Source organism: Tachysurus vachellii, chromosome 24 (assembly GCF_030014155.1).
Source record: "Tachysurus vachellii isolate PV-2020 chromosome 24, HZAU_Pvac_v1, whole genome shotgun sequence".
NCBI lineage: Eukaryota > Metazoa > Chordata > Actinopteri > Siluriformes > Bagridae > Tachysurus > Tachysurus vachellii.
In genome coordinates this window covers 14,704,782-14,768,814 of record NC_083483.1, presented here as the reverse complement: position 1 = coordinate 14,768,814, position 64,033 = coordinate 14,704,782, and the positions used below count along the sequence as shown (strand labels likewise).

At 41.1% G+C, this 64,033-nt stretch overlaps 1 protein-coding gene across 2 annotated transcripts; it reads right to left on the bottom strand.

The window, feature by feature from the left end:
• Positions 1-4,256: 4,256 nt before the first annotated feature.
• On the bottom strand, positions 4,257-37,664 carry jag1a (jagged canonical Notch ligand 1a). Of its 2 annotated transcripts, none has more exons than XM_060859929.1 (26): positions 37,188-37,664; positions 35,802-36,107; positions 28,928-28,985; positions 26,372-26,629; positions 25,783-25,843; positions 24,621-24,751; positions 24,376-24,495; positions 22,156-22,269; positions 21,545-21,658; positions 21,271-21,384; positions 20,590-20,636; positions 18,978-19,151; positions 17,235-17,385; positions 16,021-16,185; positions 15,707-15,820; positions 15,313-15,426; positions 14,708-14,821; positions 14,470-14,586; positions 12,485-12,512; positions 12,028-12,113; positions 11,529-11,642; positions 11,329-11,438; positions 8,698-8,922; positions 8,121-8,252; positions 7,488-7,641; positions 4,257-7,075 (listed from the first exon to the last, which is right to left on the bottom strand). In XM_060859929.1, the coding sequence occupies exons 1-26, from the start codon at positions 37,257-37,259 to the stop codon at positions 6,606-6,608; spliced, it is 3,663 nt and encodes a 1,220-aa protein (XP_060715912.1). In that variant the 5' UTR covers positions 37,260-37,664; the 3' UTR covers positions 4,257-6,605. The 2 variants fall into 2 exon arrangements, with proteins under 2 accessions (XP_060715912.1, XP_060715913.1); XM_060859930.1 differs by having other exon boundaries at positions 7,488-7,638.
• Between the last annotated feature and the right edge of the window lie 26,369 nt (positions 37,665-64,033).

Sequence of the window (64,033 nt, the reverse complement as noted above, 5' to 3'; positions counted from 1 at the left end):
ATTCCTTTATGTAAGGGCACTTTGTAGTCCCCCCCCCCCCCCCCCCCCCCCCCACCCCACACACACACACACACATAGGCTGAGTCATTGTGCAGTTTTAACTTTGAAAAACACAGAACACAAGAACACCCTCCTCTCCTTTGACAGGGCGCGGCCAGAGAAACAATTCTACAGGAATGAGCCTCAAGAGGTCTCTGTGTGTGTGTGTGTGTGTGTGTGTGGTGGGAGAGAATGATCTAGATCATATACATGTTCATATACACAAGAGCTGCTTTGTTAACTTGAATAATTTGTAAACCTTTAAACCTCTCCTGACCTGTGTTCAGCTTGCAGACACTCAGGTGTTGCAGTGTTTATTGGAACCACGCAAGGTGACAGCTGACAGACTTGTGACTTGTGAGACCATCGGGTTTGAATGCTTATGTTCAAATATGTAAAAACTTCCCAATGTGCAAAACATATATATTTGACCAGACTGGCGATCACATGACAAATAAACCTGGTGCTCAAGTATGTGAGAATTAATTTGAGACTTTGTAATTGCCCACTTCTCGAATCAGCCAAGAAAAGTTTCACACACATTGTTTGTATAAATGTGTTTATGGGGACCAGATGACTAACTGACTTCTAAAGTCCTCAAATTTAATTACACTTGTGTCTTGTATCTTTCCTGGCCTAATTTGGGCAAAGGGACCATGTGACAACTAACTTGCGAGGACTTCAAGTTCACATTATTGGTGAAAATTGTAAAAACTGCCTTATTTGTAACCCCTTGAGCTCAAATCAGGCCAATATAAGTTTCCCACACATTCTTGGTACCACATGATCATCTGAATATTTGTAAGATAAACTGTCCTAAAAAGCACAAATATGTGAGGGTTACTTGGCAAAATTGCCCAATGTCTAAAACTGAAAAGAGTTTACACACATTTACTTGTATTATGTTGTTTATGAGGACCAGATCACAAAGTTACTTGTGAGCACTTTTGAGCACAATTGCATGTATGTGGCTGTATACCCTGAAATTTACTCAATATTTAAGCAATTACCACACACACACACACACACACACACACACACACACACTCACACACATCACTGATTTGGGGTCCTCAGATGTCACATTTTGATCATAGAAAATCACCCGATTTTTAAAACCATGAAATCCAGCTTGATTTTTGCTCACACACATTCTTGTATTATCATGTTTATTGGGACAACAAACTGCTCTTGTCATGGACCTCAGGGTTGCATTATGCATTTACATACCTTATAAAACAATGACAGCTACTTTGTTCATCAAGTCCCTCAATTTAATAAACATGTGAGCTGATATCAGGCCAGGGAAAGATTTCTCACACCTATTTCTATATTGTATATATAAAGTCCTCAGATTTAATTGTTAAATGTTATTGCGTATACATGTTAAGGTTTTGTATATATTTTACTGTATTCAAGAAAAACCTGAACTCTTGAACTGGCATCATTCAGAAAGACATTGAATGGTTCCTCATGGGCCAAAACCAAAATGAGCTAACTACAGTCTCCCCTATTCCCTTATGAGGACCAGGAATTTTGTCACCACAACAGCTTTTATTGCCATGGGTTTGTATGTGAACAGGATGCTGCCCTCATAAGATGATGAATACAAATCCATACACACTTAAAACACTTAAAACTCTGTCCCATGCATGAATACTGTTCCTATGCCTCAAAAAACAAAGCATATTTACACCACACACACACACACACACACACACACACATCTCTGAAAAATATCTCTTTACATGAGGGTTTTCATAATATTTCAAAGCCCCGACTGTAGCTCTGCTCAGGGTCGTGTCTAGTTTCCGTGACAAATTCGTTAATGTAATGGAACCATTAACATCCGAGAGGGAGGTACCCTCATACACACACATGCACACACACACACACACACAGTTTTCTGCTTTAAATATCAGCATAAAGTCTCTGATTTAATATCACACAAATTTTTCCTTAAGAACCATCTTAAGAATGGAGTCCGATCTCAATTTATGGAATATTTTGTTCCACCGGGACTTCAATTTGAAATTTCTTCAATTTCTTTTACGAAGAATTACTGTATCAATCTGGTTTTCACAGCTGTCAAATATGAATTTAGTTTAAAAAAAAAAAAATTAGCTTTGATTTGATTAGTTTAGTATTCATATTGCAATTTTTCAACAATTTTCGCAAAGATTCTGTCGACTAACTGACAGAACACAAGCATGTCTTCTTGTCACGTTTCTTCTTTTTGTTCTCTTTCCATCACCAAAACATCACACAATGTGTTGCCATGCCAAAATTCGTATTCACTGATAAATTCGGTTACCTTCAAGTAGGCTTTGATCTTTGAACTTTTTACTTTTTACATTTTTTAGTTCAAATTGTATTGTGAGATATATTCATATCCTTTCCTATTCATATCGCATTCAGTTCATATTACATTCAGGATTCTGCATGTTAAAATGGTAGGATTTAAACATTTCTACATAAATTGAACATTATTAAATTAGTCATTAATATGTCATTAAATTCTAAATACATTTAAAAAAAAGCTTCATAAATAAACTCCAAACCTAAATGCAAACACAAAATGCTTTGTCTGTTTAGGTTAGCTTTTCCCACATTATTATTATTATTATTATTATTATTATTATTATTATTATTATTATTATTATGCAATAAGTTATTCATCCTATATCTTATGTTACTATATAAGAGTAAAATGATACGAATATACCTGATTTTAATAATACAATGCTGCAGAAATGCCTACATTCTTTTGCCTTTATAATCACAGATTTATTATATGCCCCAAACTTGGATCCAGCATTGTGTTGCTTGCACTTAATACTCAAATACCCACCATGCGTAAGTGTAAAATTTCCCACTTATCAGCGTGACAGTTATCTCATGCTTACTGGGGGAATATCGAATTTCTTTCAGTTTGTTATTGTTTAACATGAAACAAAGCCAGATTTTTCTTATTCTAGAATTAACCAAATGGGACAGTGAGTCCCGTGTTTGACTCGTCCTGTACCACGAATACAGCTCATTACACGCTGATGTGGTTCTTGAGGGAAAATAAGAGGTAGAAGACGTCCTTTGTGTGACAACTCGGGAAACGCATTTAGGAAGTCCGTCTCACGGCCTCGAGTCCGAAATGTTCCCACGACATCAGCGAGACAGCGACGAAATCTTCCATAACGGCTCTCACATGCTCACTAAACTGAGCCAAGTGCACACACACACACACACACACACACACACACACACACACAAACACAAGGCCTGTTACTTCGGGGAATTGGTCAACAAACTGACCGATGGAAGCCATCACTGATCTGAATTAAGCCATACGCTAACACTGGGAGCTGTAAAGCTGTAAAGAAAAAAGAACTTTTGCTAATGAGAAACGACACCATTCGTTGACTAAAGACAGAAGAGATGTGTTTCCCTCGTTCTTCCCCATGTTCTTTTCTTACACAGATGACCGCTGTTAGATACACATATACTGTAAACAGAACACACAATTCTACAGAATGTCTTTAACTTTATAATTTCTCTTCACTGGAACTAAGAGACTCAGACACTGTTCCATCATGACAATGTCCCTGTACACAAAAGCAGCTCCATGAAGATCTCCATGGTGTGGAGGTGAAGATTGGAGTGAAGATCTCATGTGTCCTGCACTGAGCCCTAACTCTGACTCAACACCACTGAACACCTTCGGGATGAACTGGAACTGGAGTCTCATCAACATCCCAACATCAGAGTCTGAAATCTTTACCGCTGTAATAAGTCATAGGACGAGTTTCATGTTAAGCTTTAAAGTTATATGTGAGTGTAAGGTTTTTATAGTTATATCGCTCTTTCTGCTGTTTAAGTGAATCATTGACAGTCGCATTACAAAAGCTCTGAAGTTTCATCATCCAATGATATTATTATTGTTATATTATCATTTATTGGTGTGTTTAAGTCATTGATTTTTTTTAGCTCAGTAAAAGCGTTTGTTAAATGAATAAACAAAACTGGATAAAATGCATTAGCTGATGCTAACTTTGATTAAACCTCATTTTATCGCTTTAATTAAACAGTCCGCTAATGACTGAGCATGGTTTAATGACCACGTTTTCCTCATGAACGTTCTTACGTTTAATCATTTACAAGATGTGCAAGATTTTCAAACTAAACGTTATTTTCAGTATAAAAATTCCACATCAAACACATCGTTTCTTACAAAGAATTTAATAAATATTTCTTTCAAATGACACACAAAAAAAAAAGACAAAAAAATAAAAATAGCAAAAGTTCTCAAGTTTAACACTAAAGTAAAACCAAAACTTGTCTTGTTTTTTTGTTCTGAGAGGCCTAAAAAAAAACTGTACCATGTCCTGGCCAGCGTCACTCAGAGGAAAGAGCTCACTACTTTGACGGACCTGCCCTTTATTTTCTGTCCTAAAACGATTAAGGTAATAACAAAATATTTTACAAAAATCATACAGAGATTTGATTTTTCTAGGAAAAGTGAAGCTCTTTGAATTTGTAAAAAAAAAAAACGCTCTACTTCTCGTTTCCTCAGTCGTTTGGGAAAAGAAATCAGCTGGCTATGAGCTTTAATTTCACCTCACTACAGAAATACTGCTACGGGAAGAGTGTTGCTTATATCAACACAGCGACAGAACATTCTAGACTGATTCATGACAAAATATAGAAATACACCACTGCAGAAATGCCTATTCACTTTAATGTTTGTCTTTGTGGTAAGACGCGTTAATTCACGTTTCTTTCTTCTTTTCTTTCCCATCGTTCTCCATCACTGTTTCAGAAACATTCCAGAAATAATCCTGACCAAAACCATTGAAGTGTAATTTTTTTTTTTTTAAAGTTTGTACAGCGCATTTTCATTTCATACAGAAATAAAAAATAAAACTATTCTTTCATAAACACTTTTGGCATTATTATTATTATTATTATTATTATTATTATTATTATTATTATTATTACTATTATTATGTATTTAATTATTTATTTATTTGCATGTGAAACAAACGTTTTCTGTCAAAAAATAAGGAAGTAGAAAGCTTACAAAGCTGTCGAACCTTCGAATCTAAATGAAGCACATAAATAAAAAAAAAAATAAAGGAATGATAGGCTCTCGAATATTAAGTTATTAAATCAAATATACACAATGATTAATTAAAAAATATGTACATACGAAAGAAACATCTACACAACGTGGACGTCATAGTAAAAGTCAACAATTAAATTCTTCATATTGCAAGGGACTGAAGTTTGACCTGCCACCTGCAAAACAAAACAATACGCGTGACAATAAATAATAATAATAATAACATTAATGATGAAGATGATGAAGATGATAAAGTTTTGGTTGTTGTGGTTGTCGTGGGGTGGTGTCGCAGGCACCTTTGTGCTAACAGGAAGTTTAATTAATGCGTTTTTTTACTCAGGGGTGGGCCGATACGATACGGCGATACGATACAGCGATACGAAACGAAGATACGATACGTCACGCTTTACTGAAAGCATCTAAGAGCAACTTGTCTTCCCTCAGCTGGATCATTTGCCTTGTCGTTCTTTATCGTGATCTTTGAGCATCACAATATCCGATGTTTTTGTGTTTTGCGAGTCGGCTCACCCCCGGCGTCAGATCCAGGGTGTTCGTTCATATTATAAACATTTAAAAGACGACTCTGCGTTTTTCAACCCTGTTTCTATTTCCTGTGTCTGTAGAAAAAACTCGCTTTATAACAGCGAACTAAGGGCAGCTGTTACACTCAAGACACACCAGACGAGACAAGAGAAAATGACTCAAATGATTTACTGCTAAAAACGTGAGGGTTAAGACGGCTGCCCTCAGACGTGCGTTATGAAGCGAGCTTGGAGGTTTCTCCTCGTTTGGAGTCGTGTCGAGACGATGGTCTGCAATATCGCGGAGACAACATTCCCTTCATCTCTACTAGTGAACCTAAACAGCAAACCTGGTCTGAGATCAGCTTCTAGAAGCACGTCCGCTCTGATACACAGTGAGGGTTTCTATTAGATCTGAGGAATCAGGTCTAAACCCTACATCTCTGTGAAATGATCTGAAGGAAAGAAAAAAAAACCACTGACGCATTCTTGCTGAGTGCAAATCAGTGTGCCTTCGAAAGGAATTCGAATTTATCCACGATGACAAAAAATTATCGCTTGTTTGTAAATTCATCGCTAGGTAAAGTACCCGAGATGATGGCATAATTGTTATTATTTTTTTCTTTTTAAACCGGGGGAAAACCGGAAAACCAGCCAACCCACAACAACCTCGATCTGACCCAATTAGTCAGTGTGTCTATGCCATAAATTTTGCTGTGGGGACGTTTCCTCATTTTCTCCTTTTTCTTCATCTCGACACAAAACGGTCCAATTTCCCGTAACAGAGGCCGAGTCTCCCGCTCGAAGTGTGAGCCGGAAAATTTCGGTGCTGACTCTAGTGTTGTTCCGTCCGTCCTTCACCTCTGGGGTGCAGCCGTAACGGTTGTCACGGTGACTGCTGTCTAGCACACCTAGTTTCCTTGCAGCCGCTATACGATATACTCCATTCTGTGCAAGCTGTTCTGGGACTCCAAGTCTCTGTTGTCGCGTTTGTTAGTCCAGTGAGCTCGTTTTTCGTGCAGGCCACGAGGCCGCTCATCGCACTCCACTAGCGCGTACACCGGTCGCCGTGGAAACCGCGCTTTGTGGAGACGTTTCTCGGTGTCTGGGTCGTCGTCAGGTGCTATCGTCTCCTGAGGCGGGAGTTTTTGTGGTCCGATCTTGGCGGTGACGGCGTTTTTCTCAATATGGTTTTTGATCTGGTGCAGGTTCTCACGTGCGTTGTTGGCTGCGTTGTTGTCCTCGGCCGTTGGCGCGGCCAATGGTGCGGCTGTGTACCCAGTTGCTGTGGCGCTCGCGTTTTGCTTGCGACGTCGACGCACACACCAGAACGCTGCCCATGCCAAGGCCAGCGCCCAGATCACTGTAGCCACAGAAACTAGCACTGGCACCAGGTAATCTAGTAACAGGGAGAAGAAAATATTCAGAACTTTTTCACAGAAGTGGATTTAGTAAGAGTTCGGGATTGATAAACACTGACATTGTAAACACGCAGTCGGTAAATAAATGGATATCCTCCATGCTGTGAATTTTCCTTTTATTCTGAAGGCTCTCAGTGAACTTTAATTGAACTGCAGCTAATTTTAATTGACTGTAATTAAGTCCTTAGCTCTGTCTTTGTTCTATGTAACACCATGATCCTGGAGAAACGTCTCACAATTAAAGCTTCTTGACTTGACTCTTGACTTGAATTAAAGAGCCATAATTGTACCTTCCTCTGTGAGTGAACGGCTGCTAATCTCTACAGATGTAGCCTTTTTTTTTTATTATTTCTGAACCGATGAGTCGAGTGTGGTGTGTCGGATGCTCACCGTTGGGGCTGCTGGGGAGCTTGCGCTGGACACGGACCTCCGCAATGGCTGTGAGGATTGTGCCGTTAGCGCTGCGTTTGCTCACCACGTCAATGATCCTGTCCGTGATCCCTTTAACTGGTGTGTGGCTGCTGCCACCGTCATCGGAAACCTGCTGGAGAATGCAGCCATATTAACATAAAAACAACAACTCATCCATCTCAATTACTCAAGCAGACATGTGCTACGCTTTTATATTTATTTATTTATTATAACTGCGGTAGACATAGTTGTATGATTCGCATTTGTATGTAAAGTAAACAAACGGCTGCAGTGATTGATCTCGGGCTTCAGTCCCGGTTTGGCTTTCTCCCGTCATAAATAACTATTATTATGTAGCTTGTTTACCAAAGAAACACAAAACTGTAAGCAGTTAATGAGCTGTTGTGTGGCCAAAGCACATTATTTCTGCAGCATAACGGAATGACTGAGCAACTGGCGCTCATCATCGTCGTCGTCATCATCGGCGCCCAACATTATAATACCCAGGGACTCGTGTCAGGGGATTAGTGATGGCATGCAATCGATCGATTAGACGATAGCGTTAAGTAAAGCAGCGCAGGATTGAAAGAAGATTCTCGGATGGATACATACGATGGCGACGTGAATTTCGCTGCTGGCCGTGGTGGAAGGCTCGCAGGTGATGGAGATGGAGAACTCGGATGAGAGATTCTTCACCACATAGAGACTGCGCAGCTCTCGACACACCTGCTCCACCGTCACACCCTGACACAAACAAACAACAACGTGTCAAACCAGGCTAAACATCAAAGCGACTCTTAGAGTCATCGCATCATAAAACACACCAGCCAATCATCTTTCGTTATTCAAATGAGCCCATGCAACATTGCTATACCCCTGAAAAAAAAGGGGGTGGAGTTTTAGGGAAGGAGTAACTTGCTTATTGCTAGTATGCACTTGATGTTTTCTTGACGAGAGCAAAAGTATTGCACTTTCTTTGATTTTAAAAAATAAGTCTGGATGATTCAATTATATATTAACAACGAACATTTATTTCTGTGCTAGTGCTTTCATATTTAACATTATTATTTTTTAGATTAAAATGAAATTATAATACATTCAATTCTGCCTACGAAAGGGAAGCTTCTCCAAGGTACAGTAAGTATCTCACACAACATCCTGTCTCCTGATATGTGTCTCAGCGCCTTACCTTTGGCATGACATCTTTCGTGAAAGTGAACGTGACATTGGCGCAGTCGCTCTCTGGGTGGCACCGGGACTGGACGGGCGTGTTCTGATCAGACCAGCACTCGCCTTGCGTGGGACACGGCCGCACGAAGCAGTGGTCCTCCTGCACCGGAACACACGACTGGCCCACGGGACAATCTCCTCGCCCGGTCCCAAGCAGGTGACACGGCCTCGGCCCGCACAACAGCTGCGGTGGACAGAAGGGAAACGGGACAGACAGATTCTGGGTTAACACCAAACCCACACAGATTCTCAAATTCTTCCCAAAAGCATTATTAGCATGTTACATGCTACGCAGGAACGAAAACCCAACATTACAACGGTTAAGTTTATTATCCAAGTGACGTCGAGAATTCCCATAATGCACTGCGGTTTCTGTAAAGAACAGACTCTGGTCTGGTTACTGAGAAATTTCTCTTTGGAGTTGTACATCGTACAGAGCGATCTGATAATTCAGCTCAACCTAATAAAGGAGATTTATCGCCTTTATTTAAGTCGTTTCCAAATGAGGCGTAGTCAAAGTTTGCCAAAGGCTAAAAGATCGTTCAATTAGACCCACGCTGCGGTCGCACTGCACACCAACTCGCCTTGCACTTGGGAGCCATTTTCTGAACAAACATAAATCCCTGCCTCGTTTTTTTTTTAAATTTTATTTTGCCCTGTGTGGCGGTGATTCACACAGAAAACGGACTGACGTCAGACGAGAGCGAGGAGCCGATTCCACACTCGTGGTTTTATTCATCTGGGTGATGTTTGAGGTTAAAGTTTACAGTCAATCGAGGTTTTCCTCCAGAGCTAAACTGTGTGCCTGTAAAACTCTGCACGCTGGGTTCAGCATTACCAATCACTCCGGACTTTATGCCTTTTTTTTTTCTCGTATGCGTGGATCACACACCGCACATTAATATTTAAACCTTCACTCGATGGCCTTTGCTCACAGATACTGATAAAAAGTCTCCTGGATATCGTTTGGCAGTAACGTTAGATAAGCAAACGGATTTGCCTTCTATACAGGATGTAGGATCGCTTTACTTTGATCTCACCTGACGAATGAAAGAGAAAAGAGTCAACACCGTGGCTTGTTAGAATATAAAACACACGACCTCACAGCTGAAGGGTTAATCGTTAACCGCTGTGAGCTACGTGCTAATTCATTCAGTCATCAGCGTTTATCCTGTAGACATCAAGCGTTTACAGGACCATCAGTTTTACAGGAACGTTTCTCCTACTGATATTCACACGCCGATACTTTAAGACAGGACGTTACACACTTACACACATTACACACTTACACACACATTACACACTTACACCAATTACACACACATTACACACTAACCCTTTCAGTCATGCATTTTTAAAGTCAGTCTCCTCTGGGATCAATAAAGTGTGTGTGTGTGTGTGTGTGTGTGTGTGTGTGTGTGTGTGTGTGTGTGTGTGCGTGTGTGTGTGCGTGTGTGTGTGTCTGTCTGTCTGTCTGTCTGTCTGTCTGTCTGTCTGTCTGTCTGTCTGTCTGTCTGTCTGTCTGTCTGGTTCCCAGTAGAAAATAGGTAAAGATTTAAAGAGAAAATAATTCTTGTGTGTGTGTGTGTGTGTGTGAGAGAGACTGTGTAAATAAAAAGGTAAATACATTGCAAACAAATAAACAAACAAGCAATAAATAAAACTTATAGAGCCAAATGTTTTATATATTTTTTTAATTTTCAGTTTTGTATTTTTAGAGGAATTTTACAAAAAGATTATTTTAAATTAAAAGTATTTTAATTAATTTATTTACATATTTATTGTTGAAGATTTGCGGAATTTTAAATATACGATTAAACCTTTCTGTGTTTATAATTAAAAAAATATATATGTATTTTATATATATGTTTGCCTATTATGCAAAATTAAAGTATCAGACACATCGGACACATCAGACAGAAAGATCAGATATCAGACACATGAGACACAGACACAACAGATCAGACAGACACATCAGGAAGATCAGACACAGACACATCAGACAGATCAGACACAGACAGATCAGTCAGATACATCAGGCAGATCAGACACAGACAGATCAGACACAGACACATCAGGCAGATCAGACAGACACAGACAGATCAGACACAGACAGATCAGTCACAGGCAGATCAGACACATCAGACACCGACAGATCAGACACGGACAGATCAGACACGGACAGATCAGACACGGACAGATCAGACACGGACAGATCAGACACGGACAGATCAGACACAGACAGATCAGACACAGACAGTCAGACACAGACAGTCAGACACAGACAGATCAGACACAGTCAGATCAGACACAGACAGATCAGACACATAAAACAGATCAGACACATAAAACAGATCAGACACAGACAGATCAGACACAGTCAGATCAGACACAGTTCAGACACAGACAGATCAGACACAGAGAGATCAGACACATAAAACAGATCAGACACATAAAACAGATCAGACACATAAAACAGATCAGACACATAAAACAGATCAGACACAGACAGATCAGACACAGACAGATCAGACACAGACAGATCACACAGCGTGCTCATGTCTGTTTCTTCCTGGTGTTGATGCGGTACCTTTGTGCAGGTGACTCTGCCATTGTGACAGTAGCAGGTGTTACAGTCCTTGTCCCATCTTGCTCCGTCAGCTACAACGTGGCCACCATCCGTACAGGGATGTCTGTTCACTGAAAGCGAGACAAGTCACGTGACCACTGGGACTGGAAATGAAAGCAGAGCTGTGACATGCAGCAGTGAAACGGTTTGTGTGTATTTACCTTCCTGACACCTCGCTCCGGTTCTCCCAGACGGACACAAGCAGCGGTAGCCGTTAATCTCGTCCACACACGTTGCACCGAACTCACACGGAGATGACTGACACTCGTTAATGTCTGCCAGAAAGATTATTCTCTCATTAACCCATCACTTAGTCTTACTCTCTTATTACTAGAACGTCAGATAAAATGCTATTAAGCTTCTTTATACTGTAATTATTAGACATTTGATCGCTAGGAGGAAATAGCGTGTGTGTAATTACTGTGATCAAGTGACAAATAGTCAACCTTTACATTACCACAGCTCTCGATTAGGAATGTCAGGGACTGAGAACTGTTTTTTGTTGAACAAAGTGAATGCGCTAAACGCTCGGTTGTTCAACTAGCTACCCTCAATTAGCTGCGGAATCGGTCAACACTCGCTCAAGGGATGAGACTAGCTTTTGGGTTTGAAATCTGAGCTCACTTCCTGTTACTGAAATGATAACACATGCTCACTCACTGATGCGACAGTCGGGTCCGGCGAAGCCTGCGGCACACTCGCACCGGTACCAATTATCCCCATCTACACATGTCCCGCTGTTGTAGCTAAAAAGAGAGAGACAAAGAGAGACAGAGAGAGAGAGAGAGATTAGGTTAAGGGGGACTGAGGTCAAAGTTCACTCACAGATAAGATCTCCGTCTCACAAAGAGTGTAACAAACAACCAGGAGAATCTCGATACCATCGCTTCCTGAACGTCCTCAGGGTTTGTTCAGGATCGTGTGAGCGCTGCGTGAAATGTGTAGAGAAGTATGTGTGTGTGTGTGTGTGTGTGTGTGTGTGTGTGTGTGTGTGTGTGTGCGTGTTTGAAAAAGAAAGAAAAAGAGAGGACATGGGAAACCTGACAGAATAGAGTTTTATGTATTTAGCTGGAGGATAAATTTGTGTGTGTGTGTGTTTGTGTGTGAAATAGCTTACCATGGGTGTGGGTTGCAGTCATTCGAGTCTGTAACACAAGACAGAAAAAACAACGTTTAATAAAAGTGATTTGATTTCCAAAACACACACCACTGATAAAAAAAAAGTTTCTTAAACTGAAGCTTTTGTGTGACATTAAAAGAGAATAATCGTGTTCCCATGGCAATGTGGAAGCTCAAATAAACAGGATGTCTCTAGCGTGTTAATTACGATAATTGTGTGGTTACAGTCATACGCAAAAGTTTAGGCACCCCTGACAATTTCCATGATTTTCATTTATAAATATTTGGGTGTTTGGATCAGCAATTTCATTTTGATCTGTTAAATATCTGAAGGACACTAAAGTAATATTTCAGCAGTGAAATGAGGTTTATTGGATAAACAGAAAATGCGCAATATGCATCAAAACGAAATTAGACAGGTGCATAAATTTGGGCACCCTCGCCCTTTTGTTGATTTGAATACCTGTAACTACTTAGCACTGATTAATTGGAACACACAATTGGTTTGGTTACTCATTAAGCCTTGAACTTCATAGACAGGTTCATCCAATCATGAGTAGGGTTTTAAGGTCAATTGCAAGTTGTTGTTCTCTTTCACTCTCCTCTGAAGAGTGTCAACATCTCTCAAATGACCTGAAAACAAAGATTGGTTTAGGGGAAGGCTACAAAAAGTTATTGCAGAGATATAAGCTGTCAGAGTCCACAGTGAGGAACATAGTGAGGAAATGGAAGACCATAAGCACAGTTCTTGTTAAGGCCAGAAGTGGCAGGTCATGTAAAATATTGGAGAGGCAAAGGAGGGTGAGAACGGTCAGAAACAGCCCACAGACCACCTCCAAAGACCTACATCAACCTGCTGCAGATGGTGTCACTGTGCATCGTTTAACAATTCAGCGCACTTTGCTCAAGGTGAAGCTGTACAGGAGAGTGATGTGAAAGAAGCCTTTTCTGCACACGCCACAAACGGAGTCGCTTGAGGTACGCAAACGCACATTTGGACAAGCCAGCTTCATTTTGGAATAAGGTGCTGTGGAGTGATGAAACAAAGATTGAGTTATCTGGTCATAACAAGGGGCCGTTATGCATGGGGGCAAAAGAACACAGCATTCCAAGAAAAACACTTGCTACCCACAGTAAAATTAGGTGGAGGTTCCATCATGCTGTGTGGCCAGTGCCGGTACTGGGAATCTGGTTAAAGTTGAGGGTCGCATGGATTCCACTCAATATCAGTCACAAAGTTGAAGTTACGTCGGGGCTGGATATTTCAACAAGACAACGACCCAAAACACTGCTCAAAATCTACTGGGGCATTTATGCAGAGGAACAAGTACAATGTTCTGGAACGGCCATCCCAGTCCCCAGACCTGAACATCACTGAACATCTGTGGGGTGATTTGACATGGCTGTCCATGCTCGGCAACCATCAAACCTAACTGAACTGGAGATGTTCTGTAAGGAGGAACGGTCCAAAATACATTCATCCAGAACCCAGACACTCATTACAGGCTATAGGAAACGTTTAGAGGCCGTTATTTCTGCTAAAGGAGGCTCTACTAAATATTGATGGGATTTTTCTGTTGGGGTGCCCAAATTTATGCACCTGTCTAATTCCGTTTTGATGCATATTGCGCATTTTCTGTTTATCCAATAAACCTCATTTCACTACTGAAATATTACTTTAGTGTCCTTCAGTTATTTAATAGATCAAAATAAATTGCTGATCCAAACACCCAAATATTTATAAATGAAAATCATGGAAATTGTCAGGGGTGCCTAAACTTTTGCATACGACTGTATTTACGGAGTATTAAAACGAGTCTAGACGAACATAAAACTACCGGATTTCCAGACTTCAAGGATCTGAAACTTATTCAGAAAATCAGCGTGTCATATTTATTATTTTGAATTATTATTGATCTTATTAGTATGTCTTATATGACCCATGAAATGAAACAGGAAAAATAACAGGAAGTGATGTCATACTCTGGCTGCAGGTGAGTCCCTCCCATCCTTCCTTGCATATGCAGGTGAAACGGTCGCCACTGACGACGCAGGTGGCGCCGTTCTCACACGGGTTGGGAATACAGCTGCTGTTCTTCGCTACACACACACACACACACACACACACACACACACACAAATATTTATTTTCAGAGGTCACGTTACACACTGACGCCAAAGACAACGCAGTTACGATATAAAAGACAATAAGTTATCGTACCGATGTTGCAGCTCGTCCCCTCCCAGCCAGACGCACACATGCATTTGAAGGAATCTCCTTCATCGTTGCACGTACCACCGTTGTTACACGTCGTATCGTCACACTGGCTCTCACCTGATGCAAAACAAAAAATGTGATATTGTCAAAATGTGTTCGTCGATCAATCAAGGCAAACCCGTAATTCCTAATCCAATACAATTCAAATTTTATCACAATTTATTCACTAATTAGCCCCTCCCCCACTCCTGGATCACAAATTACTAGCGTTTCATGTTTCTTTATGTGCCTGGAGCTTTAAACACACCTTTAAATCTCAAAATGTTTCTTTTATTTATGTTGGTCAGCTGCCAAGCTCGATGTAGTAGAAACGTGTATCATGTTAAACATTTTTCAACACCGCAAACCACCTTTGCACATCTGTAGAGGCATTTAATAATAAATTACCCCTTATTTCAGGTAGCAACACATAACACTCTGTAATGCACTAGTGCTCACTAGTGCTCTTAGTGGTCTTAGAAGGGAACATGAGAAAAATATCCTTCACATTGATAAATATCTCAAATAACGTTGTTGATAATAAAAATTAAAAAGAAGGTGGAGCTTACGTGAGTGACAGGTCTTTCCCTTCCAACCGTTTTTGCACTCGCAGTAGAAGTCATTTACAAGGTCACGACACACACCGCGATCATGGCACGGGTTCTTGCTGCAGTCATCGATATCTACGAAATCAAGCCAATAGCACTGAATAAAAAATTCTGTTTGTCTGTGTTAATATTTGTTGGTTTTGCACATAAACAGATATAGTGTATACTTTTTGGTGTAATGCTATTGATGAACAGTGAGTATTGTGCAGCACTACAGCTGTGCTAAATTCACATTCCTTTACACAGAACATATGAATAGAGGTGAAATGGTCTAAAGGACATGTTCTAACTGATTTTTCTTTTTCTTCTATTATCATTATTATTTTAAAGAAAAACAATGAGGACATGTGCGTACTAGTTTCACAGTCAGGTCCCTCCCAGCCGTCAGCGCAGATACACTGGTACACATTCACTTTATCAATACATGTCCCTCCGTTATGGCAGGGGCTGCTCTCGCAATCGTTAATGTCTGAGAGAGAGAGAGAGAGATGAAGTTATTAAACAACAACAAAGACACAGGGTGCCAATACTTTCACTTTCACACAAGTAAAACGAGAGAGAGATGAAGTTTTTAAACAACAACAAAGACACAGGGTGCCAATACTTTCACTTTCACACAAGTAAAATCTACAAAACAATCTACAAGAGTCTACAAAAAATGTCACTCACTCTCGTGGCAGTACGTTCCAGTGAAGCCTTCCTGACACTCGCAGCTGAAATGGCCACCGGTGAGACTACGGCACTGACCGTGAGGACCGCAAACATTGGAGGAAATGTAACGCACATTGCCCGGGGTGCTGTTCGAAACTACAGCGACTGTGCAGCTGTCAATCACTGTGGAATTGAAACACATGGGCAGGGTTAACATGGTCAGATTGTTCTCTGGCAACAAATCAAGGGGAAATTCCAATTCAAGCCTCTCCCTGCTTCATATATCTTTTTTTAAAGACCTATTATCTCTCTTGTGTTCTCTCTTTCAAACACTTGAAGCGTGTATAACCCTGTATGAGAACACACCCAAATACGTTGTTAACGGTTCAGATAGCAACGTGCTAAGACTTAGCATAGCCGCCACTTAGTCTGCTTCTGCACCACCGCCCCACCCCCCACAATGTAGCTAAGCTCAAGCGAGTAACACAATCTTAAATGTTCCCAAGGTGGCAAGTCCCTGGGGAAGCAACAGAGACGTGTTGAATACGGCTAACGCCGTGCACTCGTACAATGGAGTGGCGTCAATCTTCTGGGTCAGGAACCTGAAGATAGCTTCAGCCATGGTTTGGCGTCATCGTTAAAACCTCAGAACGTCCCTGAACGACACGTTTCAGATATGTGAGAGGTGCGATAGGACACAATATCAGGGCTAAGCTCAAGCTTCTAGGTCTCTTCTGGGATATTTTAAGCCTGTGGAAATGTCAGTGCTACAATTATCATCATCGAGACGGATGGATGCAGGGAACGTGAGACGGTAAACGTTGCTGCAGTTAATGAAAACGAAAACTACGAAAAAAAGTGTTTTTCCTATGATCCTGTGATCTTAAATAAAGACAATAAGCATCTAAAATGAAGAACTGTACAAACGGAATAAAACTAAAGCATATAATAAATAAACTAAAAAACTAACATTTTCTTTCCTTCTGTGTCTAACTGGATTGTAAAGTGAAAAAAAATTCAGAGAATATTTTTTCTTACACAGAAAATTATGCCTTTTTTAATCATTGTTTTTAATCATCGCAAACTCTACACTACCTGACAATGAAAAAAAAGATTTAAAAAGGTTCTAAATGCAAGAACTAAAATAACACTAGAAACCCAGTGTAAACCTCTTTGACACTTGAAAAAATGGAACGCACACACATACACACACACAGTGAATGTATCGGTACCTTCGCAAGGCGTGGTGCGACAGTGGTCTTTGAGATGGGAGCAGTTCTTGCCCTCGTAATCCTCAGGACATTTACAGTAATAATCTGTCGCCAGGTTAAAACACGGCGCTCCATTCTGACATGGATTTCCCTCGCAGTAGTCAATATCCAACTGAAGAACACAAAACACACAACAGCACAAAGACTATGAGAAACTGCGTTATCGGTTTTCATAATAAACTTGATTCCAGAAGAGACTAACATGGTTTTAGACCTGTGTGAACAAGGCTAACGTGATAATCAAATGAAAATCATCATTATGAGTTTACCTCATAAAAGGTTATAACCAAAACATCCAAGCTAACAAATTACCTCAGAAAAAAGCGAAAGAAACACAGAAAAAAACAATAAATGAACACAGCCAGGTTTGTTTTATGACAAATTCCCTCAGAATGATCTAAAAAACATTTCAAGGCTAAAATACTACCACAGGATAATCTAACAGGTTGGCACAGATTAGCACAGAAGATACTAAAGAAGTTCAGGCTAATAGATGACTTCAGAATAAGCATCAGAAACATCTCAGGACTACTGTATGTAACCTCAGAATATTATTGAGAAACACATCAAGGACAAGAAGCTACTTAAGAATTAGCAAAATTATACTGTCAGGGATAAAAAAAAAAAAGTTAACTATTCATTCACAGAGAAGCATAGCTAGGCCAAATTAAGAATTAGCTATATAGTACACAGGGTACTATCGCATAAGCTAAAGAAACTATTCAAATATTTTGCCGCAGAATTAGCAGCAGAAACATGTTCATGAACAATAGAAATGTTGGCAAGCTAACAGGCTTTCCTAGAATAAGCTAAACAAACAAAGGAAACAAAACACTGCTAATGTTTTACCTCAGAATTCTGTGAGAATCAGACACATCGCTGACTTACAGGTTATCTTAGAATAATCCTGAGAAACATAGCAAGGCTCACAAGATGGAGAAACCTAGAGTGCATATGATGCTAAAAAAATGTCTATACATCTTTATAAACAACATAATCATAGCCAGAGAAACACGTTACCTTAGAATCAGCTAGAGAAATATAGCCAGCTGAATGAGTTACCTCAAGAGACACAGTTAAACTAAGCTAGATGAACATAGCCAGGTTAATAAGTTACCTCAAGAGAAACAGCTAAACTAAGCTAGAAGAACATAGTTAGGTTAATAAGTTACCTCAAGAGAAACAGCTAAACTAAGCTAGAATAACATAGCCAGGTTAATAAGTTACGTCAAGAGAAACAGCTAAACTGAGCTACTGTAGCAGACAGTGATCTAGAGAAATGTAGGCAGGTTAATGTACTGTTGCAATACATCAAATGATTTACACAGAATGAAGAGCTAATGTGTTTTCCACTCAAGATGGCTAAGCTAGCAAATGTCTAAAGAGAAAACAAACAGCGGTTAATGTTAAGAAGTGACATGAACGGACTTGAGTGTGTTTTGGTGAAGGAATATGGCTCGGGTGTGGCATGAAGACGATAACAGCTCCCAGCTGTAGAGAAACAATGTTTGTGGTTGCAGCAAGCCAGAGTGCTATATAAGCTAATCCTAAAAAATTAGGTTGTGGTGAGAAAGTGAAGATGATGAATTTTTTTTTTTTTTTTTTCACAAAGAGCTTTAAACGACACAGGCATGAACAAAACAGGCATTTGACCGGAGGAATGCCGTGGGCGATCTGGGTGTGTGCTCCCTGAGTTTCACTCACCTGGCATAAGTTTCCAGAGAAACCAGGCAGGCACAGGCACTGGAAGCCGTTGACATCATCGCGGCACTGGCCCTTGTTCAGACAGGGCTGACTTGCACACTCATCGATATCTTTCTCACAATGATCGCCTGAGAATCCCGCTGCACACAAACACTTGTAACCATTCACCAGGTCCTGAAAGAGACACGACAACTTTAATTAGCATGTTTAATCATCTGTTCAGGCTAGCATAGTCCAATACCTAGCATAGCATACTCCTATTAATGCTTATCACGATGCCTTGTATGTTACTAGTGGTTTCATGTTAAATACACCCTGAGGCCATTCCTGTCATCCGCTGTTATTGTTTTCTCTGCAACTGCTAGCATAAGCCTGCAAATATTTTTATTTTTTATTTATATATATATTTTTGAGTGTTGAGTGTATGAGATCTACAGATTCTGCATATTAACACAAACATGACTGGGCAAATCTCTCTTAACAAGCTAGCATACCTTTCTTAGCATGTTGTAGCGAGACAGAGTTAGTATCGTGACATGAAAAATGAGTTAGCACAAAATACGCTGCAGAAAACCATTTTCTTAGCAATTAAAATGTAAAACATAAAAATGTTTAACATGTAAAACATAACACTATTAGTGCTAATTTCACATATAAGCGCTTGTGTATTGCTAAGTGCACCTAAAAACTTTTACTATTGTTTACTAATGTATTCTAGCTTTATGAACATGCTACATTTCTTTTGCAACATCATTCTATAAAATCTACACATTTAAAGATTTGGGGAAACTAGAAGATGATATAATTAGCCTAAGGTGTTAACTTAGCATAACAAACAAGTCTAATGTGTTAGCAAGGGATAAGCTAGCAAAATGTTGCAGAAGCTGTCAAAGGAATTGAGGTGGAGAAAGATGTTTATTTGTAGAGATAGAAAAATAAAAGAAACAGACAGATAGAGATGGACAGAGATTTTTAATTAGCGTTTTTAATCACTGTAAAACAATTACATGACACCTAGCATAACATATGTCAATTAGCACTAATCAGTGTGTTTGCTTTTGTTAATTTCGCTGATTAACATTGGTTTATTGTTAAACGCGTTCTCTTTGGTTCGGCTTATCTTCGCTCCAGGCAAAGCACTCGCAAAGGAAGAAAAGGGTCAGTGAGGTAAAAGACGAAGAAAATAAAGAATGAGCATGGGAGAGAGGGAGGTGTGGGTACAAGGGGAGGAGGAGAGACGGAAGAATAAAGGCTCTCTCTCTCACTCTCTCTCTCGCTCTCCCTTCTCTCTGGCAGGAGACAGGAATGTTTATGGAAATCTGATCTACTGTGTTCATCCAGCCTTCCTCCCACCCGTACTCTTTCTTTCCCTCTCATTCTCTCTCCTCTTTTTTCCCTCTTCCCAGATGGCTTTCTTTCCCTCCTGTCCTTTCTCCAAAGAATGACTCAGCATTCGCTATTTTTACAAAAGAGATGGGGAGAAGTGATAGGAGGGAAAAAACTCAGAACTTGTGCCAGAAACTTGAAGAAAGACCCCCAAAACTTTGACAAGCCACATTGGTGGGTACAAAATACCACACACATGCACACACACACACACTCACACACTTACCTTACAAGTTCCTCCATTTAGACATTGCCCTTCGCAGTCGTTAACATCTGCACAAAAAAAAAAAAAACAAAGAAAAACAACAATTAATCAAACGAGCCTGTTTCAGCGGTGACTCAAAGCAAACAGCTACAGGCTCTTACTGCTATCACAGCGGCTCATGATAAGCCACGCTGTCAGATTTCCAGAGCTTTTCCTCTGATAAGGATCTGGAGGAAACCGTGTGAGAGGGAAAGCGGGCGAGTTGCGGCGCTGGCAGCGTTGTTTGAGTTGGACGCTAATCGCTAACAGCTCGCTAATGGGCACTGATAAGACATCGTACAATGTCATTTATTAGAGTGACTAATGTCCACACTTGATCGGGATAATAACCTGATAACACACGTCCAGCCGTAATATTTTAATTGGCATGAAATTTTAAACGAGCGCAAACCCAAGCATCTTGATGTCGTCATGAGATGCTCACGTTTTTTCCACTGATGGAAATACAGCTCTAATTACACACCATGTACACCTGCTAGTGTTCGTGTACAATCCAGGCAAGAAAGACGAAAGGATGAAGAAAGAAAGACGAAACAAAAGAAAGTAAGATAGACAGATAGACAGATAGAAAGAAAGAAAGAAAGAAAGAAAGAAAGAAAGAAAGTGAAGCTGAAACGTAAACGTGTTTCTCGCCCTACTTACTAATGTCACAGTTCGGTCCTGTCCAACCGGGGAGACACTCACAGAAGTATCCACCAATCAGGTTTCGGCAGACGTGAGCATTGACACACGGGTTCTCAGCACATTCATCCGCATCTGCAGAGAGAAAGAGAGAGCGAGAGAGAGAGGAACACTCTATATCATTACATTCGCAAGCCTCATACAGAGAGACATAGATAGATTGATAAAATGACAGATAGATACAGATAGATAGATAGATAGATAGATAGATAGATAAATAGATAGATAGACGGACCAATGAGGCAGGTTTTGCCGATCCACTGCGCAGGACAGACGCACTTGAAGCCGTTGACGAGGTCCACACACGTCCCTCCATGGTTACACAGGTTAGGATTGCAGTCGTCTTTGTCTGAGAAAAAAGACACGGGATTAGACACGCACACAGACACAGACACACACGGGTGAGTGTTATCTCCCAGTGTATATCTCACACATATACAAACGCAACGCGAGCACAGACTCTGCTCCATCTACAGCCGAGCCCCAGGCCTGCGCTTGCTTAGGATCTGTCACTGATCCGTGTCTGGATTATGTCCTGTGTCGGGATTGTTCCAGTTCTCTCAGAACTCATCGCAGTCAGCACTTTTTTTCTCTTAGGCAGTCCACTATCTGTGTCTCTCTGAAGTTTGTCTGTTTTTATTTTTCTCATATGGTTTATTGTTTTTTGGACAGTTATTTTATTCTAATAATTGCTGTATGTTTTGTTTGTGAACAATCAAACATGGAATGACTTCATGTTACACTTTTATTGTGTTTTAAATATCTTTATCATATCGTGTGAGCTGTACATCTCTTTCACACACACAAACACAAACACACACACACACCAAATTCCCCGTAACTCACTGATGGCGCAGGTCGGACCGGTCCATCCGAGAGCACACTGGCACTCAAAGCCCTGACTGCTCTCCATACAGCGTCCTCCATTCAGACACGGTTCCGAAAGACAGGCGTTATCCGCTAGAGAGAGAGTGTGAGAGAATGGGGGAGAGAGAGAGAGAGAGAGAGAGAGAGAGAGAGAGAGAGAGAGAGAGAGAGAGAGAGAAAGAGAGAGAGAGAGAGAGAGAGAGAGAGAGAGAGAGAGAGAGAGAGGGGAAGAGAGAAAGAGAGAAAGAGAGAGAGATGTTTAACAGTTCAGATGTTCTGCAGCAGAGGGAGAGGTCCTGACTCTGGGTTTTCCCCTTTCAATCGCTCCCTCCCTTCCTTTCACCCTCCGTCTTCTCCATCTCTCCCTCCCTATTTTCTCTCTCTTTATCTGATGCAGCTAGCGGACTGGAAAGCCCCTTTGGCCTTTCTCACACTGACACAGACAGACAGACAGACAGACAGACTCAAAGAAAGAAAGAGAGATTGATGGAAAGTGATAAATAAAAACGTCATAAAAAAACTACGAGAAAAAAAGAAAATGAAGGATATAAAACAAGTTATTAGAAAAGTAACAAGAAGAATAAAGATTAAAAAAAAAACAATTGCGGAAAACAAGAAAAAAGGTAAGGTAAATCTTTTAGAGAAGTAATGAGACTGAGAATGGGTAACGGAAAAAAGTAAAAAAGAATAAAAATAAAAGAACAAGGAAAAACACAAATAGAACAGGAGAGGGAAAAAAGAGAACAGACAAGAAAAGAAATGCAGTTACTGCCCACATGGATCAGCCAGTTTTGTGGATCAGTGTACACACACAAATTTAAATCAACACACACACACACACAAGTTTAAATCAACACACACAGAGGGGAATACGGGCAGAAGGAGCCCCACACGTTGGAACATATTCCGCTGCCCATATCAATTAATGCAAACTACATTCTTTGGCTTGGAGACTGATCGCGTGTGTGTGTGTGTGTGTGTGTGTGTGTGTGTGTGTGTGTGTGTTAAGCTTGGCTGGGACCCCCTTTTCTTCTGTACTCCTTCTTGTTTCCGCTTTCTCACTCAGTCACTCACTGGAGGTCTGATGCTGGTGGTAAAACACAAATGACAGAGACAAGGCGGGAGGAAACGAGACAGAGGTTAAAAAAGGAAAAACAAATCTAGCAAAAGAGGAAAAAAAAAAGCCCCGATTCTCTACAAATTTAAGGAGGAGTCATCATTCCTTCCTGTGTTTTCTCTCATTTCATGCAGGGTGTTCTTCTAGCTGACCCTAAACACCCTGCACTGCCAGAGCCCATTAATCAGCATCACCCACACTACATTACCCACAATGACCTGGGGGCCTGTGGGGAACTACATTACCCACAAGAACCACACCACTCTGCCTTTAACGATCCTCCAGGTTCCTAACAATAACTAACAGCGAGTTCATTCTCCAAAACACAGACCAACCGTGACTGAGATAGAGACACATAATCCACACAGCTCGCAAGCTAGCTGAGGTAAATTTTTATCTAGCCATCCTGCTCTCGGTATACGGACATTATAAAGGCTCAAGCGGTTACAAAATTAAAACAAAAGGGTTTGGAAGATGAACATTTACCTCAGGATTGTTGTTATATTAATAAGAAAGGACACAGCTTGGGAAAACTTACAGTGTCATTAAAAAAATTAATTAGCATTAGCGGCAAAACAGACTATAAGGTCTCTGTTAGAGCTATCAGAACATTTTGCCGCCAAAGAAGATAACTTTTGCTGAATCTTCTCACAAAAACCAAAATAAAAACAATACATCACTGTCCGAGTTGCTTTCCGAGGTAACGTTTTTCCAAACTTAAGAGGCATACATTATATTGTAGATTATTTAGCAAACTCAGCTCTTTTCTTACTAACTTTTAAGGCCAAAATGCTAACAACAGTTAGGCTAGCCACTGAACCTAAGTCGTGTACAGTTCCAGAAAAATAACCAAAAAAGTAAAAAAAGAAGGGGTGAAGAAAAAAGAGAGATGGAAAAGAGTGACTGATCAATCAATCAATCAATCAATCAATCAAATAATCTCCCATCAGGAATGCTATCTAGCTAAACTAGCACACTAGCGAATAATCAAAAGCCATATGGTGCAGAATTTTTGCCATCTACTCATAGGCGTGCGTGTGTGTGTGTGTGTGTGTGTGTGTGTGTGTGTGTGAGTGTCTCACCTCTTTCGCAGTTCTGGCCTGAGTAACCATCAGGACAGGAGCAGTGATACTTGTCTGGTCCTGTATTACTGCATGTTCCTCCATTCAGACACGGCTGCCGTGTGCCACACGTGTTTAGGTCTAAACCACACACAAACAAAATCACATCTCACTTCAATGATTCACTAAAGTTAATATTAATTACCATGTGAGAATTAGGTAATATTGCACATATTTTACTATGTTTCCATGGAAACTGGACCTACCTTTGTCACAGAGCTGTCCTCCCCAGTTGGTGTCACAGAGACACTGCCATGGTTCCTCACAGGTACCGTGCACACAACCGGGGTGTGGGATACACTGATCACAATACTCCCCCTGCCACCCATACAGACACCTTCACACACACACACACACACACACACACACACACACACACACACACACACACACACACACACACACACACACACACACAGTGCTTAGCGTTAGATAAGATAACCAAAATTTGTACGCCAAGAATAATTCAGAATCAAATCTAAGGACATTTAATTAGCTGTTATCACATAACAGTTTTATCCAAAGATGGAAATAAGACAGAACTATGAGGAATGTCAACATTTCCCTTGGAAACTAAATGCTCCATACAACCAAACTGTAGCTACATCTAGCATTAACTGCTAGCAAAAAGATTCTGCTGGTTCCTTCATGATGAGGACATCAACATTCAGCGCCATTGATAAGCCAGGTGTTTTGACATTATGCTGTTTTCCTGGTTAGCATTTAACTACGGTGAAACCTAAAAAAATTCGGTTAGAGATTTGGTTCGGTTAGAATCTGAGTAGCGATTCTTTTCCTATTAAATTACTACCACATCTGAGGAAAATGTTGATGTTCTTGATTCCGTCTTACCTGCACGGTCATTGCACTTTTAGTTTGCATAAAACAGTTATATGATAGCTAGGTTAATCATTAACCTCAGGCATCAGCTAGCTTATGTGTGGATATTTTCCAGTTGCTTAGCAACAGCGTTTTCATGATCTTAACCACATGTAAAGCATATCGTGTTTCGTTAACCCTGTTGACTGTGTACGGATTGGTTCTGTCTCATTCGTAAGTTGCTTTAAAAATGTATAAATAAATCAGAAAACGCCGTCTTCTATTATTCCTCAGTCCATGTTCGTATTAGTACTTAGGGCTGTGGTAGCTTAGTGGTTGTGTGGGACTACAGATTGGAAGGTTGTAAGTTCAATTCCCAGATCCACCAAGCTGCTGCTGCTGGGTCCCAGAGCAAGGACCTTAAACCTCAACTGATCAGTTATATAACATGAGATGAAAATGTAAGTTGCTCTGGATAAGTGTGGAAAACTTTCGAATACAAAGCAGCAGGATTTGTTTTGGTTTAAAAATATTTAAAAGTTCATTTACCTGCACTCTCCGGGTGCTTTACAGGATCCATGTTTAGTGCTACAGCCTTGCTTACAGATAGCTGAGAGAGACAGAGATAGAACATGACAGAGAGAGTAAGAGAGATAGAGATAGAGAGAGAGAGAGAGAGAGAGAGAGAGAGAGAGAGACAGAGAGAATGATTATTACTGCTGCTGTCTGACTCGCCTGTTATCACAGTCAGTCTGTCATTCTCAGTGCTATCAGCTAAGCCAGTGAGTCATCGCTCACTGTTCTGGGTGCAGCAAGCCATATGATGTCATATCCCCCTCGGGGCAGGAAAAAAGAATGAATGAAGGAAGGAGTGAAATCTCCCATCACAGTGCTAATCCCTGTTAATCCAACTGCTGCTCTGCGTCCAGACGCTACAAATGTCACTGCAAATCCAGCATCAATACCGCTAAAATAACTAACTACAGAGGGGGCATTGCTGTGACATCACTGATTAACAGACAGCGATAATAACAGGCTGACTCTGCACCAGTGAAACAATGCAGAAAAAGTGATATATAAAGTATAATGCAGGAATAATGTGATGACAACATAGTTAGCGTCCAAAATCTAGTCTCACCGGTGCTGCATTCGGGGCTAGCCCAACCCTCCAGGCACGTCTTGTTGCCGTTGTGGTCACAGTTATAGTGGCCGAAGAAGTCGTCTCGTGGCCGGCAGAATTTGTTGCATCCAAAGCCGTAATAGTATTCGTCGCAGGTGACACGGATCTGGTACTCGAACTGTGCCACCCTACCATTGTGTTTAAGAGTCTGCCACTGTCGGCTTGGGTTGATCATCCCTGACTGCATGGCTCTCTCGATCACTTGACCGCCGCCGCCTGAAGTGAGAGAAAGGGGAAAAAACAAATATTGTTAATGGTGCTATAGAAAAGGAGGCATGGCCTCTGTGCAAATGTAGAGACACATTAAATACACTGACACTGTGAACAATCCGAGTTCAGTTCCATCGTCTGATATCATGCTAATCTATTAGACCAGAGTTCCCGCCCCTTTTGCCAGTGGAACCAATCACCCATGATGCAGTTCCCACTAACAATACCAGTTAAAACAATGAACATATTATAGTAATAAATCAAATCTAATTCCTACTCAGACTGTCACTGTAACTGACCAATCAGAGGGCAGCTTTCTGGAAGGATTTACATTTTCTTGATTAGATTTCAGTGGAAAAGTTACAAGAGGATTATTTTGCTGTCATGATCATTACTTTTTCTTTCCCTAAAATGTCTCTTACTGACTCTCTCTCTCACACTCTTTCACGCACACACACACACACACATCATAAAGAGAGAGCAAGCGTGCGAGTAAGTAAAAGCGAGAGAGAGGATTGGCGAGTGAGAGTATGTGACTATAACGTGTGTGTGTGTGTGTGTGTGTGTGTGTGTGTGCTTTTTGGCTTGTATGTGATGGCAGCTGCAGTTTAATTACATTTCTCTACACCGTGACGAGGAAAATATTCAACATGGCTGCCACATCATACAACCCCCAACCGGTTACATGCACAAACTTTTCCTAAAAGCTGGTCAAGAGGCAGAGTGTGAGTTTAATCCCACTGTCACCTGTGTGTGTGTGTGTGTGTGTGGCAGGAGGATGACCTGTAGTCATTTTTTCAGAGCAGTCTGGAATCCAGCATCGTTGTGAGACATTCGCTCAGCAGAGTGAGAAGTGTGTGTGTGGCTCGCGTGGTGTGTGTATGTGAAGTACGTTTGGACGAATTGGACGGTTGGAGCTGAACTGAGAGCTGAAGCGTGACCTCACATCCCTTGCATACATATGCACACAGTAAGGGAACTCGCAGCTGCATGACAAACTTGATGAGCACACACACACCTGTATGGCCAAAGAACAACTAAAACCTCACCCACAATTAAAATACAAACATACAACTTCGATAAAACTGCCATTTTGTCCTGTGATTTCAAATATCACTAACATTAGCTAATTCGCCAAAATTAGCCAAAATTACCATAGCAATACATTTAATGTAAATCATTTTGTGAGAGTAAACAAAACAAACCTAACCTAGCATAAATACAGCTAGCTTAACGCACAGCTTCTGCGGCTAACCCTTTCCAGTTGCCGTGACATCATCAAATCATTTGCATATCGAACACTGAGAGGCTCTTGTTCCCATATGCAAATGATTTGAACTGAATCAGATCTAAACTGAAATTGATGCATCTGTGTAGTGTTAACAGTGTGTGTGTGTGTGTGTGTGTGTGTGTGTGTGTGTGTGTGTGTGTGTGTGTAGGTGTGACAGAAGGGAAAAGGGACCCTGAGTGTTAGAGTGTGTGCTTTAATGAGGATGACTCTACGTTAGGCGAGTGCTAAAAGCCACTTGATGTGCTGATGTGAAGAGAGAATCAATATTTGTACTTATCGCCCCCAACACACACACACACACACACACACACATGCACACACACACACATACATACAAACACACACACACACATACAAACACACGCACACACACACATACAAACACACGCACACACACACCCCCACACACACAGACACAGACACACACACGCACTCTGGCACAACTGCAAAGTCTGTGACTGTGACTCAATACCACAGAGAATCATGGGTAATTTACCTCACAGAGAGGGAACACAGACAGAGAAAAGTGCAAAGGTTTTTACTTAATTAGACATAGCTCTCTCTCTCTCTCTCTCTCTCTCTCACACACACACACACCTTGGACTATAAGAGTAGTTGTGTTAAATGCACTGTGTAGAAAATGAGCATCCTGTTATTAAACCGCTGTCCGCACCTGTTCTTAGTCATCAGCCTTTCAAAACAATTTTATTTAAGATTCAAACACACACACACACACACACACACACACACACACGCGCACACACACACACACACACACAACTGTATTCAGCTACCCATCATCGCTTTTCTTTCCCGTTTTCCTGTTCATGCCCGCCTCAGGATTTCGATCATGTTTTTCCATTCCCACAGTGTTTACTCAGTAATTATGTGTGTGAGAAAGAACGAGAGCAAGAGAAAGAGAGAGAGAGAGGTTAAATCCATGTGTATCTTTTGACAGAGAGAGAGAGAGCTATCCGGAGAGAGAAGAGTAAATAAAAGATTAAAACACTTACTGCCAGTGCTTGAGTCGTTGTTGAAGTCCAAGGCCTCCACGATCAGTGTGTACGACCTCTGTGTGTGAGAGAGAGAGAAAGAGAGAGAGAGAAAGAGAGAGAGCAGTTAAAACCATGTGTATCTTTTTTCCTCTCAGCTGAGACACAAATCAAGTACCACGAATCGCGGCGTCTTACAGCGTTCTAATGTTTCTTTAAAGTCATCCACCATCCCGGAATAAACACGCATTCTCGTCACTCGAGAGACTTCCATGGTTTACACGGCAAAACACACACACACTATCTAAACACCACAATATAAACACCAACCTAACACAAAGTAAGTCAAACTGAATTCCTGCTGCTTTATTCCTCAATCGCTTCCTTTTTGATCATTAAAGCTAAAAGACGGAAGAAAAGGTCAAGATTCCAGGAGCCCTCAGGAATTAGTCCTGAGGCACACACACGAGATTACCTATGCACTTGAGGGATTCTCAGGAAACAAAGCCAGAATTCCCCTGAGACAGAGAGGAGATTACTGAGGCAACAATAGAGTTCAGGAGCAATGGAAAAGTTTCTGGAGAACAGGATGAATACTGGGGTGAAACGTTCCGGGAAATTACAGTAGGATCAAAGAACAATTCCTGAGGTACTGAAGGCAAAGGAGGTAATGAGAAAGAAGAGCCAAGAAAGAGACATGACAAGCAGGTTATGTGCTTTGAGGCAAAAGCACAATAACCTAGAGGCAAAGGGCAAGATTCTGAGATCACAGAAAGCTTCTGGAAGGAAAGACTGGAGGAAATTCTGGAGGAAGAGACAAATATCCTGAGGCGAAAGAAAAGATTCCCAAGACATGAGACACGAGATATTCGGGAGTAGAGGAAACTAGATTTCAGGAGTGGAGGACGAATCCAGGAGCTTCTGAAAGCAGCAAAGCTAATTAAGAGTACGAAGGCAAAGACGAAAATTCCGGATGCAAATGAAGATTTGGGAACGAAAGAGGAATTCCAGAAGCAAATTCCAGGGGGAAATTAAAGATTCCAGAAGCAAGGGCCTGATTGAGGAAGCAAAAAAATAAATAAATAAATAATGGCAAAGCCTGCAAATAAAACAGGCTAAAAAACAAATAAAAAACAAATAAATAAAAAAGTCTAGTAAAATGTTTTTGGCACAAAAAAAAAAAAAAAATTAAACTGTATATAAACAGTTCTGAAGTCAGAGCAGCTGTTCTGAGCAAGTGTGTGGTGTGTATTGAGTCAAACAGCGGCAAGAAACATGGACTTAGGTTCCCAAGCCAATCAATTTCGGTATCTTGCAAACACGCCACACACACTCCCCCATCGCACACACACATACACACACAGACACACACACATAAAGAAACCCCTGGGGGCGATAGTGAACTAGCCTGTTCCTGCTTTCTTTTCTCTTTTTTTTTGCTCTCTCTCTCTCTCTCTCTCTTATTATAGCAGGCAGTTAAAACAACTTCAGTCTGTGAAGATCGAAGTGTGTGTGTGTGTGTGTTGGGGGTTAAGGGGTTCCTTTATAGCGGCTCGCTTTTGAAGGCCTTTGTCACTCTTAATGCCACTGTCTCTCTCACCAATATCAGATAACAAGTCACACAGTAGATTGTGTGTGTGTGTTTTCTGTGTGACTTTGAAAGAATGCGAGCGTATTGTGCCGAAGGGCCGGAGGGCTTGTGTGTGTGTGTGTGTGTGTGATAGAGGATAAGTGTAGCCCCTCTCTCCTCTCTTCACACACTCTCTCCAGCTCTCACACATTCGCTCTCAGCGTAGCACAGCTCAATGAAATACTGCAGTAGATCATCCTCTCTGCCTCGCCAAGGAGAGCGTTCCAAACACACACACACACACCACACACAGCATGGTACAGCCTAACACAAGGCTCATGTTGGACAATCCCAGTCAGAGTAATAGACTCCGGCTGTAACAGGAGCAAGGAAAAAAAAAGGTCTGTGCTCAAGTTTAAAGAGCCCCGCCCCCAGAAAGCCCCACCCCTCAGAGAGCCCCGCCCACCTACAATTCGCAGCTCTAGACAAGCTACAGTTTTTGCGGCCCCACCTGAAGTGTTGACATAAAACAAGACGGGATACAACTGCAAAAGTGAAACATCTACCGAGACGACGAGTTGAGACGAACATCCGAGTGAAAGGAATTCGTCTAAATATGGGTGGGGCAAAATAATAATGTGTTGTACTGCTGTTTCAGTGATGAGAACAACATCTCAAGAGTCTGACTGACAGTCTGAACTGATCAAAAGCAAGCGCTTCCAGCCAATAAGAGCATGGCATTTTACTGGGTTCTACTAAGTTCGATTAGGGAAAGAAAACCCATCGATGGGAGAAAGAGTAGTGCAGAAAGGTTAAACAGAGGAGAAGTAAAGTGATGTTCAGAGACTTCAGAGAAAGGTTTCAGAAGAAAAAACTAGCAAAATCCAAAACGAATGAAAGAGTGCATAAAGGAAGAGAAGAGAAGAGTGCAAAAGAGAAGAGAGCAAAAGAGAAGAGAAGAGAAAAGGAGAGAAGTTAGCAAAAGAGAAGAGAGCAAAGGAAAAGAGCAAAAGAGAAGAGAAGAGAGCAAAAGAGAAGAGAGCAAAAGAGAAGAGAAAAGGAGATAAGTTAGCAAAAGAGAAGAGAGCAAAAGAGAAGAGAGCAAAGGAAAAGAGCAAAAGAGAAGAGAAGAGAGCTAAAGAGAAGAGAAGAGAGCAAAAGAGAAGAGAAGAGAGCAAAAGAGAAGAGAAGAGAGCAAAAGAGAAGAGAGCAAAAGAGAAGAGACGAGAAGAGAAGAGAAAAGGAGAGAAGATAGCAAAAGAGAAGAGAGCAAAAGAAAAGAGCAAAAGAGAAGAGAAGAGAGCAAAAGAGAAGAGAAGAGAGCTAAAGAGAAGAAGAAGAGAGCAAAAGAGAAGAGAAGAGAGCAAAAGAGAAGAGAAGAGAGCAAAAGAGAAGAGAGCAAAAGAGAAGAGACGAGAAGAGACGAGAAAAGGAGAGAAGATAGCAAAAGAGAAGAGAGCAAAAGAAAAGAGCAAAAGAGAAGAGAAGAGAGCAAAAGAGAAGAAAAGAGAGCTAAAGAGAAGAGAAGAGAGCAAAAGAGAAGAGAGCAAAAGAAGAGCAAAAGAGAAGAGAAGAGAGCAAAAGAGAAGAGAAGAGAGCTAAAGAGAAGAGAAGACAGCAAAAGAGAAGAGAGCAAAAGAGAAGAGAAGAGAGCAAAAGAGAAGAGACGAGAAGAGAAGAGACGAGAAAAGGAGAGAAGATAGCAAAAGAGAAGAGCAAAAGAAAAGAGCAAAAGAGAAGAGAAAAGAGCAAAAGAGAAGAGAAGAGAGCAAAAGAGAAGAGAAGAGAGCAAAAGAGAAGAGAAGAGAAGATAGCAAAAGAGAAGAGAGCAAAAGAAAAGAGCAAAAGAAAAGAGCAAAAGAAAAGAGCAAAAGAGAAGAGAAGAGAGCAAAAGAGAAGAGAGCAGAAGAGAAGAGAAAAGAAGAGAAGAGAGCAAAAGAGAAGAGAAGAGAGCAAAAGAGAAGAGAAGAGAGCAAAAGAGAAGAGAAGAGAAAAGAAGAGGTCAAAAGAGAAGAGAAGAAAAGAGAAGAGAGCAAAAGAGAAGCGAAGAAAAGAGAGCAAAAGAAAAGAGAAGAAAAGAGAAGAGAAGAGAAGAAAAGAGAAGAGAGCAAAAGAGAAGTGAAGAGAAGAGAAGTTAAGAGAAGTTAAGATGAGAGGAGATGAGAGGAGGCATGAATCCTGCGCATGTTCCTGCTTCTCTGTGATCACGCGCGAGCTTCACTAAATGAAGCTCTCACACGCAACGCTTACTCTTTCTCACTGTCTCCAAGCCAGAGTGACTAAAACAGAACAAAAACAAAATAGAAGTAGGCAAATACACACACACACACACACACACACACACACACACACACACACACACACAGGCAGTCCCATGAACTATGTGCACCCTATATTGGTTCACAGAGTCTAGTGAAAATCTCTCTCTCTCTCTCACACACACACACACACACACACACACACACACACAAACACACACACGTTATAGCCTCTTCAGCACAATGTCCTCCTGAGCTTCCTGTCGCCTCTCCATGGCCCACCGCACTGTGTGTATGACCCGCCAGGCTTTATTCACCCTAATCCGCCCCGCCCTACGCCCAGCGCTATTGTTTATCACTAATACATACAGCCGCCGGTGGCGAGGAATAGAATACTCACACTCACTCGCACACACAGACTCACAGCATTACAGACTCTAATTGAGGACGAAATGGAGACAAACATACACACACACACACCAGACAGCACACATCAGCCATTTACGCAGATCAAAGACAAAGAACAGAAAACACCATAGAGGGGCTCGGATGATCCACTAACGCAGGAATGGTCAGAGTTAAAAAGACGGACACACACACACACAAGCTTGTAAAATGGGGGATGTCTGGACATCGTCCACACACCGACATCTACATTACACATTTTCTGTCTGCAGTTGTATGTTAACTTGCATGCCACACAAGGCTCTGGATATTCTGTTTTAACAGAATTCCAGGAAAAAAATCGTGGATTCATTAAAAACATTGAATTACACAGAAAAACAATATATACCGGATAAAGCATAAAATTATAGGATGCGATATATCTATTGGAATTTCATGGAAAGGGCAGGAATTCTCTTACAATCCACTGAATGTTCAGGGAATTGGGCAAAAAATTGTGTTGAAATAAAACACAAAATTATATGGAACTGCGTTACACTACATTTAAAAACGGCAACTCCATTTATGGCAATTCCGTAAAATTGGAATCGCATGGGATACATTCCATGCAAAGAATGGCGTAGAACTAGGGTATGTTCTACATAAACATACAAGTGCATATGATTTCGGGACATTCCATATAAATCAGTTTCATGGAACCGTGTTCCAAATGAATCCCCTCGTAATTTCGATACATTACATACAAATGTGTCCGCACTTTATATTATTCTTTATAATAACCTTTTGTTCTGTGTTTATGTTCCGTAAAGCTGTTTCGAGACGACGTCAATTGTAAAAAGCGCCATACAAATAAACTTGAATCCACATTGAATTCCATGGAATTGTTCAGAACTGCGGTACATTCTATCTAAGATGCAGAATTCCACTGAAAGGTGCAAAGTTTCGTACCTGTAACCGGATGTGACCGCATTACGTTCCACAAAAAAAAACTGCATGGAATTTCAGTACGTTCCATACAAACCCGGAATTTGACGGAATTGCCTGGAATCGTGTTCTATTCCATATAAAACTCAGAACCACTTTGAAGTGCGTACATAATCTGTGACGATTAATTCGTTCAGAATTTCATGCGATGTGTCAGAATTGCAGTACATTCCTGTCGAATCAAAGAATTCCGTATATAACGGAATAGAACTGCGTTTTATACAAGTGCGGAATTACGGTATATTCAACCCTCCTTTATGTCTCTGTGAGTAATGTGCGACATCACGCCTAGCAGTCTCATGTTCCATCTTTCTTGCCAATCTTTCAGATAGAAATATTTAAGAGAAAACACCGTCACAAGTCTGATGAAGAAGTGGAGTTTTAATTCTCCAGCATTAAGGCAATAGCAGCAGGATTATAACACCACCCTGAGTTCGGTTCATACAGTAAATGCTCTCGGAGGTGAGGCATTTCCTGGCTACAACACATCCGAACTGAGTAAGTGGGAACTCCCTGAGCTAACAACTCCAGTGGCGCGCTGTCCAAAACCATCGCCAACCGACACAGCGGCTGCGTTTCCCGAGCAGGATCCAGAAATGAAATAATAAAACAAAAACTGGAAAACTGGTGTACTGTTGGGGAGCTGTTTCCTCGCAACCACCCTAAACACGCACACCAGCCTTCCAGACACACACTCAGATGCCTTGGGCACCGCTGATGATGCAAAAAAAAAAAAACATTGGAATCAAAATACGCACACACACATACACACGCGCTCGTGCATGCTGTGCTCCCTTCTAAACCCGGCTCTTTGTTGGGTTCATTGTGCCGAGGGTCAGACCAGCACTGGCTGGCGCTGGAATTGCTAGGTAGAGATTGAAGGGAAAAGAAAGCATGCAAGATGACAATGTCTAATTATTCTCCATTCAGGATGAATTTTTGGAGCTGGTCTGGACCATTCAACGGGTGAAAACGGGGGGGTGGTGAGAGGTTTTGAAGGATGGCTGCCATGGTAACAAGGCCTAATTGGCCCCCTCAGACTTGACTTGGACTGACCTGGTATTGACAGCAAAGCCCTTTGGGGTCGTGAAAGTAAAACACGACACTGTGAACAATCGTAGCATTCAGGATCTAAACACTTCAGAAATAGTGGTGAAATTATAGAAGAAAAAAACCTAAAGTTTAGAATATTTAAGCAAACCTGAGTCAGTATAGTTAAAGGAATTCTAGGACCTGACAAGATTCAAGGATACCAAACAAAGAGGGATTAAATAACACAACAAAACACATGACTTAGCCAAGCTGTTTGATGATCGCTGGTGTAATTGGAAATCAATTTGCCATTTTCCGATTGTCATTGTGTGTGTAACAGTGCTGAGGACATGAGGGGATAAACTGATGTGCTGTTTACACGAGGCGCCATTGTTTGCGTCTTTGATCTAGCTAACAGTCCTGATAGTGAGTCTACTGTCCATAGCAGCCCCTCCCTCTACCACTTCCTCTTCTCTCGGTGCTCAGTGCCAACACATTCCCAACACATCTTGGGTTATGAAGAGGAAACCATGAGGAAGCAAACCGAAAACCACCGCAAACGAGCGTGAGAACGAGAACCACTCTAGTAAACATCAACTGTTTGCTTAGACATATTTAAACGCTGAGGCATGGAGGTCAAACTCACCGGCCAGGCGAAGCTGAAAGGCAGCACGATGCGAGCCTTGTCGTTCTCTGCCAGGTTTTTGGTTGAGACAACGTTCCCACCGATGACCGGAGTAGATCCACTGCCAAAACTGCACGGCCCACCGGGGGTCACTCTGGATTGGTACTCCTTAAGGCACAGGCGGAAATACGTGTCGCACTCGTCCCGCGTGCATCTGTCATTGTCCGCGTTCCGCGTACCATCGCAGCACGAGCCGCTCTGCAGCTCCCCGTTGACGTTCCTGACTGACAGCACACGCAACTCAAAGTAGCCTGATGCTTCACACAGCTGGGAACAGGAACAAGAATGAAGATTGTTAAGAGAAAAACAAAAACCCAGACAAACCCTTTATTTAAAGATCAAATTAGTGGCTCGTTTTACAGCCATTTATAGCATGTGAGACAATGGGCCTGTCCAAAACAGCATGGCAGGACACAGTCCAGAAATTGGAACAGACCCTAAATTTGTCATTCATACTCAAAAATTAAAATGCTATAAAGGGGGATCTGAAAACAATGCAGTAAAATTAAACTAAAAAAAAAAAGGAAAGGAAAGAAAGGAACTTTTCCTTGCACAGTGGACTACGTTCTTCTAACTCTTCTTCTTGGTGATACCAAAAACTTAAACATCGTTCATCCAGCGTGCAATAATAAATAACCTTGCGTTCAGACAAGCATGTTGTGGTGCACTCGGTTCAAACATCAAACCTCCTGCGGATTCTTCTTCAATGGTTTTTTTTTTCTTTCTTTTTTTTTCCATGCATGTTTCAGGAATCTCTGCACCAGGTTCCTAGGGGCTCGTTTAAGGGATTGCGCTCCTTAAACTACAACCTGAACTACGTTTATATTCATGTTTCACCTTACAGGAACTGCTTCGTCTTGTTTTTTAAGAGTGCGGTAAATAAAAATTTTTTTAAAAAAAAGACAAATTGGCAGCAATCAGTTATTAAACGAAAAGTTTCTCACGGGTCTGCAGACAGAAAGAAAAGCAGAGAAGGTTCCACTAGACGGCTTTTAAGGCTGGGAACTGATTCAGGACTTTGCAAAAAGGCTTTCTGGAGATAGTCCAAAGAACCAAGATGTTGTTTGTGTGCTTGTTTATTTGTTTTGCAGGCTATTTTCACAGGATGTTCAGCACTTGAGTAAAGTTCATGGAGAACTTTTGGTAGAGAAATTTCTCACAACTTAACTTACATAACTGTAAGTACAAAGGTGCGCAGTTAAAAATGTTCTTCCAAAAATAACGCTCTGGTGGCGCAATAAATATATATGTGTGTGTGTGTTAATAAAAGTGAGCTGGGGCTCTGTGTCTGTGCAGATTGCATGGGGTTCTTACAGCGGTTCCTGCACGTTAAGGCGCATCACTTACCTCCGTGCAGAAGCAGTGTATCAGGAGATAGACGCAGGCAGCGGCGGTGAAAGTGGAGCTCCGTCTCCTCATTGTGCCGCCTCTCCTGTCCTCTCTCCTAACGCTCTGCTCTCCGCTCAAACGCACAGAGACACCTTGTCCTCTCCGGTGTACACATGCACGTGCGCGGGCGCACAAGCACAACGCGGTTAACGGCAATAAATTCCTCCGCGTACCAGAGTCACCAGTCACCCCCGCGCGCACCTTCTCGAGGTCGGCTTGCGTGTCGTTATCCAAACTCTTTTTTCTTTTTCTTTTCTTTTCTTTTATTTATATCGCTATTATAAATCTTCACGTCCTTCAACACCGATCCTTATCCGGTTTGCTCCCGTTCTCTCAGATTTTTTTTTACTGTGAAGTTTTCCAGTCGTCCCCGTCGGCCGCCACGATGCGCTCGCTGCTTTCGCTCGGAAAAAAAAACCTTCTCCGGTTGGGAGAAAGCGAGCTTTCTATCTATCTATACGGCGCGTTCACGGGACGAGGCGTGGCCAACAAGGGCACCTCATCAATATTCATAAACGAAGGTGGGGCCTAAACTGAGTGCGCACGAGCCCGCCGGCTCTAGGCTAAACGTCAGGTGTACACACCATTAACGGTGTATGTAACAAGACGGTTCACGTGTTAAAACCGTAAACGTTTGTATTAAACAGTAACAATATCAAAGAATATTTTTAACGTCTTCTGCAGTTTTAACGTTTAAACGGCTGCACGAGACGTCACGTGACCCTCGTGGACCGTTTTTTTTTTTTTTACCTCAGACAGCAGCTATTAGCAAGTTTTAGCTAATACACACCAAAAAAGCGGTGTTTAAACCTCTAAACTAGTCCCATATACAACAGAGAAACTTTCGGAGCAATAAGTAGTCTTATTTCTTTCTTTTCTTTACTTTACTTTTTTTTTTTTTTTTAGCTTTATTTGCTTTTAAAAACAGTCCAAACAAAGTAAGTCTAAGTAAGACATTTGTGTATCTAGCTAGCCTTCACAGCCAGCCAAGAAGCAACTTAAAGAATATTACATGTATTGTTAAAAGTTAAATGAATACATACACAGCTACTAACATTAGCTAATATTAGTCCAAATATGCTAACTAAGGTAAGTATGCTTCTTTCATTGACATTTAACATTTTAACACATTTTAACACAGTTTCCAGGTTTACACAGGTTTTTTTTTTTTTTTTATTATAAAGGAAGGAAACTGGTACGTCTTCCAGGTAAGTATTTGACATTGTCTAGCTCCAAACACATGAAGTTTAAATGTCATAAACGGCAGGTTTCATTTTTTTTTCATTTTTTGGCTTAATTCTTAAATTAATTCTTCTGAGTTATAAATCTTTTATTTTCATTATTAGCTCAACGTGTAGCTCGATGTCAGACACCGAACGTGTCTTTCTTGGGGAAAGTGAATTATTTGGTTATCTCTAACTTCCACCTGATCTCTAAAGGATCCTGCCATTTTAAATGCCAATTAATAAGCGCTGACATATATATAATTCTTCACCTGGGACCAGGCTGTAATCCCAGAGCTAGAGCTACAGTGATGGGCACATCTGTAATGACAGTTGGGGTTGGGGAGACAAAACTGCCCCCTGTGTGGAGGTGCAGACCCTCCTCAACCCATTCCTCTACTTTACACAAAGAGAAGAATGACAGAAAGGAGTGTGAAAGGAGAGGCAGCGACGGGAGTCCGTTATGAACCAGAGATGTGCACGAGGGCAGTGGTCTTTATTCTGTGATTGAAACAGCTGTGTTTTGCTGCCTTTTAAAGAGGCACTATGAATAGATAATAGTGCTGGTCCTGAAAGAGAAGCCCCCTCCCCCCAGCCCCACCTCCTCATCTGGGCGGGACCGAGGTGGACAATTATACGACACACGGTGGAGACAACGGCGTGAGGGAATAATGCAAGAAAGACCACTTAGACCTAATAGAAAGCTTTATTGTATTATTTACGGTCCTTTCCTTCCTGAGATAGAGATAGATAGATAGATAGATAGATAGATAAAAGTAAGTAAAAAGGTACAGGAAAAGACAAAGAGAAAACATGAGACAGAGATGGAGAAATAACTGAGAAGAAGGTGGAGGCGAGCAGTGAAAGAGACTGGGAAAAAAGAGTGAGACCGTGTAAGAGAGAAAGGGAAATGGACAGATGGAAGGAGAGAAAAAGATGGAGGAAGAAAGAGAATGAAAGATACATTTTGATTGAAGAAGGAAGAATGTGTGAAAGGGATGAAGTAAGAGGAGGACGAGTTCTCACAAGAAGAACTGTTGAAGAATAAGAATTACACAATATTGCAGCACAGATTACAGCACAGCCTTTTCTGTATCAGTGATGGATACGAGACGTCTGTCTCATATTTCTGAAAAATACCCAAAAATCTTTTGAGTCCAACCCCATCCCCTGTCTGTTGCACTCCTGTCCAATCACATTGCTGCCTGAAGCATTTCCACACAGCTAATTTTGCTCGGCCAACTGGAAAACTGGCTGATGTGCATTAAGGCCGTCTGTCCTGGGAAACGCCTGCAGCCAAAACATGAATCACAGTTTGTTAAGCAGGACAACAACTCACTGGCCAGAGAGAGGATCTGCCATGAACAGCATGGGGTATGGCATCAGGACTGTAACACAAAGCATGATGAATATTGTTAAATATTGAAACAAAACCAAGCAAAGAGAGGGAGAGAAAGAGCGCACAACCCACCCATGAGGATACTAATATGATCTCAATCGAGTGAATAGCAAAGCAAAATGTCATCCATCAACAAGCCCACAGTATAGACTGCCTTTCTTTTCTTTTCTGTTCTTTTTTTTTTTTACAATGACAAGCTGAGATGGATTGAATAGAAAGGAAAAAAAATCCCCAGTGATTAGTCCTTTAGCAAAAGTTTCCAAAGACTCCGTGTTTCTAAGACATAAGAATCCACAATGTCATCGCTGAAATGCTTTTTCTATTGCACCATTCACATCGCATTCCTCCGGTGCCGGTCATAGATGCTGGAATGACATCAAGAGAAGGGGGTTGGGAAGGCAGGATAAAGGGATAAAGTGGAGTGATAAGATGGTTAGCATATGTTGTTCTGGGCCACTTCATTTTAATTTACAACACTACAAACATGGAAGTGTTGGTATAAATCCAGGGGGAATCTGGAGCCTATCCAGGGAACACTGGGCACCAAGCAGGAATTTTCCCAGGATGAGACTTCATTCCATCTAATGTCCGTCTCAGGGCATAGACATTCACACGCTCATTCATATTTAGGGGAAATTTAGAGTAGATCATGAAACTACAGTACCAGAATGTTTTTGGAAGGTAAGTAAGAACCCAGAGAACCTGGAGGAAACCCCATGGAAATAAGAAATAAAATGGTGTGAGGTGTCAACTCACTGTAAAGCAATGAGCAGTAAGCTAAAATCGAATACATTCGGAGGAATTTCCATGCAAGTAATGCTACATACCTGATGTCTTAATTGTGACCGAATTGAGAAAGACGTGCTAGAAAAACCAATAAGAAATAAACGGTTTCATGAAATTAATTTGCAAGTATTCTATTATTATTTTTATTTTTTTTGTAAGAGCCTTTGGGACAGAACAATTAGAATTTTTAGGCAGCACACACTTCCTGCTATTCTGATAAACAAATTTTAGAGTTTATTTGGTTGCATTTCTGGAAAAGAAAACACTTGAAGCCTGCTTATGTATCAAATAGTAGAACGTCTAAGCTTTTCCTGACAAGGCCAAAAAACGATGACGTATATTTTAAGGAATCTGACCTCTCCATGCTTTTTATCCTAGAAGAGCCTCCTTTTTTCTCACGCTGCTCCCACATTTTGCGGTTGTGAGCAAAACAGGTCAGGGTGGATCAGGGTGACAGTCACAGTAGAATAACAAATGTATTATTACCCAATTAAAGGCAATACATGACACATCGTCCCTGCATACGCCCAGGCAGAATGCTGTACTCTCATTGGTGGATTCTGTTTTGCTTCATTGCCAGCTGCTGCTGTTCGATGATGACTGAAGTCTAAACCGATTCATCCTGACCCATCCTGTTCCCTCATGAAGCAGAGGAGTGGCGCATGTCATGTGGGTTCCTCTGAAATCCACTAACTCTGTATGGTATGAAGAGGCATAAAAAAATCAAGTGTTGCATTTTACACATAACTGTATACACAGTGTACAAGAGAGAGAAATTAGTGAAACCGTGACATTGGGTTCACGACCCTGAAAAAAAAAACACATTTAATGGGGATAGAGAACAATCACTGGAATTTTTTTTTTACCAAACACGCCCCTACACCCACTATAAATTATGGTAGTGGATTATTAATGCACCGAATCATTATTGTAAAGATTGAAGGCATCAGGTTATTTTGGCTTAAAACCTAGTTGCCTCTGCCAAGAAGTTACCACTTGGTTACTCGATCAAGATAACAATCCTAAACATGCTTCGAAATCAACCAGGTCTCTCTATTTTAAAACCCTATGGCTTGGATTGCGGATGATTATCCAAAACCAAATATTAATATATGAAGAGGTCTAAAATATTCTGCATAAATAACAGGCTGGGATCATCTACGAGCGTCTCCAGATATTTCAGGAAGCAGCTTGGCGCTTATTGTCAAGCCAGGCTTCTGCACAACCAGTTTGTAACATATAAGTAAACATCTTCTTTATATGTACATTATATATACAAGTATGTGTTAACTGCATACCCCGGTTGCATGGATGCCTTTTATAATCGTGGGTGTGGCTGGGTTCGGAATGAACCAATAACGTTCACATCTCATGCTTGAAATTCATTATACAGATACAGTCATACATCAATCCCGGGGGCACGGTGGCTTAGTGGTTAGCACGTTTGCCTCACACCTCCAGGGTTGGGGGTTCGATTCCCGCCTTCCCCTTGTGTGTGTGGAGTTTGCATGTTCTCCCCGTGCCGCGGGGATTTCCTCCGGGTACTCCGGTTTCCTCCCCCGGTCCAAAGACATGCATGGTAGGTTGATTGGCATCTCTGGAAAATTGTCCGTAGTGTGTGATTGCGTGAGTGAATGAGAGTGTGTGTGTGTGCCCTGCGATGGGTTGGCACTCCATCCAGGGTGTATCCTGCCTTGATGCCCGATGACGCCTGAGATAGGCACAGGCTCCCCGTGACCCGAGGTAGTTCAGATAAGTGGTAGAAATGAGTGAGTGAGTGAGTCATCAATGCCATTATTCAGAGTAACCTCAAATAAAAAACCGAATCTGCTTCTGTAGGATTTTCTTGGTTTCAACCAGAGATGGGGGACTTGAGTCATATGACTTGACTGGCGTCAGACTTAAGTCGCAAATTTGAGACTTGAGACTTGCTTGACAAATATTTAAAAAAGACTCGACTTGACTTTGACTTGACATTCATGACTTGAGACTTGACTCGGACTTGAGTTAAATGATTCAGAGATGGGGGACTTGACTTGACTCGAGTCAGACTTAAGTCGCAAATTTGAGACTTGAGACTTGCTTGACAAATATTAAAAAAAGACTCGCCTTGACTTTGACTTGACATTCATGACTTGAGACTTTCTTGTGACTTGCACATGTGTGACTTACTCCCACCTCTGGTTTCAACTGACAGCTGAAAAGCTTTCAAAGTATTCATTGTATCTCACTTGTTGAAAGTCAGTAATAAGGAGAAGAGTATAAAATAATTTCCAAAACATCAGATGTACCATGGAACAATGTGAAACACACAAAGGCCATCATCAACACTGAGAAAACGGAGCACCGCAGTGGCATCACCAAGAATAGTCCCTCTAAACTGTATGACAAAAACTTAGCAGGGAGGCTGCCTAAAGACAACAGCAACATGACAGCAGTATGACTGATGATAAATTAGACACAGCATCTAAAGAACAGCACAGTGAAGCATTGTGGTGGTAGCATCGTTCTGTAAGGATGTTTTTCTTCACCAGGACTAGGGCTTTTTATCAAGGTGGAGAACGAATAGCTACAAATATCAGCCAATTTTATTGTAAAAACTTTGTGAACGAAGGAACGGCTTAACCCATAGAAGGTGAGTGTTTTTAATGAGCTGGCCAGAGATCAGACCTGAATCCAGCTAAACATCTGTGGGGTCACCTGGAGCAGGCTGTAACCAGGAAATGCCCTTCTAATCTAATGTATCTAGAATGTTTTGGCAAGTTTTTAATTTAGGAGTTATACCCAATAATTTCACATAGAGGGTTCCATTACTAGCTGTATGTCTTGATATCCCAAGCCTGTCTATCTCTGTTTCTGTCTGTCTTTATGCCCAGGCACATCCGAGATGTTCTGCAGAAAGATAAAGCAAAGTGTTAGTAAGCAAATGTGTGTGCAAGATTTCCCACAGTCACTCATCTCTGACCTGCGTGACACTCTGCTGTTTGCAGGAAAGTTGTGTAACTGGATAGCTTTGGTGAGAAAATTTTGAAAGTGAGTCTAAATGTGTGTGTACGTGTGTGTGTGTGTGTGTGTGTATGGAGAGCATGCTGGTGATAATCCATGCTCATGAGTGAAGAGAAAATTATTTTTGTGGCATGCCGTCATAGCCTGAAGGAAGAGCCACGGGAGCGATAATCACTCCCTATTTTCCATGCGTTTCTTGTGTGTTTTTTCTGAGTTTACACCTAATAACCTCATTATAAATAATAACCATTTTTTTTTTTTAAATCAGCTTATTTGCTTTGGCAGTTATTTTCTGAAATTCTACATGGAGCATTGTTTTGCAGAGAGTGAGAGAGTTTATGACTAACTCGAGAGGCCTTTAATGGCTCATCTACTTCAGGCACCGCTAAGTATTCACCCAGCATGTGTGTGCATGAGGATGAGTGTGTGTGTGTGTGTGTGTGCTTGAACAGGTGTGAGGCCTGACCTCATAACAGTCCTCCACTTTCCCAACTTTTAATGATTAAACTTTCTGCAATACTGTGCGTGTGTGCGCATGTTAGATTACACTAGAAAATGTTTGCACTGATCCATCTTCATGCATTACCACAGTGGAATCTAAATAAATCAAAGTTTAAAGTGATCATCGGTTTAGCCCAAAAAACAAGGAATTTGAACAATGGTGCCTTTTTCCCCCGAAAAGTGGGTGATCAGCCACAACATGTTTCTGAAGTTTGACGCTCTGTGCTGTACACGTCCTGAAGAAAAAGATTTACAGTAGGTTTGTCTTTTGTACGCTGCTGGTGTTCAACTGGTAGCTATAAGCTTCTAATATGCGGTAAACTCAAGAGCCATTTTTTTGTTGCTGCTGTTGCTGAGATGATAAAAACAAAGAAAAGGAAGAAAAACAAAGTAATATTTACAACTTTTGGAAGAGGAACCATTTGATTTCTTGAGATGAACTTGGATTTGAATAAAGTAGGTATGGTAGCAGGTTCCTAGTAGTATTATGAAGATCACCTCACCTGGTAGAGAGAGAGAGAGAGAGAGAGAGAGAGAGAGAATTCCATGTGATGCATTCGCTACCATTTAGCAATGATCTCAATGCCTTTGGGAAACTCAAAGCCCAGCTCTAGGATCAATATTTGCCAATTATATAATATCAGTGAGATAGCTCCCTAGGAATGCATAATATCTGTTCCATGTTTGCGACTGTTACATTTGGAAGGCCTTCGTTATTTTAAGCAAATTTGAGGCTTAGCATTGCATGTGAACTTCTCCGTGCAGCCAAACCCATAATTCTGTTAAGCACAATTTCAACATGGCTGGTTTATGTACTGTACGTTTATAAACATAACTCAATTGCTTGTATAGGTTTTGGTGTATTTACAGACATTGTCCTGCGCTTAAAGGGTTAAAGCTAACTAGATTACACAACCTCAAAGCTTACATAGCTATAATAGTTGGCAACATACTGTACTACAACATGACTGATAGATAGAAGCCTTTATTTGTCACATCTACAGTACATTACAGCAAAGTTCTTCACCTGTCCCAACTTTGGAAGTTGGGGTTAGAGCACAGGTTCAGCCATGATACAGCACCCCTGGAACAGTGAGGATTAAGGGCCCATTAGTGTTGTGGCTTTAACCCTGATCCTCTGATCAACGACCCAAAGCCTTAACCACTTGAGCCACCGCCTGAATCCAGATTACAATATTGGTCAAGGATGTTATTCATATTCATTTCGTCCAATTGATAAAATTGCAAATGAATCAAAACCCATTAACTCTAAAGGTTAATGCTATCATTCAAGTAATGAGACAGGTACATTCAAAGGATATTACAGCTAAAGCGACTGACCCCATATCGAGATGTGGTTGGTCATCATCCTGGAAAAAACATTAGCCAAATGCATGAAGGTAAATGTTAATGCAAGATTAGCTTCTGCCCTTCAAACCCTTATGAATGAACACTAAGGACCTGATGGTGCATAATTCAAGTCAGTAAATGTCGAATGTCTGCTCACCCCTTTCTTTCTTTCTTTCTTTCTTTCTTTCTTTCTTTCTTTTCTTCTTTGTGTACCTTGGTGGAAGAAAGTGAAATCATGGCTGCTGTTAGCTAACCGACATTGTGTCAGTCTCTGGAGGTTGTTTGGGGACAAAACAGAATTAATTAAGGCTGCTTAAGTCTCTTTGCTTTGGGAGATGAAATTGCTTGAGAGGAGCCAGACACAGCAAATACTCAAACACACACACACACACACACACACACACACACACACACACACACACACACACATGATCTTAGGCTGCTGCATCCGTTTTAAACTTTTCAGCCGAAGACCCTTGGGCCTAAATAATGGTTTAGTAAAAATTCTAATAAAAGGTCTGATAAAAAAATGTCTTAATAGGTATTTCACAGAAAAATGTACATCATTTTTTACACTGCCCTGATAACTGCTGTGAAGTTCTGCTTTCACGTTATTAGGGATCAAAGCTTCTTTTCGATTTTCCCACGCCAGAAGATGAGGTGAATACGGGAGTAAGATTCCCAGACGAATCTCGGCTCAGTGGTTGGTCTACAGACTGGAAGGTTAGGAGTTCAAGCTGCCTCCAAGCTGCCACCGTTATGTCGCTGAGGAATCTTAACCCTCATCTTCTCAGTTGTTTCCTGTCACAGTGTCAAAGCATCACCCAGCTAAAGGGAAATGATAACAGCCTTGCAAATATTACATCAGCAGATGATATTCCATCCAGGATGTGTTGCTGCCTTGCAATCATTGTACCTCTTGATCATGTAGGCGTGTGGTAGACTAGTGGTTAAGGTGTCGGGCTACCAATCAGAAGGTTGTGAGTTCGATCCCAGGTCCACTAAGCTGCCATTGTTGGGCTCCTGAGCAAGGCCCTTAACTGTCAATTGCGCACTTGTCTAAACATGTAAGTTACCCTGGATAAGAGTGTCTGGAAATGTAGGCTCTGTATGCAGATGTAACTGATCCCCATCTTGGATGCTTTTATGCATGCGTATGTTGGTATAAGGGCATGACACATGGGGCTTGGTACATGTTGACATGGTGGCCTACTGGCCGGCATATTTGCCACAAACGTCCGGGGTCGGGGATTTGCGTTACAATTATTTTAAAACAAACAATGTTGTATATTATTAGTGGAAGTAAAGAGTTCTTGCAGACCCGTTCAAAGCGTATTCCCACTTGATGTTCCTGGAATATGCTTTGGATAACCATGCACAGAATAAAGTGCTTATGGAAAATGATTGAATTAATAAGAAATTGTGTGAGTATAGATGTTTATCTCCATCGCTTCCAGCTTTCTGGCACAATTTTACCCTGAATCATTAGGAGGTAGATGAAGTGAAGTGATAGCAGACTGCAGTTATTGTTTATAGATTACAGGAAGTCTTACTATGAGATAAATCACATCAGTAAAGCTGTCTGACATCACAGAATAACTGGATGTGGTTTGAGTTGTACACAATAGACTGGCATTACTTGTTTTCTGCATTGGTAAAGTGGCAGTAGTGCAAAATGAAAGAAGCAAAAGTCAGACACTAAAAATGTCTTGGCTAAAAGACTGCGTTTGCGGTGAGTTGAACATTGCATACATTTAATGCCTCGCCAAACCAATTCATTAATGCTGGATGTATAAGACATTAAAATGGCTAGTTCATGCATTAACATGTGTAAAACCAGTGTATCCTTTAAGGAGAACATGTTAAACTTTACATTCGGATGTCAATTGACCCAGCTGGATGAATCACCCTTTCCAAAAAAGAATAATAACAAATAACATTTATTGACATTAGGAGATCATATACACAGAGGAAATGAAATTATTTGTCAGTGGGATTGAATGATTTGATTAAAGTAAAAGTGTGCGGGTATTATGAAAGACAGATGTCTTGTGGTTTGATACTCTTATGGCCTACCAAATCTGACGTTTAGAAAATATCTCATGATTTATTACAACTCAAGGCAACATAGGATAAGCCTTCGGGTAAATAAATTGGGCTACTGGAAGGCGTATGTTTTCCTAACACTACACACACACACACACACACACACACTAGCATCTTTCCAACATTTAAAACTCTGTGCCACAAGAATGCAGGATGTTACTGTTGGGTCGCACAAAGCACTGAGCTTTTCTAGGTCAGATAATAAAGACTAATGCCGCAGCATTATTACAAAACAACAGGCTGTGTTATGAGAAGTCAATAGAACACTGAATAAAATTTTCATTGTTCTGGGATGTGTTGTGACTTTCAGGAACACGCTACTAAAATCTGACCGTGTAGGAATACGTATAAGACAAGATGGTGTTCCTTGCAAAATCTTGAAAACATCTTACCACCATTTTTTCAAGTTTTGTAAAGCATGGCCCATGTTTCCTGGGTAATGCATTCGATTTCTCAGCCAACATTGGTTAAAAACAGCAGAATTATTTGTTTTGTTTTGTAAATAAATCTAAATTCATTTTGATGTTTGCACCCGAACGAGTGATTTCCGGTCCCCACCATTTTATAGCCTGCATTTTGAAAACAAAGTACTTAGCTGTGATTAAGTATATGTATGTATATATATATATATATATATATATATATATATATATATATATATATATATATATAAAACATCTGTATTTTGTGTTTTTTTTTGTGTGTGTTTATGTGGATATGTTATTTCCATGTGAATTCTTTTGATTTCCTCATGTTTGGAATCTGTTGCAGACAAATGCAACATAGAAAACATACTCGTAACAAGCAAACTAGTCAAAACCCAAACATCTCAATCATCACCGACAGATCTGACCTCTATAATATCCTCAAGTATCAAACTAACCAAACCAACACCGCCTCCACTAGCTAGTTAACAGTAAGCAAATGAAACATATGGTATAGTCTAAATTGTGGTAGCTCAATTTTCATTCCATACGCTATGAGAAAAAGGTCACAATATACTTCTTGATTAATATACAGTATCATGGACATCTATGAAGCTGTTAAAATGGCTGATATGATGTTACAAGGCCTGATCTGTAAAGTTTGGGAAGAGAGTAAAATGCTGTTAATGAGTGCAGAGAAGAAGCTCTTGTTATTGTTGGCCTGTGCCCATTGAGAACAAGGCGTAGTCAACCACAACCACCTAAACCACATACTAGTGTACAAACCTTATATTCACAACAACAATGACTTTTTTTTCTCTCTTGGACTTTTCCCTTATTTTCTCCTAATTTGGTTGTTGGATAATTCCCACTCACTTGTTAGATCTCTCTGATCACATGACAGCTGCCCACTCGAGAGACACATGAAGCCACTGTATGGTTTTAGCTGCTGATTTTGCTACATCATACTGGAAGGAAAGCACTGACTGGCCCTTCTGCATACAGGCTCAATTAATGGTGTCTTGGTTACGATGACTGTGGCATCAGCGATATTTGAATATGCGATCTGTGGATAATAAGACCAGCGCTTTTCTGTTGTGCCATTCACTATCCTGGCATTGACCATTGTCTGTCCAGTGGTAAAATGGTTAGGACAATCATTGTGAAAATGTTGTACAGGGTTGACAATGGGACCAATCCACCTTCTCCTATAGTCCTGAACTGCATGCTGTCCTGAATGCTCTACAACATGAATTCTGTCCTGAATGCTCTACAACATGAATTCCAGCCTGGAGCAATCACTTGTTTCCATTTCATTAGCTTTCTTGTTTGATTCTGAACAGGAACCGTGTTTACTTGTACAGATACTTGTTTCCTATTGCTGCAGACAGTAAAACACATTATGTTAACTATGGTTATGCACAAACAACTTGTTATACACTAACGATTTTCTTCTGGAATCTTAATTTTTAGCTGGGGGTTGCTGGATTTCTGGTCAAATGGGTGATTTTTGCATGTATTCAATAGCCATCTATGTTCCATTTTTAAACAGGCAGAAATACCATGGCAACCATGGTAAGCTAAGATAGGACCGCCCACTTGCAAAAGTGTAGAAAGTGAGACGAGGCACAGCTTCACTGGAAGTGTAATAGATAATGATTATATATTGACAGAAATGACCAGAGGTACCATACAATCACTCTACTACACTAAAACTTTATAGATTATTATTTGTGTAGTGTGTTACTATGTGTACTATGTGTTACCATGCTGTAGACAACCTCCATCATTCACAAACTTGTATGGAGACCGAAGTGGGTCACAACGCTGGAAATTTACAATGAGCAGTTAATGGTTGTGGTCTAGAGTTTGTCGTGGGCTGACCGTGTTTAGCCTGTAAAAAGCATGTGTGTGTGAGAGAGAGAGAGAGAGAGGGAGAGAGAGTTCATTCTCTCCCTCTTTTCCCCGTCTGCCTGCGGAAAACAATAAACACTCGGAAACATGAGCCGGCGACAACAGCGGAGTTCAAAACGCGCATCTGGACCGCAGCGGGGGGAAACGAGAGAATCACTGGGAACAAACCAGAACGGGCCTCAATGAGACACACACACACACACACACACACACACACACACACACACACAAACACACACTACAATCACTTACAGGCATACACAAAGAAATGCAATACACACAAACAGATACAGATATACATACATCCCACAACATCTTGAAATTGTTTTAGCAACTTATATGCATGAACAAGGACCCCACCCCACTTCACCCCCACTCACCCTCTAAACACACACATACACACATTTGGATCAGAGGTTTAGCCATGACTTCCCAAAGTCTTCACACAACATCTCCATGCATTGAGGTCAAAGGGCAATTAAGGTTACTGAGCACATGACCTCTCGTCACCCGGAGGCTAAACTGCAAAGATGTTGGAGAGCTGGTGTGTTTGTTGGAACGGGGCTTTCCACCTCTGTGGGAACCTGTGCAGGCTCTGACAGCAGAGAGATGAAATATGTTAACCTGATAAGCCTCAATCTGAAACCAACTAGTGGCTACAGGAAGCGTCCGTTCCCATGAATGTGTGTATGTGTGTGTGGTAAGGGTGTTATGTGAGACTTTAATACGGGTGCGCTAGAAGTACGAATCTGCCAAGGTACAATTTTCATGTCACAATAATTGCCTTATATTTAATAATAGTTTACAATATCACGTTTATCTCTGACGATGGTTAGCATTTTCAGTTTAGCGAAACCTCAGTAGCACGGAACACCGTCAGTTAGTGCTAGCACTTACCTGAACATTCGCACGAAAATATGACTCAAGATGGTGGAACTAATGGAAGATCGGGTTGCGATTTTGCAATATAGTGCAATGTATCAACATGTCTGAGCGAAAGTTTGTCAGTATGACTACAAATTATTTGGAGACATTTACAGTGACTATAAAGAGTATGAAATTTCAAATCTGATTAATCTTTCTGTTTGGATGATGTCTTTCCCTGCACTGATTGATGTGGTAAATCACGTGCACGTGAGTAACGTGAGTGTTTTTGTGCATTTATATTGACATATTTATTTATGTATACGTGGTAGACGGCGATGGCTTGGAGTGGTAAACCACTTTCATAAGTGTAATGTTGTTAGCCGGCGGTAATCAGCTCGAAACATGAGCAACCCCTGGGAATTCTGCCGACCCTTGCGATTCCCACTCCGGCATTGCACTGAGGTCATTTAAGGCTTCCTGTCAGGTCGTGTTTCAAACGGGCCACTTTTAGTGAACATCCACTCAATTGCGCAGGCAAAAAACGTGTCCTATATTGCCTCGTTATGTTTCACTGACCTCACGCCATCATTTTTTCAAGTTTGAGTTATACAAGTCTGCTCAACCCAGGCATGTGTGTGTTTGTGTGTGTGTGTTTAAAAACCTGCCTGGTAACCTCTATCCAAGCTGAATCGGGTGTTAGTTAAAGTTGATTATTTGATACTACATGCAGAAACATGTTACCGCTGGTGTCAAGTGACTCTTTCTTGCATGTTGAGAGAAAAAAATCAGTAGCATACAGGTGTAGCGGTCAAGGTTCAGTCCTAGTGTCCAGCACATCATGAGTTTAAATCTCCACATGTTGGATCATTTTAGCCTCTACACAAACCTGAACCATAAATGACAGTCTTTATTACCTGTTTAGTTGCATTATACATTGAACAGAATAAAATGTATAGTGGATGTGTTTGGACTGATTGATCCATCCTGATTTTCAAACTTCTCTCAATCACGATCAATACTTTGTAGTATGTCCTTATCAGACAAATCAGTGTTGTCTTGTTGGGAATTTTCAGAAACCCCAATTTAGCACCAGTAGCTTCCTCATGTCCAGGTGGATATTTTAGAGTGTAGCATTTTAGCTTACGACTAGTTTCCTTAAAAAACAGTAATAAAAGATGTTGAGACTGGAACTACTCAAACACTGTGCACAAAGCCCACGAACTCCATGAAGATCTCCATGATGAGGAAGTTAAGGTTGGAGTGGACGAATTCGAGTGTCCTGCACAGAGCCCTGTCTCTGACTCAACTCCACTGAACACTTTTGGGATGAACTGGAACTGGACTCTGGTCAACATCCCGACGTCAGACATCTCACTGATGCTCTTGTAGCTAAAAAGAATCCGGGATGTTAGGGAGCTTGAAAGCACAGAGTGTATGGTCTGGGCTGATTCACAAACATTTTGGGTATGTATAGAGTGTATGTAACCATTTTACATGCTGTTTATTGCCATGGATACAACATTTCTGAAGCTGAGGAGCTAAACAAGGAGAGGTGGCTCATTTAAATCTCTGGAATTACTTGTGTCGCTTACTTTTCTGACTTTTCTTTCTCATGTATAGCATTTGGCAGATGCCTTACAGAAAAGCGCAGGGCAGAGCAACTTACATAAATAAGATTTCTGTCTCTATTTATCCCAACAAGAGTTTGGAATGCGAGAGCTCACTTTGAGCAAGCCCGAGCTATGTTCAAGACAATTTATCTACATTACTAAAGATCCTTGAGAAAACACTTTTTAGATTCCACTGAGATTTAAACTCAGGCTGCTGGATTCAGAGGCCATCATGCTACACCATGTTCTCCAAAACACATGGTTAGAAATGTCCTGCATTTTTCTCCTGAAAATCTTGTGAATTATAGCCTGCATTTGCATACTGAAAGGTGATTGGATCTCGTATTTAAGTCTGAGATATTCATTCATTCATTCATTTTCTACCGCTTATCCGAACTACCTCGGGTCACGGGGAGCCTGTGCCATCGCAGGCGTCATTGGGCATCAAGACAGGATACACCCTGGACGGAGTGCCAACCCATCACAGGGCACACACACACACACTCTCATTCACTCACGCAATCACACACTACAGACAATTTTCCAGAGATGCCAATCAACCTACCATGCATGTCTTTGGACCGGGGGAGGAAACCGGAGTACCCGGAGGAAACCCCCGAGGCACGGGGAGAACATGCAAACGCCACACACACAAGGTGGAGGCGGGAATCGAACCCCCAACCCTGGAGGTGTGAGGCGAACGTGCTAACCACTAAGCCACCGCGCCCCCAGTCTGAGATATTACTACTCTCATTTTTTAACACCGTTCAGTGTTTTTAATTCTTATGTTAATGTGAGAACCAAAAATTTCTGTTTGTGTCTTCATCTTAAAGATCTTGTTATTCACTAAAATATTCAACCTTTTTTTTAACTTCCACTATATACAGTATAAACTGTTTTTTTTGTGTTTGTTTTTTTTAAAAAAGGCAATATACAGGTATTTCATTCCTCCCGCAGGTACAAACAATGTAAAGTCAACCTCAAAGGTTTGAGAGTGGTCTTTAACGTTCAATTATGTGCCTTAAATGAGTTTTAAAAGTAGGCTACATCCTTTAGATCCTCTAACTAAAGGTAGAAAAGCACGTACCCTTGAGGGGACCACCCGAGTGACAGGCGCTTGTGAGTTTCCATCTGGCCTAATGAGTGTGCATCTGAAGTGAAACAGAACCTGGGTAACCTCTGTGTTCTTCAGCGGCTGGAAATGATTTTTTGGCTCGGTGTCGTGTGTAAAGCTGCTGATGAAGCTGAGAAAGGTGAGCGTTTGTGATCTTTACAGACTACAGAGTAATGCTGCAGGGAAACATGATGGAAGTGGTGGAACATGGAGTACACACAGAGACACTGGAGAGATTAAATATATGCACACACCAAACCCACTTTTTACATTTTCCTGTTGGATTTTGTGCTATGCATTGGCCTCACACACACGCTTACATGAAGACCAACACTGTTGATTTATAATATCTCCATTATTCTTTCTCTCTCTCTCTCTCTCTCTCTCTCTCTCTCTCTCTCTCTCTAACTCCTAACAGCTGTCCACAGTGGCGCCTTTCCTGTAGGATTAGTCTGAATGGACATATCCACATGGGGTCTCTCTCTCTCTCTCTCTCTCTCTCTCTCACACACACACACACACACACACACACACACACACATACACTCACAGGAACAAAATGTAGCAGGAAGCCCATGCTGATTTTTAATGTTTCTCAGAACACGAGTGTCTCTTTCATGTCCGAACCATCACACGCTTTCTCCAAAGGACGTTGTTCGTCTCCACGTGTAACGTCGTGCGCACATAAACAACCTCAAGGATAAAATCCAAACAATTTCTAATCATTTTAATGCACAACTCCAACGCCATTTACCTGAGTATGCTGGGGTGTGACATCACAGTGGCACCAAACTCACACTTATTCAATGTGTCATACAACACAATGACATAAACCGTATATATTTGAAATACATTACAAAAATAATTTACAAATTACATTACTATTATTAATTAATTAAAGAGGGGGGCACGGTGGCTTAGTGGTTAGCACGTTGGCCTCACACCTCCAGGGTTGGGGGTTCGATTCCCGCCTCCGCCTTGTGTGTGTGGAGTTTGCATGTTCTCCCCGTGCCTCGGGGGTTTCCTCCGGGTACTCCGGTTTCCTCCCCCGGTCCAAAGACATGCATGGTAGGTTGATTGCCATCTCTGGAAAATTGTCCGTAGTGTGTGATTGTGTGAGTGAATGAGAGTGTGTGTGTGCCCTGCGATGGGTTGGCACTCCGTCCAGGGTATATCCTGCCTTGATGTCCGATGACGCCTGAGATGGGCACAGGCTCCCCGTGACCCGAGGTAGTTCAGATAAAGCGGTAGAAAATGAGTGAATGAATGAACGAATATTTAAATACATTTTTTAAATGTTAGTGTATCATAATATTAATGTTTTGCAGTTTGTTAGCAAAACAGTATTCAGTAATACTTACCATGAAGTCGTGCTTGTTTGTTAACCTTTTCCTCATTTTTCCTTTAAAAAAAAGCTCTAACTGATGATGACATCACCGATGACATTGCTTGCCTGATGACTATGGATGAGAAAGTATGTGAACATGTGAAACATGTGAAAGTAGCAGGAGAATTTTTATTTGTACATGTGAAGGATGATGGGGGGGCACGGTGGCTTAGTGGTTAGCACGTTCGCCTCACACCTCCAGGTTGGGGGTTCGATTCCCACCTCCACCTTGTGTGTGTGGAGTTTGCATGTTCTCCCCGTGCCTCTGGGGTTTCCTCCGGGTACTCCGGTTTCCTCCCCCGGTCCAAAGACATGCATGGTAGGTTGATTGGCATCTCTGGAAAATTGTCCGTAGTGTGTGAGTGTGTGAGTGAATGAGAGTGTGTGTGTGCCCTGCGATGGGTTGGCACTCCGTCCAGGGTGTATCCTGTCTTGATGCCCGATGACGCCTGAGATAGGCACAGGCTCCCCGTGACCCGAGGTAGTTCGGATAAGCGGTAGAAGATGAATGAATGAATTAAAGAATGCTATTATGCTTTTTATCTATTCAATCAGTCCCTTCAAGATCGTGCGGAGTCACAACATGGTGATATTCTGGAGGAACTGATTCATAGATACACATAGAAACAAGTAATCACAGCTGTTATCACTTTCATCATAGCAGCTACAAAGAGTCGATACCTCTCTGTCTCTCTCTCTCTCTCACTCGCTCTCTCTCTCTGTCTCTCTCTCTGTCTCTCTCTCTCTCTCTCTCTCTCTCTCTCTCTCTCTCTCTCTCTCGCACTCTCTTGACTATTACAAAGCACTGACACTGGAGACTCCTTCCCTAAACATTCTCTTGACGAAAGCTTCACCAAATAAATCTGTTAACATCTGACGTACAATTCCCAGCGGATTAGCTGTTGCTATAGAAACGGTAACGTATCAGAACACCCGCATTGTACTGTATACTGGTTAGTATTACAGAAGATAAGAATGATCAACACCAAGCAGAATCCAGAGCTCAGAGGTCCCATGCTATAAAAATACTTAAGTGTTAAAATTTAGTAGAGTCTTTCTGAATCCCAGAGGACGCTTTGCAAACCTGATGGCTAACAGGATGAGGAAAGCAGATAGTGTTGAGTGAAGGGTTGGGTGTTAATCGCGCCTTCTTAACTGAGGAAAGAGAAGACAGACGCAGAGAGATGCAGAGCTCTGGGGCCTTGACACTGAAGGACCTCTCTGACCTCCTCATGATGGATAATCTGACCTTGGGGATGACAAGGAGTGCACTGGTATTGGAGTTAAATGTGTGTGTGTGTGTGCGTGTGTGTGTGTGTGTGTGTGTGTGCGTGTGTGTGTGCGTGTGCGTGTGAGTGTGAGTGTGAGTGTGTGTGTGTGTGTGTGTGTGTGTGTGTGTGTGTGTGATTAAAGAAGCTTAGCCGCATAGTACAAGGTTTTAACAGAAAAAAATCGAATGACCCAATTTCCCATTTTAACTAATTGACCAGTCAAGACGTTTTTCTTTAGTTTTGCACAGAAGTCAATTTTACCAGCACTCACAATTCTAACACACAAAATTCCAACACATGCAATTTAGACACAAAATTCCAGTCCACAAAATCCAATATACAAAATTCCAACACAGAATTACAACACACAAAGTACAATATACAAAATTCCAACACACAGAATTACAACACACAAAGTACAATATACAAAATTCCAACACACAGAATTACAACACACAAAGTACAATATACAAAATTCCAACACACAAAATCCAACACACAAAGTTCTGACACAAAGAATTCCATCACACAAAATTCCAACACATTCATTTTAGACACAAAATAACAGTCCACAAAATCCATTATACAAAATTCCAACACACAAAGTACAATATACAAAATTCCAACACACAGAATTACAACACACAAAGTACAATATACAAAATTCCAACACACAGAATTACAACACACTAAGTCCAACACACAAAATTCTGACACATGCAATTTAGACACAAAATTCCAGTCCACAAAGTCTAATATACAAAATTCCAACACACAGAATTCCAACACACAGAATTACAACACACAAAGTACAATATACAAAATTCCAACACACAGAATTCCAACACACAAAGTCCAATATACAAAATTCCAACACACAGAATTACAACACACTAAGTCCAACACACAAAATTCTGACACATGCAATTTAGACACAAAATTCCAGTCCACAAAGTCTAATATACAAAATTCCAACACACAGAATTCCAACACACAGAATTACAACACACAAAGTCCAATATACAAAATTCCAACACACAGAATTACAACACACAAAGTCCAATATACAAAATTCCAACACACAGAATTACAACACACAAAGTCCAATATACAAAATTCCAACACACAGAATTACAACACACAAAGTCCAATATACAAAATTCCAACACACAGAATTACAACACACAAAGTACAATATACAAAATTCCAACACACAGAATTACAACACACAAAATCCAACACACAAAATTCTGACACAAAGAATTCCATCACACAAAATTCCAACACATTCAATTTAGACACAAAATAACAGTCCACAAAATCTAATATACAAAATTCCAACACACAGAATTACAACACACAAAATCCAATATACAAAATTCCAATGCACAGAAATCCAACATACAATATTCCGATATAAAAAATTCCAACACACCATTCCAGTTCTGTCTTTAGATTTTTTATTTAAGGCTAAAAGTGTGATAACATTCCAGTGTTCAGTAAAGTTTTATTTTACTGTGTTTATAGATGCTAGGAAGCGCTGCCACGTCACTGAAGACCTGGATGTGGTCTGAGGCTCGAGAGTTGAACTGAGACGGAATGTTTACTGTAAAACAGCATCAGGGTTAAAGGTTGTGTTCATGTAGCACGTTATGGGCCGAAGCCTTCCTGTAAGTTATTATACAGGTTTTCATGTTTTTTTTGGTTTGTTTTATTTTTTTTGTTCATCTAAAAAGCATTCTTGCCAGACAAGTTTCCTTGGATAAACCACTGACAAGGACAATTTCAGGCCTGTTTGGGCTCGGTTATTTATGGAAAAGTTTGAGAATTCTTACACAAGCAAGAGAGCGGGATGATTTACAGCATGAGCTGCAGAGCCGAGATCGAGCAGTTATCCAGCAAATGATTATTCGAATGTTTCGCACAAGCGTCCCAAAACAAACCGGACTTTGGAGCGTTTTGGTTATTGAATGGTTTTGTGTGTGTGTGTGTGTGTGTGTGTGTGTGTGTGTGTGTGTGTGTGTGTGCAGTTCTATATACACAACACTGACAAAGTTACTGACACACTCACATGTTCGTCTTACTGATCTCGTGAGGACATTTTTTAGTCATATTTAATTATTAATTAATGCCATACTACACCTAAATCTATCATTACATTGGTCAATTTGTTTGTTTGTTTGTTTATTAAATAAAAGCAGTTATTATTTTTCTTAATGGGGACCCAACAAATGTCCCCAGAAATTTAAACTGTCAGATAGTCCTTTCCTTCTGGGGACCAGATCTAAAAACATAGCCATATACGCACAACGAACAGTACCTAAAAATGAGGTTCATCTGGGTTACTGTTGTGTTTGTTAGGGGATTTTGAACCGTGTCTCTCACATTCTGTCTCTCACTCTCTTATACACACACAACCACACACACACACACACAACCACACACACACACACACACACAATCTCCTCTTTTCTTTGCTCTTTCATGTGTCTGAATGTGGAACGCCAAACATCTCTGACCTGAAACTGATCTCTCTCTCTTTCTCTTGCGCACACACATACACGCACACACATACACTCACACACTCACACACACACACACTCACACACACACACACACACACAAGCACACATACACAATTCTAAGGCACAAAACAAAAATCCCCAAACTTAAAGTTTCCCTCATACTTTTCTTTGTGTATGTCTCTCATTCCTCATTTTTTGTTTACTTCCTCACTTATTGCCCAGGTGTGTGTGTTTGCATGTGTGTGCATGTGTGTGTGTGTGTTTGCATGTGTGTGCATGTGTGTGCATGTATGTGTGTGTGTGTGTGTGTGTGTGTATGTGTGTGTATGTGTGTGTGTGTGTGCGTGTACAGATTTGACACAGATTTTTGCTTGTCTTGTCAATCTGTGACTGTGTCTCTTTTTCTGCAGCTCACACATGATGCTCTGCAGTCCCCCCTCAGTGCAGAGGACACGTTAGTACTGATATCATGCTTGTCATACAAAGCATCTTTTCTTTCCCTTCAAACGTGCCGGCTAGTCACTCCGACTGCGATCTCGGGCCTGTCTGAAACAATCGTGTCGCAGCGGCCGCTGTTTCTACAGAGCGTTTTTGTCTTTTCAAAGGGGCAGCAATTACAGAAAAGAGAGGAAGAAGGAGAAGGACGAGTGTAAGAGTGAGGAAGAAAAAAAGAGCTGTGGAATTCCTCGTGGGAGAGAGTTCTTTATTTTTCGATCTGTCTGTGAGTCTCTCTCTGTCATGTTCCTCTCAGTCTGGCTCTGTGTGAGAAAAAAAAAAAGAAAGGCAGAAAACCCTGGCGTTCGTCCCACTCGTCTCTCCGAACGTCACTTTATTGAGCAAAAACACCAACGCACCATATCAAACAATGTCCTGTCTCTTTTCTCCTGTGCTAAACGCCTGTGTTACGAGCTGGCTGATCCCTCTGTGGGTTACTGGCCGCCGCAAACACTAATCTAATCAAGATGTGCTTCAGAGGACAAAACACTGCACCCGCTAAACCGTCTCGCACAGGGACGGCCTCAGCACGGCGTCATCTAACAAACACAATACACGGCTGACCCTGATTTACGTAGCAGACCTTTATTAAGATCAGAGCGAGTAGTTAAATTCATGGGAACATTGTTGCTAAGTGAGCGTATGCTAGCTAATGTCTGAGGAAAATTATACCTGTTAGTATGTCTAACACGTACAGTACAGAAGAAACAGAAATGATACAGAAATATTTATTTCTCTCAGATATTACTTTCCAGATATAAACTTAGAGTTAACATTGACTGGAAACATTTATAAGAACACTGAAAGAGCAGAAGTTTGTAGTTATATTTTATTAAAATGAAGAAAAACGCTTAGCTTCAACTGCAAGTGTTCAACAGGCAATATGGCCACCAAGCACAGGCTAGCGAATTACTGAGGGAAATTACATTAACTAGCACATATATGTAGCTTAGTGATGAGATGAGATGAAACATTTGGGAATCGTTAACTTTTTTTTCTTAGACATTTTTTGAAAAAAAATTATTTAAAAAAAAAACACTGCATGTTTGTGAAAAACATTGTCGCAAGGCAACTAAGTAATATGCCGACCAAAGCCTAAGCTAGCTAATCGGTGTTAGCTAGGATATAGCTATACTGAAGTACCTGTTTTAAATTTACCTCAGATGTGGTGTGAAACGACGCTTGTACATTGACGCTTGTACAAAGTTGTGTTGTAAAAAGACGCTTGTAGATTGTTCTTTCCAAATCCAAGAGTTTTTGAAATCACTGTTGCTAGGCAACCAGGGAAGGTGGCTGCTGAGTATAAGCTAGCTAAAGACTAAGGAACATTTTTTAGCTGGCAGTAGATTTACGGATTGCTGAATCGAGACGGATCTGCCTAGGATTAACATTAACACAATGCAGAAAACTAATTCTACTTAGCATTGACCGGGAGCGCTCTAGGTAACAGGGCAATACGGCTGCCAAACATAAGTTAGATTTTAGGGGAGCTGGTAGGGGGCACGGTGGCTTAGTGGTTAGCACGTTCGCCTCACACCTCCAGGGTTGGGGGTTCGATTCCCGCCTCCGCCTTGTGTGTGTGGAGTTTGCATGTTCTCCCCGTGCCTCGGGGGTTTCCTCCGGGTACTCCGGTTTCCTCCCCCGGTCCAAAGACATGCATGGTAGGTTGATTGGCATCTCTGGAAAATTGTCCGTAGTGTGTGATTGTGTGAGTGAATGAGAGTGTGTGTGTGCCCTGCGATGGGTTGGCACTCCGTCCAGGGTGTATCCTGCCTTGATGCACGATGATGACGATGACCCGAGGTAGTTCGGATTAGCGTTAGAAGGTGAGTGAGCACGTAGCGGTGTCATATGTGCCACTTAAAGACGTAGAGAAGAAGGATATAAAACTAAAATATCAGAAATGTTCACATTTTCTTTTGTTGGAACTTTGCTAGGAAGTTACGTATATTTAAATTTACACTTACACCAAACCGCCATGTTGTCCAAAACTATACTGCGTAACTAATGCTGCATGTTACCAGATTTTCACAATTTTTTGACAGGAAAAAAGCAAGAAACACGTCCATTGCTTTCCAAGTCCAAGTCTTTCAGAGGGATCTGAATATTTCTACGAGGTGAGTACCACATGAGTGGGCTGTTTGTATGGAATCTTCTGGTGAACACGATAAACACACGACCCTGCTTGACGTAGCAACAGACACAACACGGGGCTGTAGCCAGTGACATCATCAGAGTGACACAACTTCAGAGGATGTGTTTCATGTGTTTTTGAACTGTAGAACACACACACACCATAGAAGTGTGTGTGTGTGTGTGTGTGTGTGTGTGTGTGTGAGAGAGAGAGAGAGAGAGAGAGAGAGAGTGTGTGTGTATGTGTGTGTGTGTGAGTGTGTGTGTGAGAGAGAGAGAGAGAGAGAGTATGTGTGTGTGTGAGTGTGTGTGTGTGAGAGAGAGAGAGAGAGTGTGTGTGTGTGTGTGTGTTTGTGAGAGAGAGTGTGTGTTTGTGTGTGGGCTGTTTGGTCGTTAATAAAAGCGCTGGCCATCCTCTGATCTCTCATCTCTTCTCCAAAACAAATAACATTTCACTCTTGTCTCCTCTCAATTCTTTTCTTGCTCTCCTTCATTCTGTCTCATTCTCTTCCTCTCCCTCTTTCTCTCTCTTTTCTTATCCTATTTTTTCTTTGTTCTTCTCTTTTCCCCATTTGTTTAACTATCACTTTTTTCCCTTCTATTCCTTTCTCTTTTGCTCTCAACCCATCTTTCTATCTCTGGTCAATCTTTTCAATTTCTCTCTCTCTCTCTCTCTCTCTCTCTCTCTCTCTCTCTCTCTCTCTCTCTCTCTATGCCTACTCTGTCTTTCTCTCTCTCTCTTAACCATTCCACCTCTCTTTCGATTTTCTGCTTCCTTCTCTCATCCTGATCCAATCGTTCTCTTGCTCTTTCGCTCTGTCATTCTATTCTCATCCTCTCTATTCACTCTCTTCCTCCTCTCCACATTTTCTCTCAGATAGCTCTTTCATTCTTTCTCTAACTCTTTCCCTCCTTTTCTTTATCTTTTTTGTTTATTTCATATTAAGTTTATTTTCAATGCTACCTCTTTTGCATACAATTTCTCTTCTCTTTCTATCTATTTCATCTTTTCCTCTCCTTTTTCTTGTCTTTCTCTATCTTAGAAAAAATTCCCTCATCCAAATTTCCCCCTTCCATTTTCCCTCTTATCCTGTCTTCCTATTTCTCTCTCTCTCCCTCTCATTTTCTAGTTTACATTTCCCCCTTCTCTCTCTCTCTCTCTCTCTCTCTCTCTCTCTCTCTCTCTCTCTCTCTCTCTCTCTCTCTCTCTCTCACTCTTTCCAACTCGATCCCACCAACAATTGGCAGTAATTATACTGGAGGGCAGTTGGTTGTGTTTTGCATGAATGAAGCCTGATGAGGAACGATGGAGCTTCACAGGGCTGGCGGTTGACGACTGGCCGCACTCTTCCGTCTGAACGAGCAACAACACTTCGTCAGCAGCACATAACTGCAGAGACTTTCACCAAACTTTCTAAAGAAGAAACTTATTCATTCTTCAGCTTACACAGCGATCTACAGCGACAATGCAGATAAATGCAGTCTGCGAGAAGCGAGACGTCCAAACACAACACAAACCTCCAAATGTCCAGCCAAATATTCAACATTTTTCCTACTTTTTTGTGCCCACTAGACTAACATGAACCTCGTTAAAAAGCGATCCCGGCCGCTAGCTTCCCTGGGGTTTATACCATGTGAAATTCCGTCGGTGTTTTCTTAACGCTCTTATCGCCAGCATCACGCTCGCCTGCACATCATCACAGCCGTGACGTTTGCTCGCGATAACTCGCTTCCTTCCAGAGCAAAAAAAGCTACTTCATATCCTTCATATCCAAATTATACTTTAATTTTTAGACCACAGAAATGTTTGAGTGTCAGTGAGCATCCCTACATGGGTGTCGTCTCTAAACAATGTATTTTTACTGGGTGTGTCTTTCAGTCCATATATGGCAGGGTTTAACGGGGTTGTTGTATGTTTATTTTCACATATTTCTGAATCTAGATTGCTACCATGCTAAGATTTTTGAGAGTTTTTTAAAGGCGCATGCATGAATGTTTACATAAAAAGCTAACCTACTGGCTAACAGGAGCTAAGCTGACATGATTTCTGACCAAACTAATATTTTAAACCGTATTCAGTGTTCACCGATTTTTTTTTTGTCGTTGTTGTTAAAAGTTGCTAGCCAGCAAACATGAGCTAAGCTGACAGAATATTTTCGGAAGATCATCAGGAAGGTTTTGGATCATTGAAAGATCTGCTCAGGTTTGCCCAGCTGGAGTCCTCATTAAAACCGAGTCCAATGTGGCACGAAGTTCAACAACATCTCAACGCTGTCTTTCATTTCAGTGTTCTCTGACCTGAACTACGCTGAGTAAGAGCTGTTTAGTCACCACACAAGAGCAGCCTCGTGAGAAATACAAACGCACAATAAATTACAAAGAAAAAAATTATTGTTTCCCTTCAAGATGTGAGCTCATCCACCTCAAACCTCATCCTGGGAACATCCAAATGTAGTCAGATGTCCAACATGACTTCTCATGTATCTAACAAGTAATGGAGTAGTTCGTTAGCATCCAGTAGTACAGCGATGATTTTGTTAAAGCAGTCACTTGAAAATTTCTTTAATTCTGTCCATAAATTTTAGCCAATAACTGGGACATATTTTATGATGAGCAGTGTAAACACCACTGACCTTATTACACCAGCATTACTAACGTAATTAAAAGTGTGTTATTACAAGTTGTATTAAGA

Excerpts from the sequence above, each read along its gene's own strand:
- jag1a (XM_060859929.1), bottom strand. The coding sequence starts at position 37,259 with ATGAGGAGACGGAGCTCCACTTTCACCGCCGCTGCCTGCGTCTATCTC. Across the intron at positions 19,152-20,589 it reads TAAATGGAGGAACTTGTAAG|GACCTGGTGAATGGTTACAA; the intron begins GTAAGTGTGTGA and ends TGTCTCTTTCAG. Across the intron at positions 12,114-12,484 it reads GACTGCAACCCACACCCATG|CTACAACAGCGGGACATGTG; the intron begins GTAAGCTATTTC and ends CTCTCTTTTTAG.